We start from the raw sequence: 71290 nt of genomic DNA, 5'->3' as shown, positions 1-71290 counted from the left end.
GAAACCGAGGTTCATACGGCGAAATCTTGCGCAACATCAGTATATTGAGGGTTTCGATAGCGTTGACTTGTGTAGTCGACACTAGCTGTAGTTTTCTGGTGTTGAAAAAACTGCTTAGGCTGCGGTAGCAGCACGTCCTTGTTTGAAAAGGAAGGACCTGTGTGACTTTGTTGCCGAGTCAGTTGATACGCTCGGCTACAGAACAGACATGCAGCGAAGGTTAGCAGTTGCCATTCAGTATATAATTGGTGAAGGAAGTAAGACGTTGTAGAACTCAGTTCGGTGCTGGTCTAGAATCCTACCACAACGAACATTATTTGGGTAAGGGTGCGGGTTTGGGTTGTTTAGGGTATTATTAAATAATTATACTTCAACCCTCACCCAAAATACTAACTGACAACCTAACCCAAATATTGTGCGTTGTTTTAATAATTGTTTTAACGCTATAGTAGGATTTCTAGACCTCAGTTCATTTTTGGATGATATTGTTTTTGTTTCCATGTATAACCACTATATAGCTAACAAACTCTTAGGGCAAAAAATACATTAACCAGGGCTGTATTTATTTCACTTTTTCTGATAAGATGCTTTGGGGATGCTTTACTGGTGTTGTGTGGTTCTTTTTATGATCCTCCATTTCAAACAGCATTTGTGGTAAAACAACAAGAAAAAAAATAATTTCAACCTCTTTATGTCTATAGTTACTAACAAAAGTTTTTGCGTTGTTTGGTAAGATTAAGATCACCAAATATATGTTTTGTCCTGTTGCTAGGTTTGTCAGATGTTTTAAACGAGGCAAATAGTTTAAATGTTGGAGTGGGTTAGTATAAATAGGAGTTTACATGGTCTCAGGAAAATAATTATTAAAATATAATTCCGCTATTGTTACATTATTTTTATTTGTTGCATAACTTTACAACAACATCATTAGAGGTGTGTGTGTGCATGCCTAGATTTAAAGTTGTATGGAGTTAAAGGTGTAATCAATAAAATGTTTGACCAACAAGAGGTTTTGATATAAAGTAAAATGATACGAATCTAAATTTGTTTTATTTGTAACAACTTTTTATTGCAGGCAAAACAAGTTTCGAATTCAGCATAGTAGTTCTGAACTAAAACCTTTTATAAAAAAATCAAAATCTTGTGCAAATATGGCCTGGGGCCAAAAACAACATCATTCACATTAGAATTTTTGCATTGCAGTTACACCTTTTGTTTTGCCTCTGTCTGCGTGTGTTTTGTGTGTTAAGTTACTCCTTAATTTATCGTTTTTTACTTGCGACATGGTGATTATGAGTAGTGCTCACAACTTGCAACTTAACGAAGATGTTGCAAACTTTGGACGGGGAATAACTCTGGAACCATTTCTACACCAGGTTTGAAGATCTTTTTTTCTTTTATACCTATTCAAAACAACAAGATTAAACATAAATAGACTTCTGTCAATCAGTTGCTCTATTTTTATCACTTTAGGTACTTTTCGTTGAGTGGACATTGTGATTATAAACAACCTACAGTTGAAAATAACCTTTATCGCATCCAAATAGAAACTTTGGGTGCTTTTTCATGGTCTATCTAACCTATTAACCTATGCTGTATTATGGTCTGGTCCTATAATAACACAGGTATACTTTACTCAAAAGGTTTAGGGATACAAGTTGTATAATGTATAGACTGTTTCGATGGTTTGTTTGTTTAAAGTGTGAATTCACTACACTGCACTCAAACACCAGACGTACTTTGGGTATGTAAAGCAGTAATTACATTGTGCTTTAGTTTTTTAAACATGTATTTTTAGTACATGTAAACCAACTCAAAACCCAAATTACTAACTCCAGTCTAAACCCAACTAAAATTTCTCTTATTTATTTGAGACATTTATTTACAAGGTGGCTGGCCGAGCAACTATGATGTGCCTGAATGAGACAACTGTTTGCAAGCCTTTAAACTACCGTGAACATTTCTTCTACAAGTCTTTACCTGCTGATATTAAACAGTTTGCACCTAGATATAAAGGTAGGTTAGGAAATATGGTAAATATAAATCCAACAAAAAATAACTATTCAATATCAGAATGTAGAAAGATATCTCTTAAATTTACTGCATTGTATACTATGTATTGATTTGAGATGTTTCTTACAGAACAATAAGGTATTATTGATTTTTTAAGTAGGCCTTCTATTCCATATGTCGCCATAAATTAAAAAAAAATAGAAATATGCCAAATGGCTTTAAACCTTGTGTTTGTGAATATTTCTGGAAGTGATTTTTTGTATGGTAGTGTGAAATAATATCAATTTATTTACAGGTGTTGTGAATGTAAACATTGAAGAAACTCCTGATGGGTATGTGGCCCTCACAGCTTATCCATTTGAGCCTGACACGAGGCTTGAAATGGCTGGGAAATCTGAGGATGATGCTTCAACATCGGATAGCAGTGAAGAGGAACAGGTAAATACCAGTAATTTAGGTTTTTAATTATATATTTCTACAAATATTTGCTAAAGAACGCCTTCTCTCAGTACACATGCTTATATTTAACTGCCATGGATTTATTTGTTGTGTATATTTGAGTTGTATATAAGAGTATCTTTACTAATTATTTCTTAGAAATCAGGATTTGTGGGTAAAAACGGGGTAATAATTTAAATACTGGTAATCCTTAGGCTGTTAATTGTTAGTATATTAGGCTTTCTGTTTGAGTTATTTTATGACGGTAGCCAATGGACTATAATTAACTTACTTCATTCAAATCAGAAATCCACACACAGGCATAAAAACCTTTGCACTGTGAGATTGAACCAATGATTAGAAAAGGTTGAATTGAATATAACTGTGTAGTCCAGGTGCTATTTCTGATTAAGGTGTGGTGCTCCGTGCTGGTACAATGAGCATAGTGTCAGCTTTCAACAACATCCTGATTGGCTTTTGTGACTTGCTTCGTGACACGCTTGGTTCACTTTAGACTGCTTTGTACCAGGCCTTGTCTTGTTTTTGTAGCTTTCCCTTGTAGTCAAAGCTTAGAAACAACATTACGTTGAACGTTTTATAAAACACTTGATCACCATTAAGTTGCCCTTGATATAAATTTGTGTGCATACAAAAAATTCAGCTTTATTATTAAATAGATTTTTTTAGCGTTTGGAATCGTAAACACCGACTTTTGATTTTAAATTTTCCACTAAAAATGACGTCACTATAACAGGCTGAAAAAAAAGTTCATGTCAGAAGTATTATATATTGCAACTTTAATATTTCACACTTTTATTCTGTCATGAGAAATAATGCTAAAAAGTAACTGTCAGAGATTCAAAACGCTTGCATTAAATGAGATATAACGTATATATATTTCACAGGAAGATTTATCATTGTTCAGGGGAGCTGAGCCCCAAGTTTTCACTAGGGTGTTCTGAGCACCCCAAACTTGGCGTCTATAGTTGTTGTAAAAAGGTTTACTATTACTCGTAAAAAGTTTTCTTTGCACATTGTTTTCAAACCCGGACTCCAGTTTAACTTTGACATTTTTATTTCTCAGGATATTACTTTACAAACCATCGCCATGGAACAAACACCAAAGTCCAAATCCACCAGTGTGTGCAAAAGGCAAGTATTTCCCCCTGCAACAAAGTCACCTTAAGCATTTCGCATCTCAAATTCTTGGAATCCAGCAGCTCCACCACGTAACGTCCTTACATTTACCTCAAAAAAATGGATAGATTAGTTATTTTGACTGGATTTGGTGTTACTACAAAAGTGCCGTATTACAATAAGTTGGTTTGCAAAAAGTATTTAAATGATTAACTTGCAAGGTCGTAAAACATTGTTTTTATATTCTTTGGTGAACCTAAACTAAGATGTGCACCAAACTGTTAAGTTTAGCCACCTACTACATTTTTTTAAAACACCTCTCCTAATGTGGTTTAGTAAAACTTACTTTACTTTGCAATGAATTAAACCAAACTTGCATATAAAAAATATTTTCCAATCAAAGAAAGTAACTGGAGTTTTTTGTGTAACTTATGGTTTAATTTCAACTTAGCATACATGCCAGTTAGATACTAATAAGTTGTATCCCATGAATAAAGGCAATGTATTCGCCGTGCAGCCTGCACCGCTCTTCGCTGGTTTGTTTATAGTAGTGCCTAATTTGTGTACTCTTTGCATGATGCAGAATAAAGCTGCGGCGGACCGGAAGTGTGTTTGTGGATGAGGGATGTCACTCTGGCCAGACGCCAACCACAAATCACCAAACAGTAAACCCCTGGATATTTAAAGTTCACAAAGAGGGTCTCAAGAGACAACTGGAAAGCAAGCACAAAGTCATTAAGCGTGAGTAAACCTCGTTTGCAATTAGTTTCCCAATTGGCCGCGTTTCGACCGACTTTTCAAAGTTTAGTGGTTTTAATTAACAATACTCATGCCCATTAGTTTTTGATGGTTTTAAATGTCAAGCAAGCCTGTAGGTTCACTGAGTTCTAGCTGCAACTGAGTTTTCTTCTGTCATGGTAAAGCAATCAATGGTGTTCCTCTGACATAACTACAATCAACTTTAATAAAACCAGAGCTTAATAGACAGTTTTATTAGTATCTTTACATTCAATTTTTTTATGTAACCAACTTTGTATTTCATCAATAAAAAACATGATTGATTGATAAATAAAGACATAAACAAAGACGTTGGGTCATATTTTTTTATGCTGCTACATTTGGGCAATTTGTTTTCAATGTTTTTATTTTATGTTGTACGTTCACTTAGGTCACAAGACTTTTGGTTGGCATTTTTGTTATGAAAAAGAAACAAAGTATAAAATTTAGATCTAATTAAAAACATGTTATGATTGGTGTCAACCAGTGTACATAAGAGTAAAATCTCAAAATCATGCTTATTTTTTTTGACAAAACAGAATTTATCCTTCTTGAAAATGTGACATCCCAATTCCACAAGCCTTGCGTTTTGGATCTGAAGATGGGCACTCGTATCCATGGAGATTATGATGATGAGTGCAAGAAAAACCACCATGAGATTAAATGCGCCTCCACTACAACTCAACAGCTCGGAGTACGGCTTTCAGGGATGCAGGTAAAAGATAGAAAATAAGAATTGTCAGGCGGTTAAGTAATATGATTATAAAGGTATTTATAAATTGAATCAGTTTGAAGTGAACGGTTTATTTATGTGTGAATACAGCTGTGATTTAGCCCATTGAAAGTTACTTGCTAATAATAATGGACACTCCATTTATTTTCTTATCATACATTAGGATAATACATGCATATGACTATTTAGTATAGTAAAGCCATTGTTAAATTCCCGTGTCAGTTGATAACTGTGTCTGACAGTGTTATCAGTATTAACTGCAACTAAATTGCCTTGTATGTAAGTCGGGTTTACCAAATAAGGACACCTTTGGGCATTAAAAGTTTGGAGCTCAATTTTTTTTTATAAAATTTTTAATCTTTAAAGTAATCTTAGCTACTTTTCAGTCACACCCTTAGGTAACAGCAAAATTACCATTCAATTCAAAGTGACTTATCTGTAAAGTTCTCTTTAAAACCAAGTACTGGCTCTGTAAAGGTAATTTGATGACCTCTTAGATTTACTTTAGGATTTCATGTTTCACCTGATGAAGCACTTTGTATTCAATTTGCAATTCACCGGACAGTGCAACCGCACAAGTGTTGGGTCAGCATAAGTAGTTAACAGCGTGTTATTCAGGTGTAATTCCTTTGTGTAACCAGTGTGAATTGGATGGCAGTTTTTAGGTAATAATGTCTGATTCTTGCGTTTAAATCTACAAGATGTTTGTCTGCATTTTGTTAATTTCCATTAATTAAGATAAACTCGTTCTTTAATGCTTAGTTAGGTGTGCGAATAATTTTAGCAAAGCAACATGAAAACATGCCATGGTAAATCCTGACTAATCATATAAATACCATGCTAGTTTTTATCGTCAAGTACAAAAATAGGTTGGAAAAAATTGCTTTTTTACTAAATACATTTCATTACCGATTTTAGCAACAATACTGGTGTAGTGTTACAGCTGTAAGCTGTTTTATTGCTCAACAAAAATACTTAGTTTTGATATTTATCCTATTTGTAACTTGGCAAACCCTGGTTTTGATTGCAACTTTAGAAGAGCCGCCCTTTTCCATCCCTTATGAATTTTACAAAAAGTAACGAGCAAAAGTTGTTCTGTGCGTGCATAGAAAACAACCGGACGCCTGTGTCATATCATTGCAGAGCTCTTTCGCGCAAAATAGCTGCACGACACCCTATGATATCACCCGGTCGCCCGTAGTCGGTAATTAATAAAATCATCAGCAGGTGCACGACGCACGTATAGGCCACGCAACGTTTCTCAGTTGCTCACGAAACCTTACCATTCGACGCATATCCTGCTGCCGTAATATCGCCTAAACCGGGCAGGCGGTACAACTCTTTTTCCAGCGGTTGAAACCCAACGCTATGGCATCGTGCAGCCATGCACCGGTCCGACACCATTAAATGGCACCATATTTGTCGCAGGCTTACAAAGAAGCAGCTCAAATTGACAAAGTACGTGCGTGAAAGTAGGTAACGCTTCAAGCCTTATAGGCTCAAGAAAACGTTTAACCGGGTTTGTTGACCGGGTTTCCTAAATACAAGGCCGATGAACGTCATAACACGCAGAAAGTATGACAACTTTTCTGTTGTGGACTATTACGTTACATTTGCGACAACTAGGTAAATTACTAATCCAGCTTATGTATAATATATCGCGCCCAAACGTCTTAACTGCGCCTAAAAAATCTGCCGTTAATGTACGTGGGCCAATAATAAGAACACGCTCAAAGGCGGACGGAAGTTACAGTAAGTCGATGAGACGCTAATTGAAGAGCACCAGTGGCATTCGTGCGATATGCGCACGCCATAACGACTACAGTTCATTTCCTATGAGCAACACAACCCTGGCGAGGTTTACTTCCAGTGCCAAAAACGTCAATAATGTGCACGGGGGTTTCTAAAAGCACACAGAGTTACCACGAGAGAGTTCATTTTCGAAAGACCATTTCTGAAAACCTCGAGTTGGAAATTATCGATTCACCAGCTGAATCACGTTGAGAAACAAATCGAGGCCCGCGCGTAGCTTTTACGTTGAAAGGTGGGGAGAAAGTCGTAACCGGAATGTACTATGCTCAGCGCCGACCGGAATTCATTCAATCACTTGGGATTTTACGACCTTTGAACCTAATACAGCTATGTGAGCAATATATAAAAATATATGAATCAGGTGGCACTATATAAAGACGAATTGTATTGAAATCTCTTTCGCCCAACCGTGCTTCATCAGGTCAAATTGTAAGTGATTTCACACAAATATTTAAAAAGATTAATATAAAAATATGTACAATAAAAAGAAACAAATTGAGAAAATCGGAGATGCAAAGCGATGTACTAAAACATTTTCAAAGTGAATGACGACTTATCAAGCAAAATCAGTGCCCTTATTACCCGTAGTTACGCCGATAAAACTCGATGTACTATGATATGCGTTGACCGCAATTCGGGTCAATTACTCATGATTTTACGAGTGTCGAATCTAGTACGGCCATGTTGTGAGCTGTGACCCCTATGTCCTTGGCGCGCATTACATTCAAGCCCGGGTGTGAACTGTACAAGTGTTGTTCAGCAGGCTTAAGTCGGTTGTAAATCATTTCGAGCCGACGATTATTTTGCCGCTATAGTGCTAACGTACAGATCCGATGATTGTACATGCTCAACGCGTCTTTTATGTTGTAGGGCGTGTGACATACTTAGAGGCTAAGTTACACAAAAGCTTACCGGCAACCGAAAACCGACTCTCTTGACCTGAGCGGCGTAGTTTATTTGCCTTTTTTGGTTGCCGTCCTTTGTCATTTTATTTTTGCCTTTGATGCAGTATTATGCCTTTCTGTTAGGACAGCCATTAACCGTTGTTCTCAATATCTAAGAGTTGGTAATTTTAAAATAAATCACTCTAGACTAGGGGAGCAATTAATGTTTAACAGGGGGGGCGCATGAGAAACAAGAAATGTTGTTCAAAAATTGGATACGAAATATACATATTCCTGTTTTAAATAGGCGGTAAGAGTATGAATAGGTGAACATGCCTTTCTCTAATTTATCAAATAAAATATTCTGAAATCAAGAAGAAAAAAACCCAGACCCGTCTAATGTAGTTTGAACAGACCTGCTATACCTAACGTGCTGAAAAAAAAAATCAACCTAACGTGCCTTTTAAAATGTGATAGATATCCATGGCAAAATAAATTCACGCCAGGGCAGTTGTAAATACTGAGCATTATGATAGTTCTCTAAAGATGTTTTTTTAATTAAATAATAACCCTTGGTTGCAATTCGTCAATACCTAGTATCGTTCTAAGGCGTCATTTTAACATTCGACGGTTATTTGTTAAAGAACTCAATTATCCGTTGTGCGAAAAAGCGCCAACTTATCGAGGTGAGCATCTGCAAACGTTTGCAGTTTTATCAGCTGAGCTCAAGTGAGTTTTGATAACTCGAGTGGATTGTTTTGACAACAAGCTGACAAATTGTGTAGTAATGACGCCTGAAGAGCAAATATCTGAACGCAATCTCGGTTACCCTAAAATCGCGTAATTCTGCCCTATAGGCTATGGTGTAATATTGTAGCCTTGCAAAAAGTTATGACAATTTTACAGGTTATTTAAAGGTTATTTTTTAAATGAATTTAGTTGAAAATGCGTTATCATGCACGTAACCCAGTAAACATTTTTTTAATTTTGACAATTAAATGTGAATTTTAAGGGTATTGATTAATACAACATTTTAATTCACATTTTCGCGTAATTAGAACGGGAGAAATTATCTTAAGCTATTCAAATTTACTCGGAATTTAATTATGGACTAATTTCCCCCAATTAAACTACCAGCTATTGTTTGAGTTCCATTAAACCGCAATTACAACGCAAGCTTGAAAGAAAGTGCGCCTCGTTACACCACGAGATTACAATCGTTAAGTTATACCGCCCGTTCGCTTTCCTGATGGACGACGCGAAACACTTACGTCATTTGCTATTGTTTTCCTGGTTTTCGCCAACACTGGCCCTTGTGCTTTCTTTGTTTGTGGCGTAACACCGCTATTGTGTGTATGGATGCGTTACGTGCTGGATGATTTGAACTTTGTTAACAGGAAGTGTTACGACGTTGTCGCGTAAAGAATTAAAACTATAATATGTCGTACGGTATCTCATTGTATTGTGTTTATGGACTTTTGTCACAGGGTGGCGGTATTTTGTGTTTTCCGCTTACAGATCATTGGCCAAGTTTTGCTGAACTTTGGAATTGTATTCCCACTATTTAATGCCCAATTTCTAAATGCTCTTCCGCTTGGACTTTTCAAAATCAGGTTAAAGTAACCCCTAGTGATAGTTAAACTCACCTGCTTGACTTGAACGGCGTCAAAATCGTTACGACAACGTCATACATACATTCCGGTTCAATTGAAGCCGGTTTAATTTAAATTAATTAAAAACAAAAGGAAACCACCATTTGTGATGTGGTGGCCTGACGCGCCGGACGATGGTAATTACGACTTTTAAAATGATTTATCGAGAACGCAAACCTAACGACTTCCGTTGGTCGACGCTTTTGCTTTCGGTACGTGCTATATCGTTTCAGACATTTTCAGGCGGCTTTACACGACAACACGTTTGTAATACGCCCGGCAACTGTTCGTAAACCTGCGAAACTTTAAATTCTGTACAGATGATACACCGATGATAAGATAACACATTAAAATGCACGTTACAGCTGTTTATGAACGTGCTCTTCTTTGATTAAGCTGTGATTTAGTGTACGTAATGTGCACAATGCAGAGTCAAGCACTTGACTTTGATACGCAAATCTATGCAGGGTTAGAATGTGACTATACTGCGTTTTCACGCCATCTACACCAGGAGCCATTAAACTTCGGCTGGCCGGTTCGATTCTTCCGGCCCCGGCATACTTCCCTAATTATCCGAAATACATTACTTAATTCACGAAAAATATGCAAAACTGAGCAAAAATTTGATCAAGTTTTAAAACAAACCACAATTTCATATAACTCACTATAATCTTGTAATATAATGATTTTATCTTTACATTTTCATTAAAATCAACACAAAAAATTAAATCCGGCTCGCGTTTATTAGCTTTAAAATCTTCGATCCCTTGATGGAAACAAAAATTCGTGACCCTGTCTATACTCGTGAAAATGCAGGCATTGCATGACTTGTGATTTCGAGAGTTGTGATGTCGGGTTGTGTGGTTAAGCCCAGTTCATGACCCAACAAACACTTGGTACGTACACTTGCTCGTGCATTTTGAGGCTTTTGGCCGTTTATGTATTTAAGGCGGTGCAAAGCTCAAAAAAGGGCGATGAAAACGGAGAGTCATAGGTCACTCCTACACTTTGAGCTTTGCAATATTGCAATTGCGGCAATGGCTCGCCAAGCAGCACAAAACCAATGCGCACTTGGTGTTTGAGCAAGTGGCAGCAACTCCGACTCGATTTGTCAAAACAGCGGGCGTGGCAGTCACGATTAAAGCTATCGCTCAATCTCAGTCCCTTCGTTTTCCAAGAAAGTAAATCCCCAACTGTTCTGCGTGTGCGCCTGTTTGCTGAACAGGCAAGGGTAACAGTAATGCCGTTTGTTCTTGTGATCTTAAGATTAGATCTTAAATCGTTTCGTTTGCTTTCAACTAATACCGCATTTTCGAACTAACGTAACAGATACGCCGGAAGTCCAATGAGGGTCTACTGAAATCAATCGGCTTATAAGGATTTCCGTGCAACCGAGATACGTTTAGAAAAGTACCGTATCTATGTGGTGAAAATTGAACTCACGACCTCGGCCGATAGGACACAGTTGTACAGTGTACACACATGTTTATGAACATTCACTAAACTGAAGAGTGAAAATTAGGTTTTTAACCGTAGAATCAAATAAACTTTTTCGCTTTAATCTGGGCCTAAACCGTGCGCTGTTTTGCAGGTGTTCGACGCCAAATCCGGCACGGTCTTCTGCCTGGACAAGTACTACGGGCGCAAACTGGACAAAACCGGTTTGCGCTCGACCCTGCGTCGTTTCTTCCACGATGGACACCGAACGCGCTATGAGCTGCTTCTGCCTGTTTTGCAGCGCCTTCGATCCATAAGGGACAGTCTAAAGCGCCTGCGCACCTACCGCTTCTATTCCAGCTCGTTGCTCGTCATGTACGACGGCCAGCCAGACGGGCAAGTTCCCGAGGTGGGTGGTTCGAGTCCCGCCGCCGCCGGCGATGCGGTACGCGTCGATATCCGTATGATAGACTTCGCTAAATCGACGCACCAGGACATGGACAGTTGCTTTGTACACGACGGACCCGATCACGGCTACATTTTCGGCCTAACCAACCTGATTGAGCTGCTCAAGGACATTGCCAACTCGCCCGAACGCGAAGCTGTTAAGTAAAGGCGGCAAAATAAAAACGGTAAGGCCCCCCTGGAGTCTGCTTTCTGCTGTTCGCACCGGCCTGAAGTAGTGCATTTTGGATGGACAGAGGCGGGTCCCATATAAGCGTGGTGAATCGAGTCGGGATTTCGGAAAAGTTATGGCTGGATTTCCGTTTTCGACAACGAACACTCAATTTTCTCTTTATTATCAATATATTCCCAGTAAAATGGCAATTCTGGATTAAATTGAGCCATCTTGGCAAGCTTGAAGGTTTTATTCCCGTAGTACCAAAAATATCCCTTTTCGACACAGTATGATCCGACAGTTGCTAATATCAATTTGGATCAAATATACATAAAATCCAAACGCAATTCTTCTGTCGTTAGAATAAACACTTTATGGCGCAAAATTGCTGTCACTATTCAGTTTTAGTATATACTTAAAGTGATAATTATGTTTTATGGCTCGATTTTTTGTTGAACACTTGTCTGACACGTTTGTGAGTGTACTATGTCGGAAAACTTGTCAGTGCTTCTTGAGCTAATTCACTGCCTGTTCGCATTTTTTTCTTTATTGCAAAACTTTCCAACCATATAATGTTTGTCATTTTCATACAACTCTCAAAGTTGCGGCAAACTTATTATTGCTAACCGATTACCAGTTGTCGGTTATTGGGGTGAAAGTTACAATTACGTTAAACGGTTTCGCTGTAGAGTTAACATTAAGCATAATCATATGCCACCGGGAAAAATACCGGATTCCTTAACAAATAATTACCTTCTGGATATTCTCAGTCTTTTTGAGAGGAATAAATATTTTTGCCTTGCATTTTCAACAGTTTGCTTTCATTCTCGAGAACGGAATCCGGTCAGATTTTAAGCTTCGTCGCTAATTTTAATTTTGTAGTCTGCCACGATACTGGCAAGTAAGTGAAACAGTTTAAGAAGCACTGTTTAAAACCGTCTCGTTGTTGTGTACACTAGAGTAGACTTCTCACTTGCCGTGTCGATTTTAAACCGCAAAAACACTAGAAAATCTCCCTGAAATATATATGTTTGCCTAGACCGCCCTAAAGACCTGTGTTTGGTTTATCGTTTATCGTTTTTCGTATACCGTGCGTAACTCTTTCTTTTTTCCAAGGGCATCAGCACTTACCATTATATTTAACACGCGTCTTGTCGTCCATAAAGGTTCCATGTAACAGCGTATGTATGTATACTTTCCATGTAAGCTCCTCGCGAAACGCAGAAAACACTCGTTTTTTTTCTTGTTTTTTTTTGTGCAATTGTAACTCGTGTGTCCTGTACGCGCCTCTGCTGTAGCACCAACGGAAGAAAACTGCTACGCACGCTGCGATTTTTCGTTCGAATCCTGTGAAAGCAACGCAGATTAACCCGCACCCCCCCCCTCCTGAATCATTGGAATTACCCTTTCCCAATCAACCTGATTTCGTGACAATCACTGTGAAATAACACAGCGACACAAATTGGATCTCAACAAAAGGCAATCATTTTACTATACTTGCACGTTCAAAAGCGATTGTCTTATAAAACCGATGTCGTTCGTCCGCCAACGTTCATTGTCAACCCCATAAAAAATTTGCGACTGCAACGTCGCTCTGCCAGATGCGTGTTTGTTTCCTTTGTGTTCCTGCGTTTTGTTGCGTTTCGCGCGTTCGTTTGCCACAGTAAAAAATCAGGTATGTTTCCGTTCGACGGCATTCGTAAAATACATGGCTTGCATTCCAGTTTTGCGATCGCCCGTTCGACCCAGAGTAGCCTGTTTAACCCTCTATACGTTCGCCATTTCCGCTCTGCGCGCTTTTTGTACGTGTCCGTGATTTTTTCGTCGACGTGTCGTTGACTGTGTTTACATTAAACGCGCAAAGTTACTAAGCCGAAAGTGAGTGTGATTTGATTTGGTATGAGTGTTACACTAATATTTCAGGATATCTATACTTTACGGCCTGTCGTATGCCAAGCGCTACACGTGTCGTAAACTGTATTGATATAAGCTCACGTAAATAACAACAAAACACATAAAACAATAAGAGCAGCCAACGTCTGAAAAGGTGGCAGAAACGTCAGTTATAAAGCTTTCCTAAATGTATTCTCAAGCTCGCCCAAAATCGACTGCCCACGCAAACAATAAAATAATCGGTGCAACATCAGTAGGTTAAATTAAATCAACAAACAGCTAATTGAGTCTTATGTGAACGTATATGCAATGTTTTATTACTGTTATGCGCAGGGTATAGTGTGCCGTTATAAGAACCCTAAAAAATATACAGAAATTCACCAAAATAATTACATTCTGGACATGTAAGTCTTTTTAAGACAAATGAAATATGTTTACTTTTAATTTTTGTCTGTTTTAAAAAAAAAACGCCTAAAAGAAAAAAAATTGTGTTATACCACTTGTTTCATCCCTAGTAGTAACATAGTGGCCTTTTACTGACGCTGCATACCAACAAAAGTTTCAAAAGAAGTACAACACATGTTGAGAACACCACTGTATTTTAGTTTACATTAGTGTTCCCTAATCTTTTTTCTGAACAACAACTTGATACCTCCAAAAAATTACAAGGTATAGCCTGATACACTTAATGATTTCTAAGCAATCCTTACGTTTCAATGAATTTGCCATTATTAGTAGTAATACCACTGCAAGGGAATAATGGATTGTAGAGTTTCAACGGGTCCAGCCAGTAGCCGGAAAAAGAAATCACGCTTGACTTTTAAAACTTCAGAAAAAAAAACGGCGGCTACTGCGAAAATATTATACGATTTGTGTGTGACATGTAAAGATTACATTTCGTCTTTTGCAAATGTCGCACTGACCATAAGATTCAACTTATCTTATACTTGAACGATTACCATCTGTTATTTGAGGTTTGTTGGTTGCTGTATTTGTACTTTAGCGCAAATATTATTGGCAAACCGAACAAATATTAACACCACGTGACGTCATAAAACGAATATTAACACCACGCGACGCTTAAAAAAATAATGTTTTAAATATGTTTCACTCAAAACCAAATAATAAAGCATAAAATAATGTGCAGTATATAGTCGCTTCGCAAAAATATCTTCAAAAACATAAAAAGTAATATTTGTAGCCTAAAATCTTCTGCGGAACTCTTCTGATTAAAAGCAGTCGTTGTAACTTTTAATTATGTAAACGTAAAGTGGGGCTCAGTTAGCGAGCAACTTGGCCACCGTTGGAGTTCACAAACAACTTAGGCTCTGTTATTCCAATTTAAACGAGTATCTGGCACACAAATATTTGATGGCCTACCGTAAGCCATAGCAAACAAGTCGTCATGAAGATTGCCACACTTCGGAGAAAACTGCCTTATGTTCTTGCGCGTGCGCTTCACCGTGGGGAGTTTATGGCCAGCAATTCCGAGGGGCATTTTGTTAGGGAAAGCTTGCTGGTTAATCATTGATAACTAAGCCCGCGCCCGGAACGAACGCCACGGCCGTTTAATGACGTTGTTGGACCGTAAAAAAAAGGTTTCGTCCTTCATAACATTTGGCACAAGTTTGTTGCGTCAAGTTAATTAAATACAGTTGTGGCGATTTTTGAACACAAGTATATAGGCTGTCAAACCACATTTGTTGAAATCAGTCAACCAATCCGTCTTGTGTTATACCCGAACGTTAAGTTAGATTCATGTTGTGTTATGGTAAAAAGCAATACCACAAAGAAAGTATAATAATCAACTTGTTAAGCATTTAATTTTAAACGTCGCACACTAAGCGGCTGATCGATTTTATTACTTTAAGAAATCGCAGAAAATCGCCGCAAAAGCTACCCAATTGCGCCAACGCGCGACTCGATGTAATGTTTTCTTTCGAGATCAGCAGTTTTCAACGTAAAAATTAAAAAAATAAACTACTTTGAAGAGGTCCAACAAGCTGAAAAAATAACAAATCCGAAGCAAGAAAACAGAGGTTGAGTTTTATCCGTCCAGAGGTCACACTTAGTTTTCAAACAGGCCGAACCAATTTTACGACGTCTCGCGCGAAAAGCTTCAAATTTATAAACAATTTCGAGCGAGTGTACTGTTTATCGTTTGTTATCTCTAGTACACCGAAAACCATCGCAGACTCACTGAATCTGTCGACCAATGATGCAAACAGGGCAGGCTAGAAACACAACTAGCCTGCAGTGAGTTCGAACTTACAACCTCCGGTCATACCGGCTTTACCAACTGCGCTACACATCAGCCTCAGAGAAGAGAGAGTAGAGAAACAACCATACGCCAATGCTTGCCACATTTTGTTAGTACAAGCAACTTCATATTAAGAGGATCTACAGTAATCATAGACCTATCATTATTCAATGAAACATGGACACACATATGTGTGTTAACCACTGCGATCTAGTTCTTCTGAAGCTGCTGGTCGCGAGTTCGAACCTCACTGCAGGCTATAGTTGTTTTTCTAGCCTGCCCTGCTTGCGTCATTGATCGATAGACTCGGTGAGTCTGCGATGGCTTTCGGTGTACTGATGATACGTAAGCCTTAATCGTTGGTCAAAACGAAGCTTCAGAAGGGCTAGATCACAGTGATTTCATTGAATTTGTAATCTCTAATCACAATCACAGGCGTTTTTACGTATGTTTATAATCCTTTTACACAAGAGTTTAAAATCAAATGTTTTATGTTGCCTGTTGCGCCAATCTTGCGTTTTAAAACGTACTTAGTACTGATACTTTCAATATACTTTCTCCAAAGGCACGCCCGCTAATCTTAAAGAAGCTTTAATATTAATATTTGGGAGATATATGTGCCAAAAATAGCCCACTGTAAAGGGCCGTAACTTTGTGAGTTGGAGCCCTGGTGCACTATGACGCCAAAATGTTTTTTATTGGTTTAAGTTGGCAAAAAAGCTATTTAAAAAAGACAAAAATATATCTGAGGACTTTCGGTTGAACCCTATAGCAGTGGTACATAACACTTTTTAGTTTAAAACCCCAAGCTGGAATTCGAAATAGTATTTTTGAGAGACCAACCCCGGCAAAAAAAAATAAACCCGAGTCCGACTCCGGCTAAACGTTTGATTTCGTCCAGTCTCGTGTACGGTTCTACAGACTGTATTTCACCTATTTGCGTACGGTAACTAAAATAAGGTGCATAATCGGCAATTCACTGATAGAAGTGTCATATAGTTCTTCCGCCCACAGTAGGCCTACAAGGTTGGAAAATATTCCATCAGTTGCTACTATACAGTTTTAAAATTTTCATTTTTCGCACATATCAGTTTTGAAATTTTATACTGTGATCGCACGTCGGATCGGGACTTGGGTTGTTTTACGCAAAGTCTAACAAGTCGCTTTGATAGCAGTATAAACAATTATTAATTTAAAACCTCAGGACTTGTAGTTTAGTTTTTCAGGGCCCCACAGTCGGTTAAAGATAACCAGAGTCCGACCAAAACTAAATGAACTAGAGCGCGCCTCCAGCAAAAGAAACCGTCTCCGTCGAGTCCCGAGTCCGACTCCGCAGGCCTGCTATTTTTGTGTCACGTCTTATACAGAAACTAAATCGTATTTCAACAAGCTTCCAGAATGGTCGCCACATTCGTCTGACTTGAAACCCCAGACGTATTTTTGTGAACCTTGTTAAAATGCTTTTTGTGAACCTTGTTAAAATGCTTTTTGTGAACCTTGTTAAAATGCTTTTTGTGGGCCTTGTTCAAAGTACATCTAAATAATCCTTAAAAACATGTCGAACTATCACTTTAGCAATAAAAAGAATAGAGGTAGACGTAGCCTATAACCCAGTAGTTCCTAAACTGTGGTACGCGTACCACCAGTGGTACGCAAGAATCTTTCAGGTGGTACGCGACTAACTTCAGCATACTTATAAATTTGCGAAAACTTTCAACTTTTAAAACGTTCAGATTGGGTAACTTGTAATGTCGTTTTAGTTACCTTTGGTTTTGCACGTTTATGTCGTAACATTTATCTTGTCAAGATAATAAAACGCTAACTGGTTTAATATGTGTGCAATAATAATGAACTAATAGCAGCAGTGTAGTATTGATATTTCAATCATATTATTATTGAATAGTACTACTAATTTCTTCTAAAATAGAGGAATAGTGAGAGAACTACATTTTGTTAAAAATTTAGGAACATGTTTAAACGAAAGTACAGTCAGGGTCACCTAAGGTACGGGTTTATAGCTATTGAACACAATGGAGAAGCTCAGTAAATTGCGTCAAAACATCTGGCCTTGTTTAAACGTCTTTGGGAGAATGTTAGTTCCAATTACACCTGTCTTCTCTATTACACGGAGGTGCGCTGGCTCTCACATCCATCGTATTAAAACTATTTGCTGTGTTTTGTATAATTTATGGCTTTTATGTCTTCCTGGAATGACATTTGTTAAACTTTAATACAGCTACATGCTCATTTTCTTATCTATATGCTAAAATAGTTATAGTTTGAGATATTTTAGTCGGATGTAGGCCTAACTTAGGTGGTACATGAACACTGTACAAAAGCTCAAAATGGTACGCGAGAAAAAAAGTTTGGGAATCACTGCTATAGCCTAATCTGAATTTCCTTACGAATAACAGAATTAACTCAAATCAAATGGTGAAAAACAAACGATTCTGGTTGAACGATTAACCCCAGTACATAACTTAGTAAACCACAAATCAGTTTGTTTGGATGTTATATGATAAATGTATACGCTACCAAAAGCATCATGGGTATCTAAAATCATCACACAATATAAATCACGATGTACGCTAATCAAATGGTAGAGGTAGAATTCCTAAAAAAATTAATTTTGTCATTTTACAACCGGTAAGTTTTATAAAAGAAAAAAGGGAATCGGTTATAGTCTCGTCTTTCCGTGCAAGAATTTCCAAAGGGCGAACAAGAAACTGACAACTGTTTGTTTTTCACCATTTATTTAATCGGCGATTATGCGGCAACACCTGCTGGTGTTGTCTAATATGTTAAACTGACAGAAACGGTTTAACACCACAATCGGAGCCAAATACAAAATACCAAAACAGACTTTAACGTTGTCTCGCAACAAGCAAACCAAAGCTGGAGCCCGACCTCAAATGCAAAGCCATAACAGTGCACAGGTGTAAAGTAGCGAAAATCCGAATTCGATAAACCCGGATTAAAATGTGCCGATGTTGGCAATACGTATACGTAATTTATTAAAAAGCAAATGCCGTGCCTTTTTGGTTCTCAGTGAGATAACAACGGAAAACAGGACTTGATTGGGGCCAATTAACATTTGGTTACAACTTAACATTAGTTTATGGCAGTGGTGAGAGTTAAGCCGGAACGGCTTTCCTGTAATACAATTTTAGGTACGCCGTATAGGTAAAGATATGCCGTGCAGGTAAAGATATGGTAAAACTAAAATTTTAGTCATTGTGGCGTCATCTGGGAAAATGGTAACGTGTTTCGTGATTAAAATTATTCTACTTTCACCCTTGGTTAATGGTTACAACACTTATTTTTGTCCAAAAGCTTGATTAAGCCTGCCAATACTCCAGTAATAATTTTTGAACAATAACTTTACAAAAAGGAAACGGGTACCCTGTACAAATTGATCATTGGCCAGTGATGACTTTTTAAAGCAAAAGCGAAGTGTAAAAAGACGCGTCGCGTAATCTTTCAAGCAGCGCATGTTAATTTTGAGGTTGGGAACGGGAACATTTCATCATTCCTGTATTTTCATGAACAAGAGAAAGACAAAAGCGAAAGTTTATTTCAAATTGCACTTAACTCTTTTTCGGTATACAGAAAACTTTATCACATCATGTATTTTACCATAAAGCATCGGTTTGAAGAAAGTGTCTGTTCAAATAAGATTTGGTCTACGAAAGTCTTTCAAAAATCTCAGACGAAATTCGTCAATATTGTACAAGTCAAAATAGCTAAAAGACAAAAACAAATCCATCAAATAACAATTACGTATTTAACGACTCATTAGCTTCGACCTAAATAGCAGGGTGGGAGTTTTCAACAATAATGAATGACAGTCAAAAAATAGAAGGGAAATTTTATTCTAAATTCGATTTCAAGCCTATCATTCATTATTGGTTAGATAGGAATATTCGCTATTAAATAGTGTTCAAGGAAAAATATTTGAACAGAAAAATTACTTTAGTTGGATGAATAAAAATTTGACCAAAACTAAATATTGATGGGACAAGCCGTGAGTCTATTTTAAAATTTTTAATTACAATACAACAAAACAAACGTGGGTTCGAAAATATTGACATTTGCACAGATTCTGTTGCAAAAGCACCACGCGACTTTGCAGACTTTTCCAATGACAAACCTTAACACATTTCGAAAACAGATATATTTAATACTGCAAAAAACAATTTCGTCACGGTCACTAAATTTGCAGAATGTTGAAACGAACAGTCTGCTGTCCATTGAAGCCGTCATAGTTAAACCGTTATTTAACGGACAGCAGTAGATATATCTACTTTCTAGAATAACTACAGGTCGTACGACACTCAAAGTTGGATAAGTTTCTACCCCTTTATAATTGAAATTGCAACGGTGTGTATTTTGCGGCACATAATTTTTTTGCACACGGTATACACAAAAAAAAAATTAAAAAAAATGAATGTGAAGGTCTTGTAAGCACATTATATAACAGGCTTAATTGCTTGCTATCCTTGATTACTGAAGGGCAATAATTCATTTTAGTGGCAGTCATGGTGTATTTAACTCGCTACTATTGCATTAAATACTAGAAAATTCTCGGTGAAAAAAAATTATTGAAATGGTACAATTGCATTCGAAAAAAAAAAAAAATACACAGCGCACACTACAGATATGTAGTAAGAATAAAAATGTATAAAAACTGCTACAAGTTGGGTGCTCAGTCGTTACTTTATACTATACTAAGGACGACCCTATGAGCATTTGGGTATTTCGCCTACTCCACCTGCGAGCTCATAAACCTTTGCACAGACTTTTTCCGCCAGAGAATTGGCATTTTCCTGGAAAGATACAAAATAGACGTTATATGCTGAGGTTGCCGAGGTTCTTATTCATTATCGTAATACAGGGTTTAAGATTCCAAGAGGCTCGCCGGTTTAATAGGTCCGTCAGTGCACGGCAAATTGATAGAAATCTGTTATGCAGGGCAACCGTTATTAGTTGTTACTTGAGCATTTTTTATTTTAATCTCACCAAAATATTGCGTTTATAGTTTTGTAGTTTTATAAATATAAACGTTGTGTTGCAAAATTATATAGGGAAAGTGTCATAATAGATTTTCATGAAATCTGAACAACTGAGTTTGTCCAATGAAATGAGAGAAGAACTACTAAAATGTGGTGCTCTTTAGTTTTTGCGAAGTGTTCTCTTCCACTTTAATAGGGCTGTGCCACCAGCTTATTTACAAGGTTATTTATAACACAATAAAGCGTAAATGGCAGATTGGTGATCCATATAAGGCTTTAATGATCATTTTAAAGGCAGGTGATTAAGGCGGTCGAAATATGTTTGATCGATTGTTTATCTATAGTGGCTTAATGATCTCCTTGATTGTCTTTAGATGGCCTTGTCCATTATCTGTCTATATGTTGCTTCTATCTGACCTTGTTGTTGGTATCTATGGTGGACTGATGGTCGATAGATGTCTTTACGCATAATATATCTATGGGTTAACATATGACTTTATAGATTACGGGAAACTGAATATATACAATAGACATATATATCTTGCTTACTGATAAAAATAGACTGACATTAAAAATCAAACCCTCAATAGTCGGCCATCACACATTATAAAATATTTGACCAATGGAATATGAAAAACGCCAGTTTGGCTCGTTTTTCGAATTTTAGGAGCCGCCACCTTAGACCGTATCTCCATGGTAAGCCATATGTTGCGAAACTGATAACTTAGTACTCCTGTAACGACTGCAAGGTTGAGATTTTAAATGGGTATGCCCTTTCTTCGTATATTGGCAAATTTACATGTGCTATTTTTCTTGGAGGGTTCGAGTTTTAAATAGCGGTTAAAGGAGTCCACGGGATGAAAACGGTTGAGAACTACAGTCATAAAAGGTTTAGCGGCAATGCAAGTACGGTTCGCCAACGCCAGGAGTGGGAAATTACTATTTTTGACAGCGGGCCGCATAAGAAACACAAAGTGTCTTGGCGAGCCGTCCGATTCCTTTTAAAAGAATCTATAAATATCAATTGGTGAGGATGCCTTACAAGAGTTATATGTTCGCCCAACAATACAATATTCTGAAATCAAGAAAAAAAAATGTTAAGGCCTGTTTTTGCCTAAAAATGTTTTATTGAAAATGAGCCACGGGCCGAATTATTTATATTGCTTGGCGGGCCGGATCTGGCCTGCGGGCCGTATTTTGCCCAGGTCTGGCCCAAGCCATACAACTCTACCTGTGTGTCACTCTCGGCATAAACCCGAACCACATCTTCGGTGCCCGAAGGTCTCACGAACGACCGGCCTTCGGGAAACAGCGCCACCAGCTGGTCGACGGCCTGCTGCAAACCCGGAGGGTTCACGGTTCGAGTTTCGGCGTCGACGGTTTCGATCACAGTGCGGTCGGCAACCTTTAAAAATGGGTTTGTGTCACAACAATAGTACAATAAGGCTACAAAATATGGTTTATAAACAAATTCATGGACATTGGACATTTAAGTCTTTTCAAAGAAAACCTATTTTTTTATTGCCCTGGAGAAGATTTCCCTTTTAGGAAATCGAAACTTTGGCGGTTATAATAACATCTTTGTCCAAAGTAGAATTTTGAATTGACATTTAACTTAAATTCATTTCGGAAAAAAAAAGGGTTGGGGACTCTTCAATAATAATCAACTACAATCTAAGACATTTAAGGATTGAAAGTATTTGTGACAATCCTGTACTGAGCGGTATTTTTTGTAGCATAATGGGGAATTTTTTGTTAGTGAGGGTTATTATGTTGGCTATTTTAGTTCCCTAGTTTTTTTTAGGAAAAATTATGATTAACTTTTGAATTATGTTTGAGGGTTCTCAATAGTGTCGAAAAGCAAAGTGTCAAATATGCCCCTTTTCGAATGATTTACCTCCCACGGGTGCTTGCGAACTGTACTATCCGGCAAAACATTTCCTAATGTCACAATTGTAATTGAAAACTAATGCACAATACATACGAGCAACGAAAAATACAAGGCCGAACTAAAGACCTAATTTTGGCAAATCTAAACTTTAAAAGCTATATATTTGGTTCAATATTTAAACCCTATCGAACATACACCTTATTTTCAACAAAAACAAATTTTCCTATTTTAAGGTAGATACAAATTTAAAACTCATGGGATTAATTTTGGTTTATGCAGCAAACTGTGAGGATATAAGCTCTATATATCAACTGCTAAACCATTGATTCACTAACTGTGTGCTCCGGCACACTAGTGTGCCCCGAGAGATTGTCAAGTGTGTCGCCAACCTTTGGGTAATTTTGGAAAATAATTTGTATTAGCAATATGCATATACGCAAGTATTTTAAACCAAAATTCGCCCTATCCAATACAAATTAATAATATTCAGAGATTTACATATAGTTCGTCGTGCGCTAAGGGCGATTATAAAATTACTCTTTTGTTGTTCTGCTAAAAGTGTGCCGCGAAATAGTTAAGAATTTTTAGGGTGCCGCAAGCCAAAAAACTTTGGAAACATTGTGCTAAACAGTCGAGTCACCTTGACTTTCATTTGTCTGTTGGGAAGCTCGATGTACATCTGACTCCACTCGCGCACTCCCCACTCGATGGCATGCAAGATCGCCTCGACGGCCAGCATATCGGACATTGCGTCTCCTACAGTCTAAAACACAGGGATGACTAATAGCATCGCCGTCAGGTCATAGACCAATATAACCAGAGTCCGCTGGTGCAAATTGAGGGTATTACTACGGACGTTGCGAGGTCTATATATACAAGATAGCCTCATTAGCATTAATTACCCCGATCGAGCTGGTCTACCTGTGGGCCTTGAAGCGTCGGTAGTGACATCAATACTTAAAACCGACCGATTGGTAAAGGTTAATTGACCTACAGATTCAGTTTCGTATCAGACTATGAACAAACTTCGCTGATTTATAGATAACATGATGTGGGACATTGAAAGCAAAAATCGTTATACCCTATTAAACTCTATTCTTTTGAAAAACTATTTGTTTTTTTAAATTATACACCAAAGTTTCAATCAGGCTTTAAAGGACCCCCTAAAAGTAGTCTTAGTACACGCCTAGACCATGGACTCCAGTTCAAGAACCCCTATCTTAAGTTGGTCCTCACAATTGTACAAAAACAAAAACGCACATGAATAACTGAATAAATTACGCAGTCCATAAGCATCTTGTTGGGAGTATAGTAATTGGGAGACCACAAAGAGAACCTGAGAAGCACTGTTGTATGGGACACTTATCAAAAAACATCTCAATTAATCATTAGTGCAGATGTCTTATATTATGTGTTGATCGATGGCGAATTCGAAGTGGTTGTTTCGGTACTTGCCTGATTATACCGGGCAATTTAACGGCAATAAAGATGTAGCCCTAATAGACTAGTAGAATATATGGCCTTGGATCCATATACCGTAGTCAAAACAAGCAAACAGGTGAGTGTAACCTTGAACGCGTTAAATTAAACAAATTTTATTTTCAGGCAAAGTGACCTAGCTGCGTTCATCTAGCTGCGTTACATGTAAATGTACCTTCAAAACAGACTCGTAATTATCCCAACCGGCCAACACGAAAATCAATAATGATTACGCTTTTAGTGTAAACTCGTTCGTTCTAATCCAACAGGCTTTAAACTCAATATCCGAAACGGTTTAGTTTTTAACGGGTATATTGCCTAAAGTAGCTTATTTGTGTAACCCTTTCACGTTTGGCAAACAATAAACGGGATAACTAGATTTAAATAAGTAAAGAGATAATCGAAATGTTTGAAGTGATACCTACTTCTGTATGGCCTTTGATATTCTTACTACGTTTTACTACAATCGCCAAACATTATGCTCCAAAGATTAAAATTAGAATAAAACTAAAATTGAACTAAAATTTTGAACTAAAATCAGCTTAAAATGACTTTCATTTATTGATTATCATTTCTTATAAAACCGCATTTTTTATAGGATTGCACATGTCAAAGATTTCAAGATTGCTTTTCAGGACTGTGTTATTTACCTGCACTGCTAAATATTTGTTCCGACGGGGAACCTAAAAAACGACTTTTTAGCATTTTTGGTAAAAATCGGGAAAAAAAGATCAGAACTATAGCAACACGTTCTAATCCATTGAACCAAACAACTAGAATTGTCTAGTTGTCCGAGTTTGGTATCGACACGCATACGGGATTTTTAGTTAATTCATTGACTTTGATTTCAAACAAAATTGAAAACAATACACAACGATTGCGCACTATGCAGAAAAATATTTTTGACTTGTTGCACTTAAATCGTGCACAGGACAATGGTGCATACCCTTAGAATTCAGAATATCTAAGATATCGTTTGACACCCTTGAGTTCTAGAATTTGAACCACGTTTTAAGCCGCGGAACCCCGGTTCGTGTGATACAAAAATGTACCGGATATGTTACTTTATCATTAAACAAGGTCTGCTAACAGTTCATACCAGTTCGCAGGGCTAAATAATTAATAGAACACGATAACACATTAGCCAACTTTCCAGCAATCTAATTGTTGGCTCAACCGTATTCGGCCTAGCGTAAAAATTGTTTGTGCTTTCTGCCAAGATTTCCACTGGCTTTAACCAGGAAAGCGAATGTAATCAATAGTGGAAGCAAATGTTTGTACGCACTAACCGCATGACGTGAAGGTGCATACGTGATTAGGAAAGACCATCCCCACAGGCTGTTCCACATTTCTGGTAATACTAAAGGCCAAAAAACAGGACGCATCTCCGATGGAAAACAAAAACTGTGTGTAGTCTTGAAAACAACACATTTAATGAGAGGAAGACAGTAAACAGCAAGGATCCACAGAATGTAATTAAATTCGTGTGAATAACAATTTTGAACCTATTTAGTGGCTCAATTCAAAATTTAACATACACCAAAAATCTATTTTTTCTTTAAAACTTCGAAAAAATAAGTTAAAATTATACCTGGTTGATAACGGATAAAAACACTTGAAGTTGATGGGCGGCTTTTTTCTCAGAGTCTCCTAAACTTTGGTCGGCGCATCTTTGTGTTAACATTTCTTGCCATTCGTTTTTCACGTTGATCTGACAATTACAAAAGATGCCAACAGGTTGGTTAAAAAAACATTTAAAATGACGTACGATCGAATCAACTGGTTTAACAAAGTGGAGCACTTTGGTGTTAAAGGAATCTCCCGCAGACAATAAAATGTTATTTAAGAAAAACTCTTGCTTTCAAATAAGATGATATTGAAAGCATAAAATCGTTTACAAATATTTACAGAAATATTTTGTTAAACTTCGTTTTATGAATTTCACCTCAACATAAATGGAAAAAAATCCGGTTTTAAGTTCACTGCATTTCACAGCCACAACCAACATGCAAACCTGTTGATTGCTCTGTACAGCACATAAATCAATGACTTTATTTTTATAGCATTTGCCACCAATCAACTTACAGTTCCGTGACCGTTGGCTTCGAAATAAATGCCGATGTCGAATTCTCTGGCCTTGTGGTGGAGATGTTTGACGCCGGTTTTCGCGAACGCCACTTCCACCTTGAGTTCTTCCTTGAGGAACTTTGTGGCGCTGCCGTTTGCGTAAGCGGTTTGCACAACACCAAGTTTCGCAGAGAGGTTTGCCTGGACGTAGGATATGAATGAAGTCATTTAATTGCAGCGTTGTCATATATAATAATTGTGGAAAGTAAAAACGCAATGGACCAAATAATAAATCTCAAAAGGGGGGACTAAATGGGGTTTTGAAAGTGTAGAAATATGATAGGTTTGCCTGGGCAAATATGGTAGAGTTCAGTATAAACAGCTAAAAGTAATCGGAATTAGATTGCAGAAGGGTATTTTTTTGTAGGCATTGTCCTTTTCTAAGGCGAGCCATCAACATAATGATCGGATGATTTGGGGTAGCTTTTTAAACAAATATACATAACGTACTAATGGAATGAAAGTGTGAAATCATGTTAGTTTTTTTCTCAAGTTGTTCTCAAAAGTACTATGTTTCGTACACGAAGCAAAGCGTAAAACTCTCAAAATGAATAAAAACAAAATCACACAAGATTATTGGAATTTACTTCATTAGTGGTATAAACTGGCGAATTTTGATAGACCTAATAAATAGCGCTAGTATCAACAGCTAATTGTAACTGGCCCATAAACTAATTAACTCATATAAAGTCAGAGCAGTTTATAGCGACCTCACTTTAGTTAATAGGCCTTTGACGTAGAGTGCAAATAACGAGGCAATTTTATCGCCGTCCAACAAAACAAAGTTGCAGTCGCTGTCTAGGGTGTAGTACACAATACGATCAGCGTCGCCATCAAAAGAAGCGTATCGGTGGTAAGGCTCCATGTTTAATCCTGCAACAACAAAAACGTTCCAGCATTATTCCAGTCGTAATGACCAATTTAGACGAAAGTCCAAAGCAAACCGCACTGTAAATAAAAAACAGAGCGAAACAAAACTTATTAAATTTAATAAAAGCACAAACATTGCAACAGGAGTGGCCAACCTATAGTGCAGGTGTGCGATTAAATTGGCCGTGCACAATACAACAGATATAACACAGAAGAGAGAATGCCTTTTTAAATGTAAATACTTTAGAAAGAGTACAACAAGATTTTAAGTAATTTTGATATTTTTGTTTTTTTGGTCCGTATTCGTTAACAATCTTCTTTGAACAATAACAACTTTGCGTGGTGCATTGTAAATAAGAGTGAAAAAATACGCAATGTTAAAGGGTTGGCAACTCAAACATTTACAATAATATAATTATATAGCTTGACAGTTGAGGTAAAAAAGCGTTAGGAATTAGAATGTAAAAATAGCACAAACTAAAATTCACTATAATAAAGTGATATACACAATACACATGTAAGCTTGGAGTCAAACATAGCACTTACCAACAGGGGCCCTTTGTTGAATTTTCACATAATCAGCTCCGCACTTTTCATTTAGCTTTCCATTCCCAATGTCACTGTTGTTATGAACGACCAAGTCAATGCTACTGCCCAGATGCTCATACAGAGTTTGAAGCTTTGGAGCGCCGACGCCATTTGCACAATCAACCGTCACAGCTGAAATATCGGACCTCTGCAAAAAGTAGGCAAGTTTTGAAAAGAATAATATTCAACATACCTCAGCAAAGCAGCCTGTGCAAGAGTTAAGATTACAGGGTTTTAGGGACCATTGGTCAACATTTTTTCTCATTTTTAAATAGCTTGTGGTCGACCCGATTAGCAATACAGTCACAAAAAGATAATATTAAATTTGGGTGATTCTACTGTGAATGAGCTTCATATTGTGTAATAGTAATAAGCTGCAATTTCATATTAAAGGTAATTAAGTGGTTTCAAATAAACCAAAGTGTTGCACTATTTGGTAAAAATAACATAACCTTTTTTGAACTCGTTACAACTAAAACCATGGAATAGATCTTAATTCTGCAAGGATGGATTGCAGAACAATTATTTTTTTTTAAATATCTTTATATACATCTTTAAAAGTATTAATTAAAATTATCACAGGTGTTAAGAGTTTTTTTCTTTCCTTTTGCTGGATCAGCAGGGTGGCCCGAAGTTTGTTTTACAATTTGTTGATTGTGGTATGGCAATTAGCAAATTGTAACAGTCTCAAATTTTCAAGTATAAATTATTGATTTTACCTCTTTTACCAAGGCTTTAAAAGCATCAGCGAAATGAGTGTAATAGCAGTCTTCAGTCACATCTTTATAACCTGTGTTGTATTTGTATACAATATAATGTAGTTGTGGGGTGGTCAGAAGACCAAAATCCTTGCAGCTGCCCCCCAAAGCAGATATGCCATCCTTGGCAGATTGACTCAACGAAATGCTGCTTGGCCTGAAGCAAAACACAAAAAATATGGATCACCCAATCAACCAATTATGTGTTTTGTGTTTTTAAGGGTTAACAGTATTTTACAACTTTGATAAACATCTCAACAAATTTGAAAAGGACACAAACTAATAATTTCGCAATGTAAATATTTGATGTTTGAGTTTTAAAGAAAATTTAAAAAAAAATTTCTTAAAATCAAACAAAATGTATAGGTACTAAACAAAAAATCTGTCTGATAATATTTGAAAAGAGTTTGTAAGATCATGCTTGGTGGTTACTGGTTAATATAAAGCACTGTAGCGATTTCTTGCTTGGGAGTTTGTGGAGAAAACTTTCTGTTGTGGGAGTGCCAGCGAAGTGCCAATAGTGTTTACCAAACCACTCAGTAAATGTTTGTTGTCTGCCAGCCTAGCAGTGTTACAGCAATAAGTAGAGGCGAACTGTTTCTAAATTGCTGCCCTGGTTTTAATACCACTAATCGTTAAACTACTTAAAGGTGGATTGTTCTCCTTAAAGAATTCCATTAGCTATAAATTTATCAACTACCTGGCATAAAGAAAAATAAATAGGCAACATGCAATCAATATAATAAAATATAAATAAATTTGTTTTTACAAAATGTAAGGCAATTAAATTTATTTAATAAGATGACAAAGTTAATCGCCAAACAAATAATACCTTGTATCTCTAGCGGTAAACACAGAAGAAGACTGTTCCATGTCAACATTTTCCTTTTTGGCAATTTCATGCAGCTTTTCAATGATCTGATGATTTTCAACATTTACCAAAGAAGTTGCATAAGCTTCCCAACTTTCTTCTAACATTTCGCCCAGGGGGTCAATCAGCTTTATGCCATTATCCTCCTGTAATGTTAAAAAAACACTTATTTTACTTAACAAATGGCAATTCATCTGTTTTTTCAACAGTTTGTGGTAAACATAATTAATAACACAAATGGTAGAACATAAATATATTTTTTTAAATACTGGGGTACCACTATTTTTGCAGCAAAATTAAAAATAAAAACAAAGTTTGAAAATTTGGCATACAATTTTGGCATTCTTACTTTACACTCTTTTTATTTGGGATTCCTAAAAGATGCTAAAATGTTCCATAGAAACATGTATTTCAAATAAAAATTAAATAATAAAAAAACATTTTGCTTTTACTAAAGTGTAGACTAAAATTTGCAATAAAGTTTATGAGTGGCTGCTAACCATTCATTGCATTATTTACGCTTGTTATGCAAGGACATGCAAGGACAAAGGACAATTTTGACGGAAGTAGCTACAAAACAATAGTATAATATAATTATTCATAAACACTTGGGTTACATAATAGCCTAAACTTTAAACAACAACAAATTGACAATTGTTTTATACACACATACAAACATTAAGTAAAACACTGAAATACATTTTAAAACAACCTGTTTACAGAAATGTTAATAATTTCAACACTACAAGCTTTTTTTTGTTTAATCCGACAATTTTGGGGCTTGTTCAACTAGTAAGTACATTTACGTATTTACACACAAAAATCTTACCAATTTTTTTCTGCTAGATTTAAAACGGGACCACCCTATTTTATTTAAGCTGCACAGCATACAGTTTTTAAAATAGTTTATATGATCACAAACTTATTCGCAAGGTTCACTTGTTTTCCATGACCTCCTGTCCTATCATTATATTGTGCTTACAAAAAATAATTGATCAAATAGTGCCAAACAACAAAAAATACGTTCACACTAGAATTGCCTTTTAATTGTCATTACTTTAAAAATGTACCAAAAATTTACCTCTGGGTTATGAGATGCGGTTACCATAACCCCAATCACAGCTTTCTTGCATTTTGATCTGAGAACTGCCAAAAGACCCATCCGGAAGAACACATGATCCATTTCACATGCCTTTCCACGAAAACCAGCAGTTCCATAAGACCATTTTTTGTTCTTGGGGTTTGCATGAACTTCGGCAAGCCTTAAAATTGCTACATCAGCCACTGCAGGTTTTGCTGAAGCCATAACTGTACTCTAAAATAAAACATGTTGGTAATGTACTTTAGGTACATATGGCCTTTTAATTGTCTTAACAAAGTATTGAGTTAAAAAAATCCAAATTAGTGTGAAACAATAAAAACCTTCTATCTATTATAGCAAGACCAATTGTTGCCATGATAATACTTTTTTTATATTTAGCATAAAAGGAATTTTATTATGGCATTTAATAGCTTTGATCTGAATTACCAATAATTATTCAGGTTTTTTGTTCGTACTTATGAAAAATCAGTTTGTTTTGTTCAATCAAGCTTTCTACTTATTCTTCAATCTTTGGTGGAATAACATCGTGATAGATTTATTATAATGGTGGAATAGACACATAAGAATAGGTTGGACAATTAAAAATAGAGTAAATGTTACCCAACTGGAATTATTTTGAGAGATTTCTTGAATATAATTAGACACCCAGATTTTTTATATCAAAACAACCTTTTAATAGCCTACTTAATGATGACTTAGATAGGCTTTGTTACCTGGCTAACCTTTGTTACCTGGCTAACCCATTTAATTCCTTTAAAGTATAGGGGATAATCTTTAAAACAAGAAAACCTGGTATAATCAAACCCACTTAAGTATTTACTTTAACAGTTACAAACAAACTGCTTCACACTTTTCATTTACAGACTACAGTTAATACTCACATGCTTAATCCCTAACTTCTAACTATATTGCAGTAATTTTCTGTTTTTAAAAAGCTAATATATATATATATAGTTAAATCTTGTTCGGCAGGAAAAACTTCTACTTTACTGTGGTAACGTTAATTGGCATATATGAGAGTTTTGCATATATAAATATCATATACAGTACACTACATTTGCTAGTCTTGCACTTCATGTCACTTTCTGTCTATAGATGTGGGCATGTAACGTCATTTTTTTAGGTATGTAGGTGTTCAATACAGCTTTTTTGGTCGCTGGTTTAGAATCGTACCACAGCGTTGAAACAATTTTTAAAGCAACGCACAATATTTGAGTTGGGGTTTCGGTTAATGTTTGGGTTAGAGTGGGACAAGTAATACTATTTAATAATATTGCTTAACCTACCCAAACGTTAACCCGCACTTTAACCCAAATAAAGTTCGATGTGGTAGCATTCTAGACCAGCGCCCTTTTTTACACCGCAAGTTCAGAATTCCATCACTAACTTTAAACTTAGCCTGAAACATTTACTCGAGACAGCCTAATAAAACATCCGTAAAAGATCCTTGGGTCAGTTTTCCGAATTTATGCTTACCTATACTTGAAAAGTAACCTACATCCTAAATATTATAACAATCCTGCACAAACGTGTCCATCATCAAAGCATTTACTTACCGGTTGAATTTTTGCTACTTCGCGGCATTAAATGACGTGGTTTTAACAATGCCCGGTGTTTTTGTTATTCTATAACCGATATGTTAAATCAGGTGTTAAAGAATGTGAGCTATAGCACCATAACACCTAATACCTGTAGTTCTAAAATTAGTAATATTAAAAATTTTATTTACAAATTATTAATTTAGCAAAATATTAAGAAAAACCTTAAAAATATTAACAGAGAAATTTAATTTAGAAATGTAAACCACAATTTAAGCGTGTTCAAAACCGTGACAACCTTCCTTGAGACATCACGTATTTTACGACTGGAAAATTATTCTTGTTCTTTTACATATTCACCAAACTACCGTTTTAATTCTATGTTAAGACTCTAAATCTGTAGTTCTTAACATTTGCTACCCTGTCGAGCCCCTGTATTATTGTGGAAGCGATGTTGAACCCAAAATATTCGCTCAGTATCTGTTTCTGTCTCATATGTTTGTCTACAAAACACTTTTTTATGAGTTACATGACGCAACATGGCATAATATTCATAGCGTTTATGGATTCCTTAAAACATACAAATAACAGAGAAAACAAGTTCGCGGAGCTTAAAGTAAGCTGAGTGGGAATGTTTCAGAGGATGTTGTCGTCGAACTTCTGAAACAGCTTTATTAAAACTTAAGGGTCCGATAGAACCCTGTTTAACAATCACTGCTGTAAATGATATTATGCAAAGTTTATATTTATTGACTACACATCACACTAAAAAACGAATCACTTAATGTCGTCTTATAAAAGGTTTATTAAAGATATCACGCTCAAACACAATTTACATTTCAAGCGGTACATAAAAGGCAAACCACGAAAAATCTTTACGTTTCTGGCACTCAATCTAAAAAAATACAACTGTTCGTCCTATATAATACTGCTCTTTCAACCTGTATTACACACACTTAAAATCGGCTAAAAATACAAAACAGAAACGCAAGCTATAAACAGGACATTTAAAAACAATGGCTAAAATTAGTGACGAACAAGTATAAAAAAACTATGTTGGTTTTTAAAGGTTTCTAGTTAAATGTAGTCAAGCGAAAATATATAAAGATGAATGTCGTAAAAAACAAAAACGAATTTAATGGTGTTGATTACTTTGAAGAGTTGAAACTGAATCGTATCTCGTGATCCTTTGCTCCATGTCTTGAATTCGCAAGTCCTTTAAATGCAAAAGGTGCTCGAGTCGCCTTATCTTTACCTGCAATATCTGCATAAAAAACAAACAGTTTTGTTTTAGTTCGATAACGCAGTTCAAAGCGAAGTCAGTATTGTGACTTAATAAAATCGAAACTGAACAACCGCTTCGGCATATTAATTAGTGTGTAATTTTGTCAGAAGGTGTCGGGGTAGTTAGTTTAGTAGATTTTTGCATCAAGCTAACACGCTATAATCATATCAACAGAAATGCATGTGCTTCTACACTTGAGCATGTTCAACTCACAATGCTCCAAGGGCCGTAACAAGCATAATAAATATTTCGCTGGCAGCATATTGATTAATGTATTAAAATGTTAATTAAAATGTATTTTTAATTTAATACGTAACAAACGACATAAGAAGAAGGAACTTCTAATATATTCTTTGAGAATATAAAAATGCTTTAATTTAATGTGAATAGTAAATGTAAATCAAATATCGCAGTTCAAAGCGAAGTCAGTATTCTGACTTTAAGTCGAAACTGAACAACCGTTTGTCAGACTGCGATATTTGATTTACATTTGAAAAAAATTAGCATAACTGCGCTTTAATGAAGTTAAGCAGAAAAAAGGTGTCGATAAGTAGGCCTATGGAGATCAGGTGATTTTTTGGAGATTTTTGCATTAAGTGAACACGCTACAATCATATTTATAGGCATGCATGTGCTGCTACACTAAGCTTGTTCAACTCAAAATCCTTCAAGTGCCGCAACAAGCATAATGAATATTTCGCTGGCCGCATACTGATAATTTTTCAGAGATGACGTTACAAAGTTACGACGTTATTAAACTTAACTTAAAAACATCTGTTTTTCGAATTAGTTAACAAATATAAATCTTTAAAAAATGCGTTTATTTGCTTTAAATTTGCAAAATGTCAATTTAACAGGTGACCCATTAGGTACATAATAAAGATGTGCATGTTGCTCGAAATAAAATAAGATATAGTCTTATTTAAACGAAATTGCACTTTCTAGAGTTTATTAGTCACATGACGCAATATGTCGTAGTAGGTCTATGCATAGCGCTTGAATAGATTTTCTTTATTTAAGCCTTATAACATAGTGGCTCCTAACCTTTTTGCTGTCGCGAACCCTATACAGTTTTGAAAACCTACGCGACCCCCAATGTTAGCGTATTACACATACACCAAACTAAAATCAAATATTAAAACTAGTAAGGTGTAAATTGTAATGGCGGAATCACATATGGTGGATATCTGCCAACCATGTATTGTGAATGGATGAATTATATGACACCCCTATAAGTGGACTGCTGAATATTAACCGTTTTAGTAACGTAAATTGGCAGAATACAGGCTGTAAAGTGACCCGACTAGGGACTCGACAAAATAGACTAGGACAGACTAGGGACTCGACAAAATAGACTAGGACAGACTAGGAACTCGACAAAATAGACTAGGACAGACTAGGGACTCGACAAAATAGACTAGGACAGATTAGGGACTCGACAAAATAGACTAGGACAGACTAGGGACTCGACAAAATAAACTAGGACAGACTAGGGACTCGACAAAATAGACTAGGACAGACTAGGGACTCGACAAAATAGACTCCGACAGATTAGGGACTCGACAAAATACACTAGGACAGACTAGGGACTCGACAAAATAGACTAGGACAGACTAGGGACTCGACAAAATAGCACAGTTGATCGGAGTCGTACTTGGGAGTCGGACTTAGGTTTATTTTTTGTATGACGGAGTAGGACTTGGGAGTCGGACTAAGGTTATTTTTATCCCTGCCTTGGCCTGGTAATACGACTCGCGAGCTAAAAAGTTTGCCAAACCCTGGATTGACCAATTCCTAAATTATTAATTGCAGACAATCAGAACATAACAGGCACAACGAATGACTGTTTTTGACAAACATTAATGAAATGTCGTTTGATTGTGCATTACACAAGCAAGTCCGCACTGATTTAAAATAGAAGTAATGAAACGAAAAAAAAATATTACATAGTACGCCCATGGACCGCATGTTGTACAGGTCTGTGCTAAACAGTTAAAAGCTATATCAACGAGTTTTATCTAAACCAGGGGTCCGTGAACAAGTTTTAGGGGGTCCATGAAGGCCTAATTAAAATGTTTAACGTGCATTTAAAAATGTAATCAAACTTTTTCAAAGAAAAGAGTTTAATTAAAAATAAAATTTGGACTAAATGTATTTAGACTCCACTAAACACAGTTTAAAACAGCAGATTTTTGACGTATATTTGTATTGTGATTGTGAATTTATGACGCCATCTGTAAAAAGTTTCTTGCCTATCGTGGTTCACGCGAAACACAAAAATAAATTAGAGGTATACGCGGTAATCAAAGTTTAAGAACCCCTGATATAAATGCTAACTCCTAATCGAAATACCACGCTATCATCCAAATTGAAGTTTAAGCTAAATATTTTTCGAAATATTCCTCAGAAAATATATTGAATTCATAGCCGGTTAACAACACATTTGTCTCGAAAATACCTGTACTGTTTCTTGGGAAGCAAGTAAGGCCTGTTCTTTTTCTTCAAGTATAAGACGTGTTTGGCTGTCCAGGCCATTAAGATTGAGCTGGGCAAGGGGTACAGGATTCTTGATAGCGTAATCTGTCTGCTGTGGTTGGGAAGGTGGTAAGCTTTCCAAGTTTGGGTTATGACCTGACAAAAAAACTGTAGACTTCCAATGGAGAAAAACTAGCAAATACTTTTCAAATATCAATACATTTTAAACTTCTATACATAGTGAAAAACTTAGTTCGATAAATATTTTCACAAGTTGTCTATTTTTGTTAATAAAATGCAACAAAAAGCACTATTTTTTTCTTGAATTTAATCTCAGTCTATAGAAGAAAATAAACAGAATACGCCTTACTTTTTTCTGAAGCAGTTCTGGCGTGATAGTACGGACGGCTTTCTGGAGTATATCCAGACTGGATCAAAACAATTGTTGTAATAATATTGAATAAATATTTAGGTTTGGCAAAATGTGAATAAGATATAATCTTACAAATGACCTGTATTTGTTTCACTAATGAACTACTATGGTGTAATGGAAATATCTTGATAGCATTAGGCAAATGTAAAAATATATTTATTGCTAATAACTCTAGGCCAAAGTGTTTGATTGTTAATATAAAGACAATACGATGAACACAAGGCAAAAGTAAAATGTAGTGTAAATTACCAAATCTGATCTTTCTTTGTATGCCAATTCTTCAATTTTTTGCCATAAGCCAAGAAGAAACACTTCCACATTGCCAGGATTACATTCAGCAATTTTCTGCATGATGTCAGCAGGTACGGTGTAATTCATCTTTGAGAGAACTTTTCTGCATGAAAATTACACGTTTATGAAGCAACATTATACAACCTAATTGCTAAATAAAACCTACATGGCATTTAGAAATTAGAATTAAATAAGATAAAGCTTAAATTACCTTTTTTTGTTTAAAGGCTGAAAACAAACTTGAACTTTATTTTAGACAAAAAAAAAACAATTTAGGAATTCATTTTTTAATTTTATTTTGGTATTCATCATTTAAAATTATTTTACTATTACCTGTTCAAAGTACCCCAATTGTTCAACTTTTGACCGACAGAGCTGGCTGACACATAATTGTGGATTTCAACTCTCCTTGGGAAGAAATGCTTTACAATTTCGGCAACCAGCACTAAAACATATGATTTTATATTAAATGTATGTAGTTGGGCAATGGGTGTCCAACCCGTCGAAGACTAAGAGTTACATTTCTTATTGGTTAACGCCAAACCGCAACACCTTGCACATGGCGTAAAATAAATATCACCCGGTTTCTTCCTCACCTACACACATACCTTTGCTCAGCTACATTTATTGTAGATGTTGCACCCTAACAATATTTGTAGGCTATATTTAAGTGATTTTTAGAAAAATACATGATTTAAAATAAATGTCATCATGCTTTCCAAGTTTCTAAACCCTGTTATCCTCACTCTATAAAGAGGAATAACATTTGATTATTACATCAACGCACAATATTAGGGTTAGTGTTTGGGTATGGGTGCGTCAAGAATATTATATTCAATAGGATATGAGCAGGAATGGTCCCTGTAATTTTGTTTAAAGGCATGGTGAAGTCATGACACCATAAACAAGGTCTTGTGTGCAATTTTTTCAATGGAAATCAAGCATAAATACATTCAAAGGTAAGGCCAAAAAAGTATTTGTGCCTAGTTGTTAGCAAGCTACTATAAGGCTCATTGTATGTTAGGTGCCAGCCAAACTATCTGAGATATTATAGAAAAGTTAAAGATGTTTCATAAATTTTGCTAATTTTCGGATTTAAGTAGTTGTTAATGAGTCGCAGTTTGGCCAGCCCTGAGTTAAACGAACAAATGATAAATTATAAAATATGTCAAAAAATGCTACATGTAACTGTGCAAAAACAATATTAAAATGCCATTTTGCATTTTATGGAATTTTACACTGAGATTCTGGGTGTACAACCAAATTTTCAGCAGTCACACTGTAGATGTGCAATCATATATTGATTCAGAATCCCACCACAATTCAATCTTATGAAATGTAGGTGTGCACAACATTCCCTAAAAAATGAGGTACACACGCTTGTCTGCATTCTCTGGTATAGGTGCACACTTGAATTTAGCATTTGCACACTTAAATTCAAGAAAATGGTTGAGTTGTGCTAGATTCCTGAACCTTTAGTGTGCATAATACCTTAACAGCACACATCAAAACTTGGTGTGCACACCCAAGATCTCGGCATGGAATGCAGACTGGCTCAGATGTGAAAATTTGTGCACAAAAATACAAAAATTATTTGAAAATCAAAATTACTTACACCCATCACTGAAATCTCTAGTTAAACTTTTTTTCTTTCTTGAAAGAGGAATTTGATCTATCCAACCAAGAAGGCCCTGTAAATCTTCTTCTTTTAAAGGACCATCATAAGAAGACATGTTTAATAAATTGCGTTTCACTATCAATATAAAAAGGCCTAAGTATGATATGACGAATAAAAACAGTTCGGTATGTAACCAATTAAAATTAAAGTCAAGTGCAAACTAAAGCAATATTGTAGAATAACACGAAAAGTTTAGCAAATGGATGGTTGATTTCCGATGTACCTTGTAGGCTACTGGTATAAATAAATTTTGGGCGCTCTTTCACTATTGTACGTGAAAAGTTATGCAAAAAAAAATATTAATACCGCTTACCACAACACATATTGTTTTGGTTAGGGTGCGGGTTAGCGTTTGGGTGAGGGTGGGTCAAGTAATATTATGTTTATAATTAATCATAACTTGACCCACCCTCAACCAAATGCTAACCCGCACCCTAACCCAAACAATATGCGTTGTGGTAAGCGGCATTTTAAGAAAAAAAAAATTTTATTAATTTTCACGTACAATAGTGAAAGAGCGCCAAATTTTGTCGCCGGTCTAAAATCTTCAACATTTTCGTCCGAGGGTTTATATTGTTAACAATAACAAAATTCGGGCTATGGTGCGAGTTTGGGTTTGGGTGGGTCAAGTATAATTATAATATTTATTCTTACACATTTATGCCTTCCTTGCAATTTCAACTTTGACAAAACCTTTCGTTACTGTTAAAATAAGTCTCGTAGGATTCTAGTCCAGCACCTAAAAACTTTCCAAACGAAATAGATTAAATTAAAAAAGGGAATAGAATAAATTATTTTTAAAATATTACAAAATGGTTGGTTTACAAAATTACTTCAACGTCTAAAATTAAAAACAAACAAATGGCGTCTCTTCGCTATGAAACAAAGCACATGGTACCCGTACTTAAAAGCCTGCGGTGCGGAAATTTACAGTGTTACAAATATTTTTTAATAGTGGGGATCAAACGGAAATTTTGTAAAACTCTCTTTCCTTTTACGGAAAAGTCGTGAGTGTTGTACAAGTTATCGTTACATCCATCAACGAAGAGATTTTAATCGTAGCTGGCTTATCAATTAGCTGCCCTCTTTACATTGTTTTTGCATTGTTTATGTTGTTGTGATTCATCACGGCTGCACCTCGTCGAGGAAAACAGTATATTGCCACGCGTCAAACTTGTGGCCGAACCTGACACCTGCAAAAGAGTCGAAAACAGTCGCGTTGTAGTAAAAACACACACAAAAGGGCGCAAAACGTCTCGAAAACTGCACGAGTTTGTATATGGACTTGTGTTCGATGGCAACACCATACACGCACAAACACAGGTGAAAGGGATCCCTTATCGACAGGATAATTTCCCACAAGATTCCGAGTTCTTGCGATAGCGGGCGGCGGAAGGGAAGGGCCGCCATTGAGTCACGCAGCTTTTTTTACCGGGCCGTTATTATGGCAGGAAAAAGTCCCCACCAAGGCCGCGACGCCCTCTAACTTTTTTATCGCTTGCTTTCAAGGGCCTATATATAGAGGCTTGACTGCGATCCAAGGTCACATTTTGCGACTTGCAAACGACGATAATAGTCACTCGAATTGTTATTGTACATCGACGACCGAAAATCGACGACATGTCTTCTTTGACGATGATCACGCTGTTCAGCCTAATTGCTGCAACCTTATGCCGTAAGTTTTAGCAGTTATAATTACTTTCTCAACTCTTTTGCATGTTGCTATTTCTAATCAAAGATGTAACTGAAATTTAACTAAATGATAAAATTGTGCGCTAATTCTACTTCCAATTTTAAAAAGTTTTCAACAGGTTAAATTAGTATGTCACGAACAGTACAATACTAAAATTACTTTTTGCTAATTATAACCCAAAAACTAATATACATTTTACATTTTAAACTTCTTTTTCGGTTTAAGTGTTTGAATAGTATTTTATGAAAACCTTCGTTTTGTTATTTGCAAATGAAAAGAGATGCGTCACGATGATAAGGTTTATCCCGGAGCACAAAATAAATTTTTTATCTCCAGCCCGTGATTCATCTAATTTGTTATTCTTTTCTAAAGATACCCATTTTTGCAAGTGCGCACTAAAATCAAACAACAAATAACTCTTCTATAAAAATACATATTTAGATAAATTTAAGTATATTAGCTTTAATTTGTTGCCATTATTATTTACCCAGGTAACATGGTCAAATATTCGGATCCTAAAAAAACATAAACACTTGGAATTTTAAAATAGGAAAGTTCAAGTTAAAACGAACCAAAAGGATAAGTTCCACATTAAAAATATAATAAAACAAATCAACCTAGCTAAAAAACGTTTTTAAAGATTTTTAATATAATTTGCAAGATTAATTTGTAATTTTAATAACAACTTGTTAACATGTTTTAATCAAAATTTGTTATGATCAAGCTTTAATGCTTTCAAATAAATACTAACAGCAAATGTAGTTAAAAAATACCAAGAGCTTCTCCAATAAGATGATTTTAATTAGTTAATCTATATGCCCTGTAATGCATCAACCTAAAAAGTTACCACTCCGACAGACCCTAATTAGCTTGAGATGTATCTTGACGTCAAATATGGGCTTTGAAATTTAAGAGGTCACCAAAGGAAATGCTTTATGGCGTTCCGTCAACATAAACAACTATGAGCTTAATATAGTTAAACTGCATAGCTGATGCGTTGCGCAATTGGGCTTCGTGATTGCGCAATGCCATTGCCCATTAGGTGATCGATTGCGTAGCATCACGTCACGTGATATGATAATGGCTCTTCTAATGATTTAAAGTGCAATGATTCTTTAAAATCCTGTTGGTTGCTGTTAACTAATAAAATCTAAATTTAAGCAATGCAAGCTTTTGTTAACTCTGGTTGATAAAACTTTATTTAGCATTTCTGCAGTACTTTTATTTGTACATTTATTAAAAAAATTTAACGTTTTCCGATACGAAGAGTACTCGTAATATATTTTGCAAATCGACGCAGCTCAAGTGAAAGTACAGCGCTAGCGTGACTTCATTGACATCAGGTTTTACCATTTTACAAAACGCTCTAGCACATCCCGTTATTCTGCGAATAGCCCTTTGCTGCACGGACTTTCTACCAACGCTAATGTGATTTTACGGCCATGACTGAACTTGACAGGAATTCGAACGAGCTTCGCGTACCTTGAAGCAATTCGTTTAGCAAGTTTGAAATTTGATCGCTACGCCAATTGCTACATAAGGACCCTGACGTCAATTCAATGACCCTCTCAGATAACCTTTGCGAGAGATGGACACTGAACTATATAGGCTCGTAAACGCGGCGAAAAATCACGCGGTTAAACGTTGTGTGTTTGTTATTGCGGAAATGCAACGTCATTTGAAATTTAAGGGTTCTTTGCTGGCCTATCTAAACATTGATCTGACTCATAGATCATAATTATGGCGTCAGTTTTTTACCTTACCTCCTGGAATGCGTTATTTTCCTTCGGGCATTGACTCCACCCGATACAAAACTCTAAAACAAAATTACTGTACAATTGTTCCAAAATTACGAAATTGCTGAACAACAGCAGACGCTGTAACTTCCTAAGCAAAAAAACTTGTACAATAGTTTACTTTTAAATAAGGTTTTGTTAGTATGTTATTGATTGCTCATAAATTTATGAAAAACATAGTTGCAACTATATCTCATAATTCAATCGTAAAACGTCGTATGATAAAATACAACCGGCCTGATTGATATACAATTACTTATCATGTCAAAAATTTGTTATTTTAATGCGCGCTTTTTGTGTAGGCACTTAATAAACCAAAATTGCTCTTTGAGGTTTTGTGTGCTTTAAGGTTGGTTCACACTAGACGCGCTTTGATTCTGGCGTTGTAAGAGTTGAGCAAAAATCAGTTTATTAAATATTCTCAAATATCTCTCGGCGCCCTTGGGCATTAGAAATGACATTCCAGGGTGCCGTGGTACCCTGGTTGAGAACCACTTCCCAAGGGTAGTGATATGAGCATATGTATGTGAATAAGCAACGTGATTTTCATCTTCTCCTCTCAGAGGAACTGGTGCCTCCCGACTACACCTGGATCCGTTGGGGCGACGTGAAGGGAGACCACTTCAGGGTGCGCTGGAGTAACGTGGACAATGCTAGGGGCTACAACGTTTTCGTGTACGAGGGTCGTCAGACAAACAACCCGATGGAAGTGATGTATAACGTGACCGAGACCTCTTGCATTGTAAGTTGGTGTTGCGTCTTTGCCAACGGTTGAACACTTTTATTCAGCCTTGCTTATGATCTGCGCTGACCAAACTGCTTAGTCCGACCATTGCACTGAAATGAGCTAAATTACAGTTAATAAAGCTGTATTTAACGAAATGATGGCTTTGGACTTTTAATCGAAGTCCAAGTCAAGCCCAATTATCGGACAATATCTCGAAAAAAAAAATACCTAAAACGCAACATATAGCACGTAAATTGTTGTGGAAAATGAGAACGAATAACCTTAATTTTTAAATAAAAGTACAAATAAAAACCCTTTCTTTCAACCCAAGTCATTTGTCCAAAAGACTTAAATCACGTTTAAGTCATTTAAGAACAATGACTTAATAGGGTTAAAGCCATTGACTTTAGTCAATAAAACACTGAATAGTTGGGTGCATCCAAAGGCAAACCAGTTTAGATTAAGTTTTTACTTTAGTAAAATGTGTTCGCAATTTTTTAGGAAAATGTGTCGCAAGATGTAACATCCAATAGCAGTTTTTAAAATCATTTTATGATTTGTTATTTCTGCAGATTGGAGGCCTAAAGCTTTACACTGTGTACGGCGTTAGGGTTCAATGCATCAGCCCAGAAGGCAAGACCAGTCCTCAAGGAAGGCCCGCAAGGACCTGGACGTTTGGAAGAACAACCACAACGGTGGGTCGTCGCGTTTTTCTTCGCTAGGGCCCACACTAAAAAAAATTGCATACTATTCTGACCAACGGCTGTGCTGGGTTAAATTTGCAAAAAAACGCGGTTTTTTACTTTAAACTTGAGTGTTAAAATTTTAAAGTGAAACGTTTTATTGTAAAAATGACGCACATCCCGCCCAATACACGTTTAAATCCAATAAATGCACCTTATAGATTTCTCAAAGACCACAACTTCAAATTTCGCTGTTGCGTAAAATCTGTTGCTTACCATTTGCAAAACCACCGCTTGAAATTAATCCAACAGTTTAAGTCTTGTGTTTGTTTTGCTTTTTGTTATTACCTTCAGCAAACGTTTAACCGTCGGGCCGTTTAGCCTCACCCGGAAAACTAATTGCTTTTCGGAAATTATTCTTTACATATAATACACTCGAGACGAACTTCCCGAGAAGGTTCTACATGATTTTGAACGAAAATTGGCGCCGAAATTTAACCACAAACTAGCGGTTTCGAAGCATGTTGCTCGTACCATCATACGAATAAGTCATAGTTTATTGCGCGTACAACCGCTTACTGAAACTCGTTGCCTAAATAATGGGCTTGTTTGTTATGGCTCGCGCAACGTAGGTTAGACGGAAAAATTAATATGTGATTTAATCCCAAGACGTTAACACGCAGCCCTGTTTAAGTCTGTTTAATATACATTTATCGTTTGCAATTTTCCGGTTCAGGTTCAGTCCGTGACTGTCACGGATTCAAGTAATTCGGTAAACGTCACGGAATTCATTTAAATCCGTTACCCCATAAGCATTACCTAACCCATTACACGTCATCGTTTCCCTAAATCCGGAAAAAGAAGCTTAAGGCCCTGTTTAGAATGGCGCAATACGTGAGTTTTAATTTCTTGATCCAGACCTCAGCCCCACCCACAGCACCGACACCGGTAGGATCCTGCGGCATGGGAAAGTTTACTTGCGAGACAAACGATGAGTGTGTTCCGGAGGGAATGTGGTGCGACAAAGATATGGACTGTGCCGATGGGTCTGACGAAAAAAACTGTCCAGGTATGACACTGGGCTTCGGTCCACGCTTTAACCGGTACTTATTGGGGCTTATCTTAGATCGGCCTTAATTATATTAAGGTGGCAATACAATGGGTTCCTTTGAATGCTATTTCCAAAAAATAAAATATGTAATGTACTGCACATAAAGGCCTACCATATTGTATAATTTGGTGCAAAGGAAACGATTTACTAAATAATAGACCCAAGGAAAACAAAAATACACCAGTAAATACTTTAAAAAAGATAAAAACCACCGTTTTTAAAAGCATTACAAAATTATATGACGGGTAATGCGCAAGTATTTTAACCTTACTTGTTCTTTATTGTTGAGCGTAAGATAGCTAAAGAAGATTCAATAGGTTGTCGGATGTAAAAGAAACCTTAAAGTAACATTTGGCTTGTGACTTTAAGAGTTTTTTGTTACATAATTTGTTATAGTCCTTATAGCAGCAGACACTCATCATCACCTGTCAATCAAGACGTTAAATCTGTATGTTTCATTTTTTTAACGATCTTTATGCCTGAATTTTACTCCTAAGCCGTATAAATCACAAGGATATTCTTACGAGTTCGAAAACAGACAGTTCTGTACCACTTTTGCTGTGCAATTTGTGTTGAATCGTACGTGTTGCAGTTTAAAGAAACAAATCTATTTTTCGACATCACCGTTTTTCCTTTGCTTTACACCAGGCTCTTGCACGGAGATCACCGAATTCAGCGAATACGGCAACTTCTCCTGCAACCGCTGGAACTCGCCAGAGAGCGTGTGCTTCTTTCAGTGTAACGGCGATTACGTGAGAGACGGCGCTTACTATTTCATGTGCAAGAACGGACAGTGGGCGTTGGAAAAGCCCACTTGCAGACGTACGTGTTCCTGCTGTATAAGACAAACCCTTATAGTGGGCTATAGCAAACTTTGGAATCGGTTATACTCGCAGTGATTCTCAACCTTTTAAGGCTACGGCACCCTTCAAACATAATAAATAGATTTTCGGTACCGCGACTAGGATTTTCGTGTTTTACTGAAATGCCACTATACATGGAACTGGAACAACACAATCAACTTAAATGGATAATTTGAATTATCCTTGCTCTCTTTAAATCATCCTTTGAAAACCACAGATCATCAAAACTATAGGGTACCGCTTGTTTGTCATTTTTAAATGAACCTTTACCAGCTTTGCGCAAACCTTATTTTCAAAAATCTTACGTTGATAGCGAATTACTCGTTTATCGCGAGTGTATGGGGCCTTCAAACTTTAACAAAGTATAAGGAGTACATGTGTTTAACGGCCCACAATAACAACACATTTCCGCAGTTAATAACCAAAGTTAAACCACAACTCGGTTGTAACTTGTTTAACCTTTTTACCACTCGTACCTAGTGTCATTACACAATAAAATAAAAGCTAAGCTTCTGAAAGTTTTTTCTTGCTGACAGGACGGTAATTGAGCATTGAAGCAGTCTAATGTTGGTCCTAGTGGAAATTTAAACCAGTAAAGTGTTATGTGTGGGAACATTGTAGCGTAAATTTGACCACATTAAAGTTATATGCCTATAACTTTACACGAAAACTTGGCAGTACAGCTTTTAACAACGTTTCAAATTCCTCAACGATTTGCAAAGTTACTCAAATCAGATAAATCAAAATAATCGGCGAACCCTCGAATTCGGTTGCTTGCATTTTCTCGTGCACCATTAAGTTTGAAAACTATCTTAACAAATATGTGGCTCCCATACTAATCACGTAATATTTCAAATTTTCTTCAGTTCGTCGCCCATGGCCGACCGTGGTTCGTGATTTGACGACAGAGAACACGGTCGTGGTACGAGTAAAGAACATTGAATCGGCTGCCGGCTACGAGATCTCCTATCTGAAGGACGTTGAACAAGACACCGAAGTTGAAGTAAGCGTACAGCAATTGCATTTCGAAGGCTTTTCAATATTTGCCGTATAGCGGTGGTTCTCGAACTTATTACCCAACGAAATTTTACCTGACTAAAAATGACAAATCGCCTTAATAATATTGATATCAGTTATATCACAGTTTATGTGCTTTCAAGTCTCATACGGCATGGACATTTGTACCACAAGAGGGTTATCACCGAAAATTATAAAAAATACTACATTAAGGCATTACAATGATCAAAAGCGTAAAACAGATAAAATGGAAAAACACAAAAATAAATAATTTTCCCGTTATTATGACAAAAAAATTGCTTCAAAGTTAAGAAGTTGAATTACCACTAGTTGTTAACCAAATATTTGCAAAAAAATTGCATTTCAAGGAAACAATCATCATAAATATTCTTACATTGATTTGGTATCGGAGCGGCACTGAGACCACTTTAGTGTCGGACTAGTACCAATATTAGCACTCGGCTCCGATACGATATTATCGGACATCCCCGGCGCAAATATTAAAAAAGAGCAGATGCATCATAAGCGGCGTGCAAAGTCAAATGGCATTCCACGCGAGCGCAGCATAAGGGTGTGTGTTTTGCAAGCGGCATTTAAATATAGTTTGCTCAGCAAAATTGCAACAGTCTTCTATACGCAAACCAAGCTTTTCCGATTTACATCGCGATAAAGCTGCAAAACAGCGTTGGACTCGCACGCTATATTAGTATTCTGCGAACGGGTCGCAACGTTTAGAACGGGGGCCGCAACGAAACCGCAAAGGTCGCGTAAACATAAAAATAACGCGAGAATTTCGACATTTTCCCGTTTCCATTTTGACACGCGCCGATGAGTTTGAAGCAAATTCCAATACGAAGTGAGAAGGTAGGATGTAGCTGCGAAGTTCAGGCGTTATTGTGGCTTACGATACGCAACACACGTCCAGCGGTTTCTAATGACTCGCACTGCAACTGCATGAATGAACAGCGTTTACTCCCAGGAGCACTCAATTCGCTAGAAACACTGTTATGTCTTAAAATAAATGCGTGTTTATAATCGTAAGGGATGCTTGACCACTTTACCGATACAAGACATAAACGTTTTACTATTGAAAGATCGCAATCATTCAGTAGCAAACTAGGTCAGTCGATTTGAAAGGTTATAAGGGTAATTTTCCTATCTGATGGTCGTCCACTGGTCTCGCGTAAACATTGGATTTTTTTCTGACCCCAACTTGGCATGGTTTACAAGAGGTCACTAAAGGTATGACTTTGATGCGTTTCAAGGGAAAGTTCCATTTAAATATGGTTTTCTAAAATTGCTTTGTGCAAATAATATGATAAAAAAAACAAGCTTGTTAAGCGAAAATACATGTCAATTGATTCGGGTTTTCCTGTTGAATTTTAGTGAATTAGTATTATTTTTTTGAAGGTAAAATGTAGTTTCGTAAAAGTTTTTCTTAAAGTGATGATAATCCAGCAGCTGCAGTGTGTTCTATTTCAAAAGTGGGCGCACAATATTCAAAAACCTTAAACTTTTGGAATAGAATGCAGAAAGTGGCTTAACCATTTGCATTGTAATCGTTGGCAAGAAAATGCGCCCATGCAGTCTGTAAGAAATTCGCCCAAATACCAACACGACCTATACACTTGCATTTTCTATGATATGGTAAAAAAGTGCAAGGATCGCGTTATATTCCACGATTGGACTTGTTTGTTTTCGCGATTCGGCCCGAATCGCGCGCTCGCGTTTGTTTAAGACCTGTGGGAAGATAAGGCCATGTATAATCGCTGGAAAGTCGGTTTTAGGCAGACGCCCGATCGTTATCGTTCGAGCAACTTCGAGGCAAACTATGTTTTCAATGGAAACTCCACCGTAAATTGGCACCTGCTTTGAAAGCGCAGTCTCTTTACAACCTGGCTTCCGTAAATATGAAAGCCGTTTTGTTTTAAGCAGCGGTTTGTATCGCAACGCTCAGGCTGTTTAGCTGAGACAACTTTTGCAACAAATAAAGATCCTAGCGTAGATTCTTAACCTTTTGCATGCTTCTAATCATTTTATCGCTGTTCGTAGCTTGTTGCGCAATGTGCTATAGAGATCGCATCACTGATTTATTTTATCTTGCCGTATTGTCATTAACTTGTTTTAAAAGGTGGCGCTGACTCTCTCAAGTTATCTACTTCAAATCAAGTGAGATCTTCTTGAAAACTGATTCACTTAAACTGACATACTAAAGATAACAGCGCGGAAAATGTCATCGCGATGCCTTTGAACTTTCAGGGTAAAGCCGTTATCGGAAGCAGAATTAAAAATGTCCTTGGAAAACCTAACACAAACACCGGCTTAACATTAAAACAATCTACCGACCATAAATCACACGACATTCCGATGGATCGCTAAAGTTGTAAAAGATAAATCGCATTACCATGAACTCGCAAGACACCACAACAGCTATTATGAAATTGCAAATAAGAAACACATAGCAAGCAAACTCTACGCAAATACAAAGCGATTTTAAAGCCTATTTTTTCGGAAGTTAAAAATGCAACACTTTGCCTTTTTTAAGATGACATTTAATTTGGATACATGTTATGCATGCTATCTGAATTCTTAATCACAAATTAATTAACGTAAGCTATTTTGGTTTCTCATTTTTCTTACTTGACACAGTGGTTCGCAAGCTTTTTTCTTTAGGCAACTCCCACTTTGCTTCATTTAATGAGGACGGACTCCATAAATTAAAACAAATTAATAAGAAATCATTCAGACAAAAACAACATTCGGCCCACATAAAAATATGTATAATATTACTTTACCCATCTCTAATCAACTACTACAAAAGCTGTCAAATAATTGTAACCATGAATAAATCAAACTTGACGAGAAAGGTTGTACCCCGACTAACATAATTCATCGGCGAATGTATTTAAAATACGGGGTCTGTCCACTTCAGTTTGTGAACCACTGAACTGGCATATTTCGTTAATCTGCATAACCAAGACTCAAATGTTATTTGTTTTGTTCAACCACAGGGTACGCTAAAGGCGGAAGAGGTTGACGAACAAGTGTTCCTGACTATTGGAAACCTGAAATCGGGTACCGTGTACGAGGCCAGGGTGGCCTACGTAAACGACAAGGGCGCTGTTGGAAAGCCGTCCTGGACCTTTAAAGTGACAACAGGTAAAAAAATCTGCATTTTTCAATTGGGTGACCAACACCCAGGTCGCGAGCCACATGCTATTTTTTACCCGATTTTATGAGACTGTTACGCTCATTTTGTAATGCAGTTTTTAGAATTAACAATCAACAGCATATAACTCGCTTTTGGGTACGTCGTAATTTGTTTTATTTTCTATAAATTCAAACACTCGATAGAAGCGTTGATTACACAATTATCCGTTTATACAATCCGCGTTTATGCATCAATATTGTTGATGTGTAAAATGTAGAATTTGCGGAGCAAAAGTATGTGTGGAAAGAAATGGGTTGTTATTCATTTCTGGTCATTTGTTTGTATATTGTATTTTTTTGCGGATAACGCCGTAAGTTTGACTAAGAAATGAGGTTCATTCTCTCTAACTGGTTGGCCAACCCTGCTCTATGGGCCCAGAAAGTGATCGGACCCACAGAATTATAAATATTTTAAAAGACTACAAAATGCTTTAAAAAGACTTTTGCGAAAATAAGCCTCCGAGTTTACGAATTACGAATTGGTTGAATATGCCACTTTAAAGTCTACGTCATAACCTCCATTTTTTACGAAATCTAGTAAATCTGACAGGTGTATAAGGTCTCCATTCACAAATCCTTGTTAAAACTGCGACGCTATCGTAGATTAACGCGTTGACGATAGTCGGCGACAAATGTCAAGCACTTAGAATGTCAAAACTCTGATTGAATCCGCCGCGCGCAAACACCTTTTACAAGTGTGCTCAGGTGTATGAAAGGGCACTTACGGTATTAACTTGCACTGAGCTTTCGATAACTAGACACCAATCGGATAAACGCTATAGGTTATGGATAAAGTCGACGTCACTCGGTACCAAGTACTAACGCTAATAAATAGCACGTCATAAATATGGAAAACACGCTATATTTTCGTGGAAAAGTGTGACTTCAATTGTTAGAAATACAAATGTCGTGGTAGACGTTTTAGAATAAAGAAAATGTTGAATATTTAACTCAAATGTCCAAGTATCGGAACAAATCACCAAGTACGGAATCCGAACGAATAACCAAGTAACGAAATAAATAACCAAGTATCGGACATCCCCTACTTTCGGGTCAAAGTTCGTTTGAATTGCGTCATTTTTAAGCACCAAAAAGCGTCTAAAGTCACTGTAGGAATGAGCGCGATTTGTGATTAGCGCGATCACGGATAAACGAATAGCGGAAGGATAGTGTTACGTCATGATGCTGAAAAAGGGGTATTTTTGTGTGGATGCGAATCTCTAAGTTGTAATAAATATTTTTAAACAAACAACAAACAACAAACATTAGTATATAAATCATAATTTCATAAAAAAACTTTTGCTTTTATCATTCCGTATGTATTGCTTACACCCAACCTTTTTTTCTTCGCAGAACGGACCCCTAAAAAATGAACAGAGTGTACTTCTGTTTCACCGGAAGAATGGACTTAAGACCGCATGAAAAGCTGTATGATGTATTTTGTGTGCAAACTCGTATTTCGTGGTGCTTTTTTTATCGTACATTGTAACCTTTTTGTTAAAGCCGTACTTTTGACTTGCCTGTAAGAGATTCATGGCACCAAGTGTGTGTCAGAAGATAAATTGTACAATAAATTGGTGGCAGAAAACTATGTGGGGTGCCTTTGTTTATGGCTTAAATACAAGTTTAGAATGCATATCAGAAAATTGTAATGTAAAAAAATATTTGTAACCCGGGCCGGGTAACAAATTAAAGTTACCCTGATTTGTAATGCTATTTTCTATAAAAAAGAAAGCGACCCTATATTATCAAACATGTAAAGTCAGTACGGACACGTAGAATTAGTAGAATTCAACATGTGCATAAAAAAAATGTCTCACTCATAGGCAATATGCAACAGGCTTACAGAACTTACAGAAATGGTACCAGCGCCTTAACAAGAAAACCTATTTTTCGCGGGTCGCATACTAAAGTTGATGTAAACATTGTAACTATGGGGACGTCCAATAATATCGGATCGGAGCCGGTGGCCGATGCCAAGTGTTAGTAGCGGTACATGTAAAATACTAGGGTGGTATACCGGTGCTAAATATCAGACACAAAATTAATTTAGGAATTTTAGCCCTGGTTCGAATTTTTTTTACACAATAGCCTACGTTACCAACTAAAGTCATAAACTTCTAAAATCTAGTCAAAAAATTCAGGCCTATAATAAGCTGGAAAAACTACCTTAAAACCTTTCATTTTCATCTGTTTTGCTTGTTGGACCATAGTAATGACGTCATTTGCTGTCGGATCGGATCGCGATACTGTTTGCTTGTCTAAAATATCGGACATCGGTATCGGAATAACAAGATTAAGTATCGGACATCGCGAATTGTAACCTAACAACGCGAATAAGAAATCGCAGAGTGTAGCAAATTAAAACCAGCCATAGCCTGTACATGAAGTATCGACGTCGAACGATCGTTCTAAAATTATCTTATTGTTGATTAATGCAACGCATAGGAAAGTCCAAAATCAAGTTTTAAACTAAAAAGTGTTCTATCAAGCGAAACAAAATAAGAAAGGTATCGTATCCTGATAGTTATGAAGGCCTACAGCAGAGGCGTGCAACATACGGCCCGCGGGCCACAGCACGGCCCGCGAGACCTATTTACGTGGCCCGCACAGACTACGTCAAGTAGCCCATTGTTTTTTTAAATCTTTCACTGTTTAAGAAGTTATTTGTAACGGAATCATTGGCATTTATCAATTTGTATTACATCACACTGTCCGAACCTCCATAATTGCGTCATAGTGTGCATTGTAGTAAAACTGCCTTGTTTTGCTGGCAAAAAAGAAAGGTTGATTATTAAAGGTGGAAATTCAAGCAAGATGTAGTTTGTCAAAACGTTATATCATTAATAAAAGAGTATAATTTCTAAGGGACACTATAGTTAAAAACACTCTGCTAATTATGATAGCGTTGTAGGTCAATTGCGGGTTGATAAAATGCTGCATTTGAAAAAGTCTTTGAGCAAACAACAAGAGGTATTTCATTGTTATAAGAAAGACGTTGAGCTTGTTACAAAACTGGGTGCTGGTCTAGAATCCTACCACAGTTATAAAATAAACGCACAATATTTGGGTTAGGGTGCGAGTTAGCATTTGGGTGTGGGTGGGTCAAGTGTTATTATATTCTTTATTTAATAATAATACTTGACCCACCCTAACCCAAACGCTAACCCGCACCCTAACCCTAATAATGTGCGTTGTGGTAGGATTCTAGACCAGCGCCCAAAACTGGGCTATAAGTTATCGAAAGCAATTGCCGAAAAAGGAAAGCCTGTTCAAGACAAAATTCAGGAATCAGCTCACAGATGAGCACTTGTTAAGTGATCTTCGAGTTGGCACTTCTGCCAAAACTAACAAGATCTCTGGTGAGAGAAGATATCACACATCTCATTAATCGCTTAATGAGTAACTTGATTCTACGCAGTTTTCCAATAAAAAAATTTGTTTAAAAAAATATATCTGTTGTTCGATTGTCCGGCCCGCACCACCATCATAGTTATACATTATAGCCCGCTGCGATAAACAATTGCACGCCCCTGGCCTACAGCCTTGCAAATATTAATCTAAATCACTCGGTTTTCGGGAATTCCATTTATGAACTTGCTGATCAGTGATCATAGATATTACATACAAAAACATGTTGTTCAACTTTAGGAAAATTATGCAAAGAGCCAATTATACAAGAAACAATACATCTTAAAATTGACACCTATAGCGCAGTAGCTTAGCAAGTTTGGTGGACAAAATTTTTGCACTTGTTCTTAGACCTATGTAGCTTTCTCTATAAAGCACCATTTTTAAAAGCGACTCTAAATAAAACAAACTGCGAAATGGAAATCCCTGAAGATTTATTGAAGCAAGCCGCGATTGAAATAAAACAGCACACTAAAAAAACGTTAACAAAAGCTGAGCAAAAATATGTAGGAGAAAAAGTCTATTTACAAACGAACAAAAAAACGGGTACTGGCCATATAAAATTAAATCAACAGAACGAACACTTATGCAACCTAATTAAACTGCAAGTGATTGTGCGAAATAACGCGAAAAAGTGGCGCGCAAACTTAATATATCTGCTGGAAATATAGAGCACAACTTGGATTTCGCGCACGTTTGTAAATCCGTATTCGAGCAAAATAAAATGAGCGTTGGACGTTTGACTATTGACCTTGCAAAACTGGTTGAAGACTCATGGTGTTGGTGTTGGTTTTAATTAATCGCAAAGTACATGTTTGAAGACAAACTAGACGATCTCGTCCGTGGGCGAAGATTTCTATCTGCTGGAACGACTCCCGGTTTAACTATAAAACTCGATTAACGGGTTCGGCAACGAATAATGTACACGCCCTTTTTTATCAGCGATCTCAAAATCAGGAGCGATGGCTGCCCGTGCAAGACAGTTGAAAACCGCAAGATATTTTGATCCGGGACCGTCGCTGCAGCACCCAGCCTGCATGACTCACACTATCTGGATGGGTTCAGTAAGGTCGGAATTTTTTCTGAGTCAATCCACGGTGATATCGGTTCATCCTTTTAATTTAATTATCCATTTGATGTTGCTTATCGGGCCGGGATATTTTGAAGCGAGATCTGCCGAGTTAAACTTATCTGTAGATTCAGGTTTTAATTAGATGCTTAATCGATTTTCCGCATTTCCAAAATGTGAGAAATAGTTCTTAAATCCTGTAATCCATATGGCAACAATGACGGTTACAAATGCTTTGCTATAAAGCATATTAAAAACAAGTTGTGGCAAAACAAAAGTAGCGCAAAAAAACAGGAGACGACAGTAAATCAAGCGGGGATTATCCAAACGCGCAAACAACCGATATCACCTTGCCGCGGTAGGGAAGAAATAAAAACAAAAGTCAGTCGCAAAGTCGACCCGTAGAAAAAGCAGCCGGCTGCGGACAAGAAAAACACGCACACTCTGGATTGGAACAATATGTATACGACTCAGAATCGACTCAGGATTCCTGCATTCTGGGTTTTTCGCACTGCCATGCGGGCTGTAAACAACTTGTGCTGATTGCGTTGAAGAAAAATAGTTGGGTGGGACGGGTCGGTTAACTGTAGCCGTTCAGAGCTGAAATGGAAGAAAAACAGTTGAGGTTCTCAAGTAATGAAGATTTGTTTTTTGCGAAATACCGAAACATATTTTTTTAAGTCAAACATAGAGGTCAAGAAATATTTGTTTTTAAAACGGTTCGGCATAAGTTGCTTAAAAGGTATTTTCGGTTGATTTATCATTGGATTGACAAAGGTTTGATATTCATGTTTTAACGCAATATTTATGGTCGATGTTAATGTATATCAAAACCTCCTTTTCCAATTTTTAAGCAAAAAATAAATTTGTAACAGCAATTTTTCCAAAAAGATTTTGTGGGCTTGATGGTTTGTTTTATAACAGATTTTTAAGCAGAATTTCGGATTGCCACGCCCTTAAATTCGCGCGAAAAACTCGCACAAACACGTTCGACCCGTTAGCGCAACCCACCGTGCATTATGGTCGATCCGAGATTGCCGTTAGTGGGCGGTAGAGGGGAGGGCGAGTTGTGGGGCCGAATTACGGGAGCGAAGGCGCTCTTGGGCTTGGCGCCGGCGATCATGTTTACTGGAGAAAAGCTGAATATGCCCGGAGTCGTCGATGACGAAAGAGGATTCATGCCGTTGCTAGGAGACGACGGGAGGACTGGAGGAAATAATTTTGCAAAAAATTAAAAAAAAATTCAAACGATTTAAATTCGTTTTAAAAACGAAAATGAAACATGTGAAAAAAATTTAAATTACAAGTTTTATAGTTTTCAGTGGATTAGGACAGTTAGATTTATCGTCTTGGTTAAGTTTCTAGAATAAACGAAGGCATCTTGTGCCGGTGCGCCATTAAACGTTATGAAGTGCGACGCGGGGATGTGGAAATATATTCTAAAACATAGAACGTTTGTTTTTGTGTCAACTTTTATTTTCTCCTTTGGCTTCGCTTATTTAGCCCACCGGAATTTTAAGATAAGTCAACTTTGAGGCCTATAAAATATAACCTTTTCTACAAACGAGTCCAACCAAATAATAATATTAGAGCTCGTTTCGCTCGCTATGAATATGCCGCCAGAGTTTAGATGTCTACAGGTGCGCCGTGACAAAATAAACTAAAAAACACTAGCTTCAACATCTGAACCGACTTTAAATTTCGAGTACGACCTGGCGTTTCATTTCTGGAAATGCTTTGCGTGCATAATCACGTCGAAGCGTATTTAAATAGGTTCATTATTAGAGCGTTGAAGTTGAGTTGATGTTTCGTGTTTGGTCGTCGCAGTTAGTTACAATGGCAGCAGATCCGTTAAGTGTGCACAAACGGACATCTACTTTCATTGTGGAGAACTACGACGAAGGAATATAGCTCACCGTTGCTCTTATCAAGACTAAATAGACTAAATAGGCTAAGGACAGATCATAATCTATTGAAACATGTTCGATCCATTTTTACGTTTAATACACTATATTCTTGCGATTATTTTTGTAATAGGCTGAACAAACTAAACAAACACTAATGCCCTACAACTAAGTAACTAAAACGTGTTACATACAGTGATTGTTTTTAATTATGATTATCCATTAGGAACCCTTTACTGTCATTCGCTTATAAATTATAACAAAAAAAACACAGTCAACTAAACATACTGGGAAATGGGAAGCGGTGATCCTCAAATAAGTCAAAATATACAGCTTTAATCTCGCCTAATAGCTTTCAAACATCAGACAAACGTCCTTCAACTACGCCAAACCGTGTAACAAACACAAAGTTCGAAGCAAATCTTTATTTAAGCCAGGGTTGCCAGTTGGGATTTTTTAAAGCCAAATTTGAAAATTTAGGCTTTTTATGCTTTATTGAAAAATGTTACGAGTGTTATGTTAAGAAGAGATTAAACTAACCCAAAAAGAGAAAAATTTTCAAAACCAGAAAGAATGGAGAAAAATTGCCACAAAAAGATAAATTCAAAGTACCAGCATGACCATTTACCCATCGCATTTTTTATTATGCCAGGAAAAACAAAGGCTTGTTAGAGTTTGCAAAATATTTGTTTGTTTGTTTGTTTGGCTTTTCTTGAGGTAAGCCTTTTTTTTAGCTTTTTTTATTTTGGCCAACCCTGGTTTAAGGGCACAAAACGCAATAATATATAAAGAAAACTTACTGCTGGTTCCTGAGAATAGAGCCGAAGACGAGGAATTGGTCATATTGGTGAAAGTCGGTACCGAGCAGGTGTAGCTATTGAAGGGCGGGGACGCGTTGTAGGGGGCAGGCACCCCCGTGGCCACGGTGGACAGGGCGCTCATGGCACCAGCCGAGCCCCCGGTTACGCTGTTGGGGGTTCCCTGGGGTGAGTACCCGTTACGCGGCGACACGCTGTTGCCTCTGGAATAACCTGCAAAATAAGTTGACTTGTTAGAAGAAAACTTAGGCACAAAGAAGCTTGGGTTGCTTGAAATATTATTACTGCGATTTTATTTTATTTTTAGAAAACGTTGTTACAAAAAAGGACAAACACAAGTCATTTTAGAGAAAACTGGTGTTTTCAATATGAATGCAATTTCCCTAGTCGTCATACGACTAAATTGAAGTGACATAGTTTTTTTCCTTAACAATTTTTCTGCAGGTAATCCCTTTTAATGCCAATCCACAAATAGCCATAGGACTACGCCGCGACACAGTTTAAAAAAGTGGAACATGTTGCGTCTATTCGAATGGAAAACCCGAATTTTAATTTAGAAGAAACCTACCCTGAGAATGGTCGCAATTATTCCAAAGAAACAAACATTTCTCAATCCACATTTAAGGCCCGTTTACATTACAGCTGCGCTGAGCTGAGCTGGGCGTAAAAATCTCTCCAAAACGTAACGTTTTTCTAAAGCTGCACTGGGCTTGATTTTAGCAGCGTGAAAAGCTCGAAACAATAGAATTGAAATACAAATTACGCTTTGCCCAGCTCAATGCAGCTGTAGTGGCCTTTGCGACCAATGGGTTTAGCAAGTGCAACACACACAGACACACAGACACACAGAGGCAGGCCAAATATAAGTGGAACAAACCTATCAAACCTGAATCACTTCCCGCCGTCGCCGACTCGTAGCGATCCGTCGCCGGCACGAACTGTGACGTCACAGCCGCCGCCGCGTACCCGTTCATGGCAACCGCTGCCATGGCAACGCTGGCCGACTGCGGCACGAACGACCCGGGGTTGCCACCTGGCGGCGGGCAGAGGTGCGAGGGCGGCACGGCGCCGGATGACGTCATCTGCGGCCCGTGCGGATTGTACTGCCGGCCCATGACCGCCTCCATGACGTCGGCGGCGCGTTTGAGAATGATTTCCTAAAAAATGAGAAAAATGTTTGTTATTTTTTTTTGAAAATGTTCGTGATTTTTTTTTAGTTTTATTTTAACTGTTGCTATACAATCTTTCAAATTAATCTCAATGAGAAACTCAAAACCAACCTTAGGCAATCTTTCCGGGTCACCAGGGTGCCTGGGAACGGTTTTCAAAAGACGCTGGAATCCATAATCAAGCGTTGGCTCATTTAAAGCTGCAATAAAACGTTAGTTGTTAAGTTAAATTAGTCAGAATGTTCCGTCAATCACTTAAGTTTGCGCCCAGCATAGCCAAATTCAAGCAAAATGTAAATATTTTAATTATAGTTGAAAGCCTTGTGGCTGAACATGAATCCTTAACTCGTTAGGTAATACAAATGACAAATTAAGATTAAGCCTTGCAAAACTGTACCAATGAGTTTTTTACGCAAAACAGCAATTTCGGTAACACTTATAAAAAACTGAAATTTTACAACTATCTCAACATATTTTTTAGTCAGCAAAACTTTTCAAAAGGGGTGCACTTCTATTAAAAGTGTTCCGGCTAAGCAGTCTTGACGGTGGAAAACACTTACCGGTGTAAACGAATCTCCCGGGAGCTCCGCTGCAGAATTGCTTGTTTTTGTACGAGAGAGTGACCTCGACAACTCCCGGTAGGTGTCGCGGCGGAGCCTGTACCCGGATGGCGTGTTGCGTGATCAACTGGGAAAGGAATAAGGATTGTTAGGTATGTTAATTAAATGCTAATTTTATTAAAAATAGGCAAATGATTGTTAAATTGTGATCATGCTGTGTACGATCTATTATAGTCACGAGTGAAAGACAAATATCGCACCAAGAAGTAACTCTTGTACATAATAGCAGGAAAAGCAGTCAGCAAATAACTTAAACCAAATTTATTAAAAAGTAATGACTCATTTTGAAAGGCGATCTTCTATTTAAATAGCATAAATACAATATTGTTTTAGTCGTTTGGGCTCCGGGGCATAACAGAGGAAGTTATTTTGTACCCACCTCACTCCAAACAACCATGGATCCGAAAATCACTTGTAGTCCGTCGAAGAAATTATCGCCAACAATTATAACTGTAGCACCACCGCTGGTCCAGCCTTCCGATGGGTTGATCGCTTTGATCAACGGTGCTGCTGGAAATGCAAAGTTACATTAGAACGAGTCGTTAAAAATTGAACTATTTTAGTCAGTCAACATTGGCTCCTTTTGTTTTTAAAAACAAATCGCAGAAAAAGCCATTCAGGCTACGTAAATGTTTCAACAGAAAATGTTACTTTGTCGCCATTTTGTTTGTATTATAACATATGCGGGATTTCATTATGTTTTGACTAACACGCGTATATTAAACACTTAAATCGGTGAAGTAAATTAAATTGCCTATAGGTGCACCACTGTATGTAAAAATATTTCCAAAAGCTGCTCATTTTTTATAGATTTTATATTAATGTGGCGACTGCTTTTATCAGGGAGGTGTCTCATTAATATAAGACGCCAGGAATTCTATTCAAATTAATGGCTGTGTCCCACCGGGCTTAGGGCACGGGTCAAGCAAGGACGCTTCAATAAACGGAAAACGCCTGAAAACAGTCGGAAAACAAAAATCGATGGTCTTCAAGCAAGATAGACACGATCAGTGCAACAGAGCTAACGTCTCCAGGGTCTTAAAACAGAAGTAGAACAGTTCGGAGCCAGCAACGGCACAGAGCAATTATCAGAGTATCACTTGGGAATAGAGAGCACCTGACTGGTCTATCGATCTGGCATCTTGCGCTCGACCGATATCGCTTTAAAATCGCTCGCTTTTTATCTGACGCGTTATTCAGCTAAGGCTTGTGCGAGTTATTAATGACGCGGGTTTCGCTAGAGATTAAGAGATGTTAAGTAATGACAGGGACATTTTTTCCGTATACCAGCGTAAAAGATGACAAAAATGATTGGAAGACTTTTTTAGTAGTAATAAGAATATTAAAGCCTATATCCAGAAGTTGGTATCGATACTTTTATTACGTTCTACCACAACCTCCAACCATTATGCTCCAATATTTTTGTAGTGATTTTTAAGGATCCGACAGACAAATTAAAAAAGGCGCTTTATCAAATAAAAAATCGACTAGCATGACAAAACTCTGTCGCAAAGATGCCCTTTCATGAAGATGAAATATAAGAAAAACATATTTTTCCATCATTACTATGGGGTTAATCATTCCAAACGGGAAAATAAAACCGCGCCACAAGGCCGGCTACAACGCCGCTTACACATTTGATTGACAGGAACAAATGGAAACTTAGTAAGTCATCTGTTAGAGGCTGTTGCTGATGTTAGAACTGCGGCCTATCCCGGTTGATTTCGAAATGGCTTTCTGGCCCTGACTAAAGGTCCCCAAGGAGCGTTGGGAATCCGAATGTCAGAGTGTGACGTAACAAGAGAAGGATATTGTTGCATCATAATCAGGCCAACTGGTCTTAAACCAAAGGTCACCCGATAGCACGAAATGCTGAAAGGCTTTTGGATACAACAAAGTCATCTCCTTCGAGAATTCAGGCCAATTTTTCGCAGGGATTAAAAATAAACTGCCCGTTTTGGTTTTACTTTAGGCGTAACACAATACGTCCTGTGAGAGTTTTACTTTGAATTCAAATCCGGATAAAGCATGAATTGGACTTCTTCAGGGAAATCTGATTTTGCGAAAATTCAAGTTCGATTACCGTCGGGACTGCTTTTTTTACCGTCGGGAATTTTACGATGGAAACCACTTAACTTTTATATACCACATTACAAGCAGCTTTTATCTGCTAATGAAGCTGTCCTAACTTAACAGTAAAAATCCGATTACAATAACATAATATGGTATAGGTCAATAAAAAGTGACATCTTCGTACGTACAACTCAATTTTGTGAAACAAATTGCATTGTGAATGTAAAGCATAGGCGTAGCCAGGGGGGGGGGGGGCCTGAGGGGCCACGCCCCCCCTCCCAACAATTTATAAATATTTTACTCTTAATAATTTGTTTTGTAGCATTTATGAGCAGTACCACAACATTTGATCACAGGCATGCCACACTGTAATTGTCATGCATTGTTACGTCACAAACGATGTAGTTAATATAACATTTACTATACATTAATGTACTTTCACTACTTTTAGACAGTTTTTCCTCTTTGACTGTTTTTTTAGTATTGCGTTAACACTAAGTCCGTTGCTGCTCGAAACGGTTTGCTAGCATTGTTATTTGTGTTCGTTACGGCAGTTAATACAATGACAAAAGCTGAACAAAAAATTCCAACTTTTTGGCCCCCCCAAAAATTTTCGGCTGGCTACGCCACTGATGTAAAGTCACTAAAACTTAAAATTGAAATAACGTTTCGCCATAAACTTTGTTTTAAATTCCTTTGGAGCTTATTTCACGCACCTTCGGAGGGATCTGCCCGTCTTGCCCTCCGTCCGTGCTTCGAATTGTTGTGGACGAACATGTTGTCGGAAACCGCTAGCACGTGACCACCCACATGAACCGTTGTCGAAACAACCACCTGGAATTTAATTCGTTCGGGATTCTTAATGTCGTTAAGTGATTCAGAGGCGAAACGAATTTCAAGTTAAATTCATTGATGCCACATAACTTGGAGAAATTAAATTCCAGCAATTATGCATTTCCTTGAACGGCGTAAACAATAGTAAAAAATTATGTTCGATTTTAAAATATACCTGAAATCTTCTCATGTCTCTTGGGTTCCCGGCGTTTTTCAAGCAATTCTGGTTGCACTTGAGAAAGAATTTCAGAAAGAATCTAAAAAAAATACGAAATTCAGTTAATCGCAAGTTCGCAGTTCTAAGCAAAACACGAATCGGGGTTTTAATGCTGTCTAATATCACTTACGAAAAAAATAATAAACTTCAAAACGAAAGTCGCATAAATAAAAATACCATTAAACAAGATAAAAAAAAAACAATCTACAAAAGAAAAAATAAGAAAGAAACATTGGTAGTTATTTAGCCATAACTTGGGCATAGCATTGTATTTTAAACAATCAAAGCACCCAGACTCAAGCCAATCAGGCCCCAACACTCGACGCTATAGTGAAAGTGACGGGGAAACACAGCCTTGCCACTGTGACATCATAAAGAGAGCCGCGCTATAATGGGGATCGCTATGAGACGACGGCAGCTGCTCGAATTGCATTAGTCGCGATCGGGTGGGCGCAACATTAGCGGGGTTAGGCGCCGTAAACAACAGCCTCGGGCGCTGCAGCAACAGCCGCAATCGAGACAGTGTTTGGGACTTTCCGCAATCAAAACAGTGCTTGTGATTCACTGTCACGTAAATTCTGGCTTTCGGGAATTTTTTTGCGAACTTATGATGTGTTTTTGAGCTTCACACTGATTTGTTTTTGCTGCATTGTAGTTCGAACTGTGATTACAGCATCAAATTTCTGATCAACAATTTAATTCCGAGGTATTTTGATGGATTTTAAGGGTTGTTTCGTGTAAAATGTGACGGTTTGAAGCGTACAGTGCGAAATGGCGATATTGAATGATGATTAAAAGTCATAACCACCTTAAAGAACCAAGCGGTTGGGAACTATTTACAAGAGCATAACTTTCTACATAACCGTGATTAATAATTAGGTCACTAAACTACGAATGATGGCATTATTTTTAATCAAACTACACATAAGTAAGTGTACTATATGGCCTCGTTGTTATCTTGGTGAACAAAAATACAATATTTTGAAACAAAACTACAAGAAATGACTATTTCTAAAACGCAAATAGTTGAAAACATAAAATCCGGCGCCAACCTATTACGCCAAAAGTAAAACGAAAACAACATTATGTAGGCGTATTGAGAAAATAATAGGTAAACTCAGTTAAATTATATGGTAAATTCTAACATTCTTTCTTTAAGGCAGAAGCAAAAACAAGCGCGCTTGTCTGAAAATGGTGACAGCATTTTCGCGCTTCAGACAAAATGGACTCCAAAAAAGCGAGAGATAACAGAAGGCATTACATTCCTCAGGGCCGATGCAGAACGCACATATTCGTCACAGTTTGAACGCTGTATAAGCGGCCGATCCGTACCGAATACTGCCCTCGTGCGGAGCGTTTGGTTGGGGGGCGGGGACAGGGGAGGGGGGGGGCATTAATTATTCAGGCGCCATGATGGACGCCCGAAGATTGAAGTTGGGACGCTTGAAACGCGCCGGAACGAAGCCGGGCCGTGGCTCGCTGCTCAATGCCCGTTTGCATTATCACCGGTGTATTATAAGAGTTGGTTGCTCAAAGGCCTGAATGAGCTTTTCGATTGGCACTGATTGTCGCAATCGGCGGTCGAGATTTCGCCTGGCGGCCTTTCTTACTGTTTTTGAGCGATTTTAACGACCCTATGTGATTTGATGCGGTTACTTAAGCAGCCTCGGTGGCCATTGCCGAAGGAAAAGGGCTAAAAAGCGGATCCAAAGCACTATGAACGACTGGCATGTATTTGGGCCTATAGTTGACTATAATTTGTATAAAAATAAATTAATTTATGGGGAGTTTATTAAAATAATAAAACTATTTGAATCTGTTAAAGGGCAAAGATTCAAGATTCAATTTATTTTTGTGCTTCTTTGCAATCATTAAAAAAATAGCATAAAGAATAACACAAGGAGAGCGAAAAGACCTTTACGGTCATCAAGTCGAGCTGCCAATAAAGTGAATAATATAACCAGTATAATTGTAGGTTCACCATTAAATGTGAGTTTTTAAATATTTTTTTCAAGACAAATGATTAGGACGCTAATACTAAATTAAAACAACAAACAGTTTTTTTGGTAAGCAGGTTTAATTTGCAACGGAAACAGGCGTCGGTTTAATCATATTACAACCATATATATATACCGTGAACTTGCAAGGGGTTTAAAAGCACGCAAAAAGTGTGGTCGAAATCGGCTTTTCAAAATCGACAGTTTAATGCAATTTGGGAGCGGCGCGCATGTTTCGAGTGCGAGTGTGGATGACGGGCAATGGCACGCGTCTCAACAGCTTTGAAAGCTTTCGCTGTTTTGGGCAAAGGTTCCACGAAATTCGCCCGTATAGCATTTGGCGGCACTAAACGAGGATACGCCGTTTGACGTTAAATATTATTTCGCGGCAATAGGTCCATTAAGTTTCAGCGCGTGTCACTGCCGTGAACGTGCTTTCGAAATAAAACGGATATTTCGTACGATTTAAAAGACTACTATAATTTTGACTGGAAAATTTAAATGCGACGTTACGGGTACGGGGTTGTCTTTCATAGATAATTTAACGAAAAACTATTAAGGCCTATTTTTCACATTAAATTAGGTTTCGAAATACTGCCTGTGGCTATATATTGCAGCAATAGCTTTAGCCAGTTCTTATTGTGACCTCACGAAACTCCAAGAGGAGCAAAAAGTTGATTTCTTTTGTTAGGGGGTCAAATTATTGTTGAAAGAAAAATCATTTCAAATATGATGTCAGACTGCTGTGATTGGGGGTCACCTTAATCGAAAAAGCATTTGTAATTTTTTGTTCAGCAATTGCAAAATTCACTGTTTAACGCCTAGGACTTGGAGAAAAACGACCTCTAATGGCTGAACCCCAGTAAACTTGTTTACCCGCTCGCCCGACTCGCAGATTCGCAAAACCCAATCAAAGTTTCTGTGCTTGGCTCGAGTCAAATGCGCAACGAAAGCTGGCGAACAAGTCGCAATTAGCCACGCGTCATCACTCAAGCAAAATGTTCGATTAATGCCAACCGCCGAAGACAAAACAGGCTGAAGAGCGCGCAAGCGTGTAACGCAATTTGCGGCACGCCGAAAGCGCCAAGCAATTTTCGGTGCATGCAAGCGGGCCCGCCGCCGATGCTTTATGCCGCGAAGTGCAATTAGTCCGCCATATGCCGGCCAAGAGCTTTTTTACTTTTTCGGAGCCGTGACAGTTGTTGGACTTGGTTGATGCGGGTTGTAGGGTTAGCGTTTAGACCGTAAATGTTTATTAAAGTATAGGAGCTTTAGAAACACTATGCACCTTTTTGCCATTTACAAAGTGGCAATTCAAACGAAATTGAACAGTTAAATCATTTACAAATACTTTTATCTGAAAATTATTTAAAAGTTATAATTAGAAACTAGTTTGGTTTTAAAAAAGGCGATGCAAAGACACTTCAGAAACACTTAATTCTGAATTATCCGCTTTGATCGTTGTCATAATTGTTTCTGTGGAATTTCCCGCGCCAATCGTTATCGAAAGTGAATCCTACTTATTGGGGCTATCTTCACCACGCGGTGTGTCGTTTACCAATGGTATTTGTAACATACAAAAATAAATACAAAAGCTACGCTCGAAATCAGGTTAAAATTAAAAGTTGGTTATGCTCAAATAGAAGCCGGTTTGGTTGAAAAAAAGATCCATACAGCGTAACCACAATTTATATCAAGCGATTGCTTAAAAATTTCCCGGGTGCAAACGCCGGAAAAGATCGGGAAAGGGAGAAAACGACCAAGTGGAGAAGACCGAATATTGACTTGGACCGCGGGTCGATAGCCCAGTGAGAAACTGAAACACGGCATCGAGGCAGTGCGCGTGAGTAAGTTCCCCGTCTCCAGTATCGACCGGGCTGAAGAAAGAGTCAGTCGCGGCCAAGTGATTTAAGGATCTCGGCTGCGGCTAACTCGATATAGGGCCAACGCGAGCCGGCACAGCTGCTGCTGCTGCTACTGTCTTAAAGCGCAGCCTTTGGGCGCAATTGATTTCGAGGCTGACGAGGCGTTAAAAAAGTTTCCGCTGCGATTGCGTTTGGAATTCCTAAGTTGTCGGAGCTTTTGGCCCGAGGTTAAAATAAGCGGGGTCTGTCCACTTTAGGTGTATATGGTAGTTGCTGGTTAGCACCTGTTATATTTTCCTACATCCTCGGAAAATAAGTATTACCTTTTAAGGTTTTCGATGACGGTTATTTAAAAAAATACTGATGCTACTTATGTGAGATGTCATGGGCCTATTTTTTTGAAAAATGTTAAATTATAGAACATGATTATGTTCTTCGCCTAAGGAATATTTATCTAACCGTTTTCTATCAATACTGTAAAATAGAGGTTTTCACGATTTTTTGTTTGGTTGACTATAAATTGTTTGTATTTTTATTATATTTACCGGTCTATAACGACGGGATCCGAGGGTGTTTCGTTTCGGTTTCCGCAACTTTTCTTGTCACAGCATCGGCTGCAAATAACAAAAGACGATGTTAGAATACTCAAGAATAAGTAATTATACTACAAAATTACTTGTACTTTCGCAGCATCGGATCTTAGTTATACACTTTTACAAACGGCTAAGTAATTTTAGTATTTTTAGCTAATCTATATAACAAAAGAAAGATGACAAAAGGAAGAAGTTAAATTACCTGCACATTATTTCGTGCGTTAGCAGCACTCGACGCATTTCTGGGTTTTTGTCCTGCCCTTCGTAAACGATTGCCTGAAACGAAAATAAAATCAAAAGTGTCCTATAAAGCAGAAACCGTTTTACCAGTGAAAAACAGTTTCACTAAGGAACAAATCTGAACAGGACTAACTATGAATTTTCTGTTTAACTTGTTTTATTTTTTAAAACAAAAAAACGATAAAGAAATATAATTCTTGTTTTACTCCGGGTTGTAAATGGATTCCAAAAAGAGTAGTTATCGCTACTATAAAAGAAGGTTACTCGTTTTTCAAAAACAGAAAAAACAACAGCAACTAGAATATTCTATTTTAAAAAAATTGGTTAAAAATCGCTACAATTTGATTTAATTTTTATTTCCAAAATTGGTTTCTCCAGTTCACGACAAATGCTAAATACAGGTTCGCAATGTGTCAGTAACAATCTGGCGTGATTCGACCGTACACCTGCCAAGCCAGGTTGACCGAAAATGGCGGCCATTTTGTACAGCGCGTCGGGCGTCTTACCTGTTTCGTGGCCGAGTCGATGAGACGAACGAACACGTCTTGCTCAGTGCGAATACCTGGAACATTAGACATTAGAAATCATAATTTAAGTTCTGTTTAGATATTTTCAAGGGGACTCGAAATACATTTGCTGGTGCAAGTTTACTCCATTTTTAATTTAGGCTAAAACAGTGAAGTCCGAAATAAAGGTTTCGTGTTATATTGCGGGTTTGACTCCTTTGAGGCGAATGATTAATTTATATCAATGATTAATTTATACAATTCCCGCTTTATTTGTATCAAGTAACCTACAGACAATAAAACGCGAAGCAGTGTTATTATTGCAGAAAGACCGGACCCACCAAAACCTCGACACGGTTGTAAATCTCCACAAGGCAAAACATTGGTATTTTAAATGTTACCTTTTCTAGCAAGAAAATGTGTATTGAAACTCACTGGGTCGAACGCGAGGCGAAAGTAAGGCGGCCATATGGCGCGGCGAAAGACAAGAGTAAATGAAGTTGGCCATCGCGTCTTGCGCGCGCATTAATTACACAAATCGATATCGGGCATAAACTGAGAAACAAAGGGCGACTCGTCCGGGCGGCACGTCAAGTAATTTAGCCGAGTTGCAATCTGCCCGATTTTGTGAGAGGAGGGGGTGAGGGGAGGGGGGCAAGAAGCTACACACATACTCGCGGAGTCGCTTATTACCTGCGGGACCCGCGGCGGCAATTCCCGAGCGGGCAATTTAGGCGGCAACAGGCGAAGACGGTTATTAATACGCCTGGTAATATATTTGCGCGCCCGGGCATCATTGATCGCACGCTTTTTGTTGTGTGTGTGCATGTTGTGCGTGCTGTGCGACCTCGCGCGCTTAAATGAAGGTCGGTTTGGCGGACCTAAGAACCGTGGTCGATCGCCAATTGGGTCAAACCTACATTTTTTAAGTGGGCTTGAAAATTATTCCAAAATATATGTTGTTGTCTAAAGGGTATATATTACCTATGAAGTGTGTCTATATCATGCTGTGTGAGCGTTTTTTCATTTTTGTTTTTCAACATTTGTAAAAACGATCTAAATTTGTTTGAGATATTCAATACCATGCTACAACTTAAAATAAGAATAAGAATAAGTTTGACATTAAATATAGCTAAATTAAATATACTCAAGTATCGCTTAGTAGCTTCGGTTTTAACAATGCCTCTTTGTCATAATAAGTTTTGTTTTTTAATAATTTATTTTTCTAAACAAAAAAAATCGTTTTACTTATTATTTAAAACAAGTTTTGCTTATTAACTATATTAAATATATAAATATCAAGGGTCGCTCACCATTGTGATATAATAGCTGGAGTCTGTAGTGAATTCCATTGTTCGTTTTCTCCCCGGAAACTTCCTGTAAAAAACAATAAAAATAAAATTACTCAAAGGTGTGTCTAGTTATGCAGTAACTTAAAATAAATAAGTCAAAACCCCCCCAAAAAAGGTAAATGCAGTATCTAAAATAAAATCGAATAGACAAATTTGTGTATTCATTACAAACTTTCTCGTTTGTCAAAACAAGACAATTTAAATTCTTCGAAGGGTGGATCACCAAAACTTGATAAAAATCCCTTAAAAAATTACATAAAAAACCTAAAAACAAAGCTTTGGAGTACAATGGTTGGAAGTTGTAGTAAGACGCAATACGAATACCAAAGCCCATACAGAAGTGGATAGCATTTTGAACGTTTCGAATAACTCTTATCATTTTTTAAAAAAGACTTCTGTATGGGCCTTGATATTTTTATTAGGTAAAAACAAAGCTATTTAAACTTACGGTGTCGTTTTCGACAAAGCCGGCGAAGGCGCTCCGCTCGACCTCGACCGGCTGTCCTTGTCTGTCGTAAAGCGCGAGAACGAAGTGGAAGAAATTGCTTTTGCGCAGGTTGTTGGGCGGCTGCTTCTCGAAGTGCGCCCGGTGAAGTCCAACGCTGGAAGAAAAGACAGTTTAAATTCTTTGAAACAAATATCGCGCTTAAGTTCAGGCTATGTTGTATACACGCGTTTGGGTGCCCTTTGTTTATTTTTTTACATGCCGGAAGCCATCACGCAGTACAGATATAATAGTTATAGGACGATAGAATTATACAAATTATGATATAACACTAAATACCTTGGAGCATGATGTTTGCGGTTTTAGTTAAATGAACTAGAAATACTAAAGCTCGTATATAGAAGTAGGATAAATGATTAAAAGAGTTATTCGACACGTACATAAATGATACACACTTTTATATGGGCTTTTCTATTCCCTATACTACTACACTGAAAAGTAGAAAAATTAAATTACTGTTTCAAGGCAATTTAAAAGCTTGATGAAACAAGTCCAAACTGTTACAATATTCTATACCCTACCACAATAAATTCAACCTTCTAAAAACCCCCCTTATAGGCAACTTACCTTTACTTAGCCTTTTCAAGTAGCGTACAAAGTTAATTTTTCAGGTAGCTATTTGTAAAGTTAGCGCAGCCGCTCCGCATAGCATGCAACCTTCATTAAACTGATTCGGGGCGCGCCCAGTGTTCCAAGCTTAGATAAATTACTCCTGGGAAATTCTATACACTAGACAATATTTCGGATCGCGGCCTGAAAGTCAACGCCGCCGTTAGACACATAGGTCCCGCTTCCCCCAAAGGTACCCTGGCCTACCTTAGGGCCTTAATTAACTATCCCCAAATGACGCCTTGGCAAGGCAACAGACGACGTGATGTGATCTATCCCAGTACACGCACATTCTTTATTTTGAACATACATACCTATTTATAAGGTTGCTTTGGCCTTTAAATTGCGGTTGTGTAAGTTGATGAACGTGCTAAATTCAAACCCTCAAAAATCATTCCGAATATGTCCAAACCAACCAATAAATAATAATGTTGGGAACTATTTTCCGGTTTCCAATTTTAAATTGGTGTCAAACCGTCCACTCGTGTAAAATCACACATTTGTTACATTTTTGCATGATCAGTGAAAAAAAAACAGTTATTTCTAAACAAGGGTGCCAAACAGCCCACCAACAAAGTTAAAAAGGCCATATAAAAGAAACAATTTACTGACATATAAGAAAACAAGCTGTAACAACGGGAAAAATTCACCGAAGTATCCAAAAATAGGGCACAACACACGGCGACCTTGTCTATCGTTTAACTTTAACGATCGATAGAGATCCAATTTTACCTTGGAGATCCTTCGACCAGTGAAGTCTGCATCCAGCCTCTTACAGCGGGAACCAGTTGCTGGTTCGGCATGGCAGCCATTTTGAAATTTCACGCAGGTAATCGAAACGATTGCGATGGGTTCGGTGCTTACTCGGACGCTATACGTCTTATAGCGGCAGCTGAAGTACAATGTATATACGCTATTGCGGTAAGACTTTAAATCTGCAAGAGTTTATGAAAAAATGGTTGAGAAAAATATATAAATGGCTGACCAGCTTTTATTAAATATAGTGATTTTTATCATTAAAGAACAGCTTTAAGCATCGGCTGCTTATCAAATTGATTCTACGGTTTCATAAAAAAACATTTAACCAAGCACACTCGGATTAACGCGCGTAGTTTTATTTAACTGAAAAGAAAATCGCCTTCGATCATATCATAGATAACCAAGTTACCGCTAAACGATTTCCAACAATTTAAACTTCTAAACAACTTGCAATTCCCTGTCGCCCTTGCATCGGGCCGGGCAATTAAAAAAACTTTACGGGATCCCCAATGCACGCGGGGAATCCTCATAGCGGCTCTATTGCTGATCTATTTGCAAGTAATCCCTGGCGGGGGGACTCTGAACTGCAACTCAACCGAGGCCTCGACTTGGCTTGGTCGTACTGCGCGCTGGGACCCGTACTGCAGCAGGCCTTGACCCCGCTGGCTTGCAGTGCGGCCCTGTTCGCGGAGTCCTCAGAGAGCGTCGACAACTACTATTGATGTGTCCACTGAGACACGCCGCCGTCCTTCTTAACCAGTCGCTACCCCGGCGGACCTGCTAAATAATATTCGATTCGCGAGGAAGCGAGAAAGGCAAGCGAGTCCCGGACGCAGCGAAAGCACCGGGATTCCCTTTTTCCCTTTTCTTATCTCTCTCTCCCTCTCACTCTCTCTCACTCTCTCTTTCTCTCTCTCTCTCTCTCTCTCTTTCTCTTTCGCCCTCTCTCTAGTGCAATAGTTCCCAAACTGTGGGGCCACCAGACCATTTTCAGTGGGCCATAGAACTATTTTTGAAAATATTGCAACTATATAATTTGACACTTATACCCTACAATTACCAATGAAAAAAGTTTCGCCAACTCACATTGTCGCGTTTCCAAAAAGTATTTTTTTACAAAATAGGTAGTCTTACTTATGTTTTTTTCGCTACGCAATTAACACGGCAGTGCACTTTTGAAATTCAGTCTGCCGAAAGAGATATTCAATTTGATTTAAATTTGAAAAAAAGTGATTTAGTTACTGCTAGATTAAATTTCGCTTTACATATAAGTCAGTCTTATTTTAGTATTATTTGAAAAAAAGATACAAGTCATATTCGAAAAATTGGCTAAATGTCGTACAAAAAAGGTTCGCGGCACATGGTGGGCCACGAATTGTTTTACGAACCAAATTTGGGCCATGGAATAAAAAAGTTTGGGAACCACTGCTCTAGTGCTAGTTGATTCAGCGGCACTCGTGGATTTGGAAAAGCCTTTTTCTCCCTTTCCGGGCTCAGTGCCGCTAGAAAGCGAGTGCCCCCCCTCCCCACTTTTATTCCACTCTCCCGGGCGATGGGTCGCGCGCGTCGCAAGAGACAGAAGCCGGAGTCAAGATT

The 71290-nt window shown here is 37.5% G+C and overlaps 5 protein-coding genes across 6 annotated transcripts; 2 read left to right on the top strand and 3 right to left on the bottom strand.

Annotated features, from left to right (window-relative positions):
* Nucleotides 1–984: 984 nt before the first annotated feature.
* LOC146145553 (inositol hexakisphosphate kinase 3-like) lies at nt 985–13374 on the top strand. The gene is made up of 7 exons (XM_083389773.1): nt 985–1376; nt 1890–2016; nt 2309–2451; nt 3536–3603; nt 4172–4329; nt 4905–5080; nt 11038–13374. The coding sequence occupies exons 1-7, from the start codon at nt 1284–1286 to the stop codon at nt 11494–11496; spliced, it is 1224 nt and encodes a 407-aa protein (XP_083245899.1). The 5' UTR covers nt 985–1283; the 3' UTR covers nt 11497–13374.
* A 5834-nt stretch (nt 13375–19208) lies between these two features.
* Nucleotides 19209–32043, bottom strand: LOC146145552 (phosphoacetylglucosamine mutase-like). The gene is made up of 11 exons (XM_083389433.1): nt 31910–32043; nt 30333–30566; nt 29213–29397; nt 28342–28537; nt 27581–27770; nt 26880–27037; nt 26123–26305; nt 25629–25748; nt 23199–23321; nt 21899–22072; nt 19209–20481 (listed from the first exon to the last, which is right to left on the bottom strand). Exons 2-11 carry the CDS (start codon nt 30555–30557, stop codon nt 20395–20397), a joined length of 1641 nt encoding a protein of 546 aa, XP_083245559.1. The 5' UTR covers nt 30558–30566; nt 31910–32043; the 3' UTR covers nt 19209–20394.
* Nucleotides 32044–32678: 635 nt separating this feature from the next.
* Nucleotides 32679–38148, bottom strand: LOC146145551 (sperm flagellar protein 1-like). Its single transcript, XM_083389994.1, has 6 exons — nt 37991–38148; nt 36709–36820; nt 36334–36478; nt 36022–36079; nt 35635–35807; nt 32679–33155 (listed from the first exon to the last, which is right to left on the bottom strand). Exons 1-6 carry the CDS (start codon nt 38106–38108, stop codon nt 33027–33029), a joined length of 735 nt encoding a protein of 244 aa, XP_083246120.1. The 5' UTR covers nt 38109–38148; the 3' UTR covers nt 32679–33026.
* A 1465-nt stretch (nt 38149–39613) lies between these two features.
* LOC146145550 (uncharacterized) lies at nt 39614–50744 on the top strand. The gene is made up of 8 exons (XM_083389665.1): nt 39614–39728; nt 42106–42284; nt 42842–42964; nt 43871–44021; nt 44712–44885; nt 45793–45929; nt 48955–49102; nt 50507–50744. Exons 1-8 carry the CDS (start codon nt 39674–39676, stop codon nt 50524–50526), a joined length of 987 nt encoding a protein of 328 aa, XP_083245791.1. The 5' UTR covers nt 39614–39673; the 3' UTR covers nt 50527–50744.
* A 2234-nt stretch (nt 50745–52978) lies between these two features.
* LOC146145549 (transcription factor COE1-like) lies at nt 52979–69863 on the bottom strand. Of its 2 annotated transcripts, none has more exons than XM_083390028.1 (15): nt 69668–69863; nt 68270–68423; nt 67783–67846; nt 66470–66525; nt 65926–65999; nt 65676–65744; nt 61227–61308; nt 60934–61051; nt 58524–58654; nt 58085–58211; nt 57636–57724; nt 57233–57512; nt 56338–56568; nt 54645–54839; nt 52979–54233 (listed from the first exon to the last, which is right to left on the bottom strand). In XM_083390028.1, the coding sequence occupies exons 1-15, from the start codon at nt 69745–69747 to the stop codon at nt 54214–54216; spliced, it is 1770 nt and encodes a 589-aa protein (XP_083246154.1). In that variant the 5' UTR covers nt 69748–69863; the 3' UTR covers nt 52979–54213. The 2 variants fall into 2 exon arrangements, with proteins under 2 accessions (XP_083246154.1, XP_083246155.1); XM_083390029.1 differs by having other exon boundaries at nt 57242–57512.
* Between the last annotated feature and the right edge of the window lie 1427 nt (nt 69864–71290).

Source organism: Ascidiella aspersa, chromosome 5 (assembly GCF_963924565.1).
Source record: "Ascidiella aspersa chromosome 5, kaAscAspe10.2, whole genome shotgun sequence".
In the NCBI taxonomy this organism is placed as follows: domain Eukaryota; kingdom Metazoa; phylum Chordata; class Ascidiacea; order Phlebobranchia; family Ascidiidae; genus Ascidiella; species Ascidiella aspersa.
The sequence above is the reverse complement of the archived record's forward strand: the minus strand, read 5'-3'. Positions and strand labels throughout refer to the sequence as shown.

Excerpts from the sequence above, each read along its gene's own strand:
- LOC146145553 (XM_083389773.1), top strand. The coding sequence starts at position 1,284 with ATGGTGATTATGAGTAGTGCTCACAACTTGCAACTTAACGAAGATGTT. Across the intron at positions 2,452-3,535 it reads ATAGCAGTGAAGAGGAACAG|GATATTACTTTACAAACCAT; the intron begins GTAAATACCAGT and ends TTTATTTCTCAG. Across the intron at positions 4,330-4,904 it reads CAAGCACAAAGTCATTAAGC|AATTTATCCTTCTTGAAAAT; the intron begins GTGAGTAAACCT and ends TTGACAAAACAG.
- LOC146145552 (XM_083389433.1), bottom strand. The coding sequence starts at position 30,557 with ATGGCTTCAGCAAAACCTGCAGTGGCTGATGTAGCAATTTTAAGGCTT. Across the intron at positions 28,538-29,212 it reads TTTACCGCTAGAGATACAAG|GCCAAGCAGCATTTCGTTGA; the intron begins GTATTATTTGTT and ends GTTTTGCTTCAG. Across the intron at positions 26,306-26,879 it reads TCAAAGGCCTATTAACTAAA|GCAAACCTCTCTGCGAAACT; the intron begins GTGAGGTCGCTA and ends TCCTACGTCCAG.
- LOC146145551 (XM_083389994.1), bottom strand. The coding sequence starts at position 38,108 with ATGTCTTCTTATGATGGTCCTTTAAAAGAAGAAGATTTACAGGGCCTT. Across the intron at positions 36,821-37,990 it reads TAGAGATTTCAGTGATGGGT|TGCTGGTTGCCGAAATTGTA; the intron begins GTAAGTAATTTT and ends CATATGTTTTAG. Across the intron at positions 36,479-36,708 it reads AATTGGGGTACTTTGAACAG|AAAAGTTCTCTCAAAGATGA; the intron begins GTAATAGTAAAA and ends ATTTTCATGCAG.
- LOC146145550 (XM_083389665.1), top strand. The coding sequence starts at position 39,674 with ATGTCTTCTTTGACGATGATCACGCTGTTCAGCCTAATTGCTGCAACC. Across the intron at positions 42,285-42,841 it reads TGACCGAGACCTCTTGCATT|ATTGGAGGCCTAAAGCTTTA; the intron begins GTAAGTTGGTGT and ends TTATTTCTGCAG. Across the intron at positions 49,103-50,506 it reads GACCTTTAAAGTGACAACAG|AACGGACCCCTAAAAAATGA; the intron begins GTAAAAAAATCT and ends TTTTCTTCGCAG.
- LOC146145549 (XM_083390028.1), bottom strand. The coding sequence starts at position 69,747 with ATGGCTGCCATGCCGAACCAGCAACTGGTTCCCGCTGTAAGAGGCTGG. Across the intron at positions 67,847-68,269 it reads GCTTTGTCGAAAACGACACC|GAAGTTTCCGGGGAGAAAAC; the intron begins GTAAGTTTAAAT and ends TGTTTTTTACAG. Across the intron at positions 57,725-58,084 it reads CGGGAGATTCGTTTACACCG|CTTTAAATGAGCCAACGCTT; the intron begins GTAAGTGTTTTC and ends GTTTTATTGCAG.